This window comes from Pollicipes pollicipes, unplaced genomic scaffold, assembly GCF_011947565.3.
Source record: "Pollicipes pollicipes isolate AB1234 unplaced genomic scaffold, Ppol_2.1 Scaffold_4740;HRSCAF=5597_pilon_pilon_pilon, whole genome shotgun sequence".
In the NCBI taxonomy this organism is placed as follows: Eukaryota; Metazoa; Arthropoda; class Thecostraca; order Pollicipedomorpha; family Pollicipedidae; genus Pollicipes; species Pollicipes pollicipes.
Genome location: NW_023596545.1, coordinates 32,708,336 through 32,779,246, shown reverse-complemented (window position 1 = coordinate 32,779,246; position 70,911 = coordinate 32,708,336). Strand labels below are relative to the sequence as shown.

Below are 70,911 nucleotides of genomic sequence, written 5' to 3'. Positions count from 1 at the left end.
CTTTGGGCTCTAAAAGGGGCATAGGGTCCATACCTCCCTCGATTTCAGCCTGAGCATGTTTTGCCAAAAAATGGTCACCGAAAGGGGTATTCCCTGTTTTGTTTGAGTCTATGTCGGGAAGTCCATACGTCCCTCACGTTTAAGATACAATGAACACCTCCGGGGCGCTAAAAACAAAAAAATACTTACTTAGTCCTTAGTTAATCTCCACCCACTGAATAATTTTTAGCATTGTCGCTGTTTCAGGTGATGTTATAGCTACTGGACATTGAAGCGATTGAAGACCAGAAAGCCTTAGTGCGACCGGCTTGATTCAGGTCAGTTGATGTCAGGAAAGTCAAATTATTTAGGAAATGACTACTCTGAAGAGGGTGTGAATCATTTGTGATATGTAGAATATGTTGTCATCAGCTCTAACCTAGCATTTCATGCATGCTTTTCTTTCTCTATCTACCCCATCACATTGTCCAACACCGCCAACACCACTGCATCGTCCGACCCCCACAAATATGCCACTACACTGCCTGGCTCCACCATCCCTATCAGTGCCTTAAGCAGTAGGATGTCATTACAGTGCATGACACCATGCACCCCACCACAATGTCTGGGTCTACCCATCCCACCATGGTGTCTGACCCCTCCAGCTCCATGCGAGTGTCGGCTCCATGCAGCTGACCCCATTGCCCTGCCAGTTTCACCAGTGTCTGATCCCGCCAACACCACCAATGTCTGCCTCCCCCCCCCCCCTACCATTGTGTGACCATAACAGCTCCTGCATGGTGCGTGACCTCAGTGTAACGCCGTTTTGGTATCTCATTCCACCATCCTCATCGCTGGTCTACGCAAGCACGTGTCGACTGTACCAGCCCCACTTTATTCTGCAACCAACGCCACCACCGCCTGCACCAACACCACTAACATATCGCGGCCTGCAATTATGTAGGTACACCCGCATCCGCGTTATTGAATGGTCTTGTCAACATTTAGTGCTCCTTCTCTGTGGCACCACCGGTGCATGGCGTCATTCTTTAATGAAACATGCAAAAACATTTCTGTTCTTAGGTGGCCTATATGTATACCATTGGGAGAGTTAAAGAAGTTTAGTCCTCTAAAAGAAGTCCTCCGGAAAGTTTACTGCAACAAAGGTAACTCGGGCTATATTTGGGATGCTTAAGGACTTACGCGCAACAGCATTTTCATATGCTATTTGCAATATGGAGCATGATATTCTTCGGGAAGGACAGATTTTGGGGCGTTCGGGTCAAGAGTTCGGGCTCATGGGTCCTCGAGAATATTTACCGCGGGCACGGCTACCCGAAGAACAATGAGAAGCATTGGCGATGGTGGAAATAGGCCTCGTAAGCAGTTTCCCTGCCAAATTCGAACAGGTGGGGTGCAGAAGTTGCTTTAAAAAGTTTTTAGTCACTGGCAGTCTCGGTTTTTTCATTGTATGTGAAATGTGTATGGCTTAGGATGCTTGCTGCAACATAGTTTCTTTAATTATTTCCCATGAATGGGACGATTGAACCAAGCCTTGGATCATTACTATATGTTGTTTTACGCATTTTACGACGGGATCAATGATATATATATATATATATATATATATATATATATATAATATACATCACCAACGCCGGTTTGTTTGCGCGGGAATCACCGACGCTTTCATGAGCGTGGGGTCCGGCCGCTCACTGAACATAGCTTGTGGTAGCGGGTTTGGCTGCCACATCCGGCTCCGGGCCATAACGGTGTTGCCAAAAATCCATCGAAGGGACACTAAGCATGGTTCTGGTCTGCGCACTCCGGGCAGACCAAAATGCCTGCGAAGAGACCTCGTCTGCGGGGCCTAGACAGACGAGTGTCTCGCAATGGCGTGGAGAAGCCCATCCGCAGCAAGGAGGGGTGTCGGTCTTCCAGCGTGTCACGTTGTCAAAAACAGTTGCGGCGTTCGTGTGCATTGGGGCTGCCTCCCATCTGTTTCGCGGCCAGTATCACGGTGTGACGTCGGATAGTTTCAAATGCGATGGTCAGGTCAGCGGTTTGGTTGTCTGGTCTTTTTGTAATTTTTGTTGATGCATTCACATATAGCGTGCAATCACACTCACAATACGCGCTCGATCCAAAATCATCTATCAAATATATCATAATGTTTGCATCATGGCGCACACTACCTTCATCCTGCACTACCCGCGATATGGCAGTGGTCAGAAAACTGTCCACTCTTACCAACCAGCCAGTAGACATACACTTGGGCTAGGGGGGCGTACTCGCCCGGGGGCTGGGATGACGGTCTGTGGGCCACCGCCGCCTGTCTGTCGTAGTTTCGTCATTTCTTATTGATGCATTGTTTGAGCTTAGAGGCAATAAGCTTTTTACCACAACTCGTTTCGGTTATGCCTCGCTGTCTTACGACTGTTAACCGTATGGCGTGCACGAACAGCATGGCATTGACAGGGCGTAGTAAGCCTAGGACATCAGGGCATGGACTCGCATCTGCCGCATGCGGTCAGCGATGATACTGGAACTGTTGCTCTTCTCTAAATCGATTCCCATCGCAGCTGTGCGTGCATGGCTACAGGAATGAAGACAGGCACGCCATAGTTTGCCAACGGGCGCGCGTACCATGCATGAGGGCCGTCCGAATCACGGTAGCTGCTGATCGCGTTGACGATGAATGTTGGCGACTCTGCTGTTGTTGGCCTAATTTCAGGTTAAGTTCGGCTGCGTGGCTAGAGCTTAGTACGATTTATTGTTGTCCCCCTCTCTCCGCCCCCATCGCCGCCCCATCACTTCCTTCTTCTTGACGGCAGTGCATGAGCTCTAACAAGATGGGTAATATGTACGCGGACGGGAGGCCTGTGGCCTCCGATATTCATTCACGGATTTGCCGCGAACTGGAAAGCTATCTTTCGGGACACGACTATTGCACAGCTATTTTAATTCCACCACCCGTGAGCCATCAGCGTGGTGCATGCCCACGCTTCTGAACACAAGCACAACTTTCTTTCACGTGGGGGTCACAATCCTGTTCTGAACTGAAATTTCTCATATCTCACCCCTTTTTCGGCTTTCCAGATTACTCCCCGAGAGCGACACTCGTTAAGGATGCGAGTATTTGAAGTTCCGCTTTCAAGCATTGGACGGCCTGCAAATTACCATTGGAGCCAAACTGTATACATTTTCTAGATGATCTTAAATACGGAGCGGTATTCTAAAGATGTAGTTGTGCAGTGTGTAGTTGGTAGATTACGAAACAACGGAGCGAGAATACAGTTGGCGTTCCGTTTTGGGTCAGTTATTTTGTTTTCCTTTTTCCATGTTTTAAAGTCGCTGTGCTTTATGCTCAGGATCGAAGCAAAATGTACAGGGGTAGGCTGCGATGTGATGCGTGTTGTATAAAACCAATAAACCAAATATGGCATCTCTGTCTGCAAAGGGAAAAATCTGGACGAGGTCGACTACCTCAACAGCGCACCAATGGCAGAAGAGGACGATCCGGAGGACATGGGTGAAGACGATTGTGTGGTGGAGGTCGCAAATGTCCTACCTGGACAAAAAGCCAAGAGGGGAAGGGAGACTTGTTTCCGGAGGAGACATCTTCACATCGAGAGACTAACAATGACGCTCAGGAAAAAAAACACCACTGGCAAAAAAGACGTATTGCCTGGTGCAATGCGGAAAAGGCAGCTGTGATGAGGCAGCTTGGCATGTTTGTTAGCCACATGGAGGTTTCTGGCCAAGCTGCATGCTTACGTGCCCTGTCAGCAGAAAATGCTCCGTCCTAGCGCTCATGGAGAGATGTTAAATCCATGTCCATAACGTGATTGTTAGAGCACGTCGTAAGGCGAAATGAGTCTCAGTGACTTACACATTAGATGTCGACTTCGTTCACGTTTGGATGATGCTCGCTAGTAAATTTCGCAACGACAAAAACGATCTCCTTGTTGTTGCTCCCGTTTATAGTAGCAATCTGTGTAGGTGGAGCTGATGAACGGTGAAAAAGCAGTGCTCACCAAGGGCAGTATGGCGAGATTTGCAATTCTGGGCGGGAGATGACACCTAAGCACGGAAATAGACCCACCCCATTGGTAAAAATGCGTTATACCTGAATGTCAGTTTGGAAGCAAATTAGGTGTGTCATTCTCCTGTCGCATCTTTCCAATACAGGATTCAATGCAAATGCTTCTTTCTCTACGTCATTTTTGAGATCCGTTGGCAAATCTGACACCACTACACTTAACCAAAGCACACTTGTTACATTGGGAAGTGGTGGGCCACAGGGGCCTTTGACTAGTTTTTGAAGACTGGAATGGGCGCGTGGGCGTCGAGCACGAAATCTCGCATCAGCCAAACAGCCGACATGTTTATGAGGCAGCTCGTTTGGCTTCAGTGACTGACTGCAATGACTGTAACGACTGACTCATTGATTTTAGTGTTGCACGGTCCTCCTTCCTCGGTCAGCAGCTGATAGCTACATCCCGCCGCACCATAGATTCCACTTGTATGAAGAACGTGCATATGCGTAATTGACACGTATATAAAAAACCCAACACACGCAAGCCGTGGGAAAGGCACATTTAACAGGTAGCGTGAGCACGTGACTCACAGTTACACCAACAGCGAACCATTAACCCACACTCAGTCGCATAAGAGGCCATCATTAAGTAGACCGCTGCATTGACGCCGGCACAAGCCGTATCCCAAGAGCGGGCTACAAACTGTGTACCCCACCAATCGAGGCCGCCGCGCACTCGCGCCGCCAGTCACATCCACAGCATTAGAGGCTGTGTACTGTCGCCCTAAGACACCGGGGTTCGCGAGCAGGGTCGAGCAACATGGGCTTTGTATACTGACTGGAACGCCGACAGTGTAGAGGAGACTGTCGGAGTCACCTGCGAATGAGATGAACGGCGGCTGCCCACCGAAGCACCTGAAACTGCAGTAGCTCGGTCAGCAGATAAACAGTTCCAGCAGCACCTCGAGTCAATTTTTCCACCGCTGTCTGGCGCGTCGCCTCCGTTGCCCGCTCCTCAGCCCCGGCCGCCCTCTGCTGCAACCGTTGCAACAGCAGAAGCTTCGGGAAAAACCGCCGTCGAGTAGTGTGCCGCCGACCGGGTCATTGATGATGCTTTAGCACTATTAGCACTATTAGTGCTAAAGGGTCATGGAAACCCAAAAGGCGTTGGTTGCCCTTTCTCCTACTCTTACCGGGCCGTTGGGGACGGAAAACATTTAGTGTCCCGGGTGTCCAGCCGTCGGGGCAAACACTCATCGGGTAGTTTAATGAACTGCAGTCATTTGTTATGCGGTCCGAGGCGATTCCACAGCATGGAGCCAATGTCGTATGGAGGTCGATGGAGCCAAAATCCGTTGGTGATATCAACCCGCCTGGGGAGGGCTTTTTCATGAAGAGTGTTCAGCAGGTATTAACATGGCGTATGCTACTATTTATCCGACTTGATTTAGACTTTAACGGGACGGCCGGAAAGTGCACCATGATAAAATAGAGTAAAACGATTTTTATATTATAGATGAATGATTTAAGCAGCAGAAAGCCTACAATCCGCCGTTATTTGCCTATATCTGAACGCAAACCAACAGCCTGACGCGCAAGCAGGAGCGCAGGGAGGGAAGGCCACAGGGGGCACGTTCCCCCTGCCTAAGGTTTCAGGGGACCCGAAGGGCCTCGGGATTTACGATTAAGGGCCTGATTTGAGGGCCCAAAGGCCAGAAAGGTCGGCTGGAAGACTGTTCAGAGCCCCGGCCGGCACAATGGGGCACTCCAATGCCAGCGATATTTTTGTTTGGGGGGGGGGGGCTTTCACCATTGGGGAGCCCTTTATCAACCTTGTGCGTGCCCCTGGCCCATTGCCAAGGCTCTGGCTGCGCGCTTGTGCACAAGGTAGCATATTGATATCTGGCCGTGTTTGGTTTGTCGCCGTCATCTTTCAAAGGTGGCCGCGACACTGGTTTATGAGATGGTCGTTGCCTCGCTGATTAATTAACATGTTGGTTTCAAGCGAAACATTTGTCGACAAATATCCAAAACAGACTGTTCGACATCGTCTCTCACCGGTAAAGGGGCCCTCAGTTTCCCAGCAACCCCCAAGGAGTCCTTCTGAATGATGTTCGAGGCCCCCGACCTGAAAGCCTTTGTCCCTTTGTCCTTAATTTCTAGGTGCATTCATAATTTCCTGGTCCTCAATACACAGCTGAATATGACAGAAAAGTCACACACGGTCCTCTGTTATCACTATGTCCTCGGTATTTTCAATTGCCAGTGTAAGCTAAAGATGGCAGCTTTACCCCTCGAGCGACCCATCCTGTTCTTAAATGGCCAAATGGCTGCATGGCCTTCCAATTTGGCTGCGATGCCGCCATTCGTTCGGGTGGTTCTCGGTAGTGACGGCTGAGTCAGGTGTCCCGTAAAGCACGGCACACAAGTATGTGTGTGTGTGTGTGTGTGTGTGTGTGTGTGTGTGTGTGTGTGTGTGGTGTGTGTGTGTGTGTGTGTGTGTGTGTGTGTGTGTGTGGTGGTGTGTGTGGTGTGTGTGTGTGTGTGTGTGGTGTGTGTGTGTGTGTGTGTGTGTGTGTGTGTGTGTGTGTGTGTGTGTGTGTGTGTGTGTGTGTGTGTGTGTGTGTGTGTGTGTGTGTGTGTGTGGTGTGTGTGTGTGTGTGTGTGTGGTGTGTGTGTGTGTGTGTGTGTGTGTGTGTGTGTGTGTGTGTGTGTGTGTGTGTGTGTGTGTGGGTGTGTGTGTGTGTGTGTGTGTGTGTGTGTGTGTGAGTATATATGCATGTATTCATAAATATATGTATATGACCCATATATGCATATACATAATATATATATAGATAGATAACCAGAACATCAACGGACGAAATCCGATAATTTTTTGGACCCGTTTCCTTATGGCGACTCACAACTCTGCCCATTGTGAGAAATCGACAACCGTTCATACAACTGGGCGAAGAGGCCGATAGGCCCGATGGCAGTATGGATTCGATGTCGCGGATAAAAACATTTTCCTTTGCACGCAATCATCTCATGCTGAACGGCATGAATTTTCGAAAACTACCTGCGCTTCGGGTGTTCTTTCGACGTTGGTGCTGTACCAAGATCTAACGTGGAAGCAATCACCGACAGCTTTGTGCTCGTATAGTGCCCCCGAAACGACACGTCCTCAAACAGCAATATAGCACGTGACTGGGCGGCATTCCTTCGAACAGCCCCGGCACGAGACGGCTGACCCACGTGACCACGGGGCCGTGTGATGCTCACCCTGACAGGCACGGTAGGTCACGCACGTCTCCTGGCCGGAGCAGACCACGTGACTGGGCGGGCAGACGACGCCGCAGGCGTCGGCGGGCGACTGGCAGCGGTCGGTGATGACGCAGAAGCTGAAGCACAGCCACCGCGGACCGTCAGTCGGCAGCGACAATCGGTGCAGGGGGGGGGGGGGGCGTGCTAGGAATATTGGTCCGGGGTCAGAAAGAAGTGGATTGGTAGGGGGACTTTGAAGCTCGTGCTAGTGGTTTTGGTCCGGGACGTGGAAGAAGTGGATCGGTCGGGGGGGGGGGGGGAGGGGATTATGAGGCTCGTGCTATTGGTTTTCGTCAGCGGGGAAGAATTGGACCAACGGACGCTCCCGCCAGCGCGACAAAAGCAGGCTGTTTAAGGCCGTGGACTGTAAATAAACTTTACTACGTTGCCGCCCACACGCCTGCCGTCATGATTTCAAAATTAAATTAATTGAAGTGAAAGGACAATGGCCGCCTGACGATAGTAAGACCAAAAATTTAGGACGACTTGTGAGTTGCAACTGCAGAACTGTCAACGTTAGGCGTCAGATCACGTTGAATGCCTTAAAACATTTTGTCGCAAGGTGGTTGCGGTATTTCAAATAAAGCACTTACACTTGGTCGATTTCACAGCTATCTAGAGGCCCTGGTACCGTTGAGGTCTGGAAAACAAGTCATGTGGTAAATTTTCGCCGACCTGAAACCGTGTAATCGCGACTCAATGCGCTATGAGTCATGAGTCACAAACGCCGAACCTGACCATGGACGCATAACATACTAGACCATTTCCTTATAGACACAGGATCATAGTCTGCCGTGATGAGGTGAGTGTGGTCCTCGTATGCAAGCCAACACCTAGCCAGCAAGCGTATTTTGTTACCGTGCGGCCGGTTGCATAGCACCTCAACATGGACCGCCCACGAACCGGACCGGCCGAGAGTGGGCACCGCAACAGTCGCACACTAGCCGGCACACAGTGCTCGACAACCACCTCGTGCCAGTGCCCTCGCACGTGACATGCTCTCGGGTGTCATCACCCGAGTGCCCCAACCACCACCATTAACAGAAGAACACCGATCAAAAAGTGACCACGCGCTCGCATTGTGACACTGTGTGCACGGCTCGCAGGCAAATTCCGCTGTGCTCTGCCATCATCGCTCCGAGACAGAAAAACAAGCACACGCCTTCTGAAAAATGGCAACGAGTAAAAATTGTCCGGCCAAAACGTCGCCGGCTGTCGTGGCCGCGCTCCGGGCCGCATGCAGCGGGCGTCAGCGTCGGCGGCGCGCGGCGGCTGCGTCGCGCGGCGCCGCCACCGCTGGCAGCGTGGCCGGCGGTCGCACCAGGACCGGCTGTGCACGGTGTGCCTCAGCGACCGCCGTCCCAAAACGGGCCCCGCAAGCGCGCGCGCGCAAAAATTCAGACGGTGTCGGCAGGTCTGGTGGCGGGTGGCGCTCCGGAGGCGGAGGAGGCGCGCACGGGTCGACGGCCGCGCCCTGCTGGTACGTTACCTGCGCCGTGGTGGAAGGCTCGGAGCCGGAGGCGTTCAGGGTTATGGGGGTCTCGGCGGAGGTCAGCTCGGGTGAGGAGGACCAAGGGCTCACTTCGGTGCCAAGCGAAGTGTTCGTGCTGGCAGTGGTTTCCTGCGATGTCCAGGTCTCGTCAGTGCCGGAAGTGGTTTCCTGCCATGTCCAGGTCTCGTCTGTGCTGGCAGTGGTCTCCTGCGATGCCCAGGTCTCGTCCGTGCCGGAAGTGGTTTCCTGCGATATCCAGGTCTCGTCTGTGCTGGCAGTGGTTTCCTGCGATGTCCAGGTCTCGTCCGTGCTGGCAGTGGTTTCATGCGATGTCCAGGTCTCGTCCGTGCTGGCAGTGGTTTCCTGCGATGTCCTGGTCTCGTCCGTGCCGGAAGTGGTTTCCTGCGATGTCCAGGTCTCGTCCGTGCTGGCAGTGGTTTCCTGCGATGTCCTGGTCTCTTCCGTGCCGGAAGTGGTTTCCTGCGATGTCACGGTCTCGTCTGTGCCGGAAGTGGTTTCCTGCGATGTCCAGGTCTCGTCCGTGCCGGAAGTGGTTTCCTGCGATGCCCAGGTCTCGTCCGTGCCGGAAGTGGTTTCCTGCGATGCCCAGGTCTCGTCCGTGCTGGCAGTGGTTTCCTGCGATGTCCTGGTCTCGTCCGTGCCGGAAGTGGTTTCCTGCGATGTCCTGGTCTCGTCCGTGCCGGAAGTGGTTTCCTGCGATGCCCAGGTCTCGTCCGTGCTCACTTGGGTGACGTCAGATGTTACTGCTGTGGGTGTCGAGGTCGTTACTTGGCTGTGCCACGTTGAGGTCCCTGCGCCGGATGTTGCTGTTGCGGCGTCTCGGTCAGTGGTGGCAGTCACGGCAGCTGAGGTCAGATCGGTGGTCGTTGTTTCTTCATCGCCCGGAACCAGACTATTGGCTCCAACTGAGCTCGAAAAGCTGTCGGTGGAACTTGAAGTCGGTAATCCATCGGTTGTGGTCTGTGATGACAAGGCTGGTGACCCATCGGTTGTGGTCTGCTGGGAGGTCATAGATTCTTCAGTTGTCATCTGCGGTAAGGTCGATGACCCATCGGTTGTGGTCTGCTGGGAGGTCATATATTCTTCAGTTGTCATCTGTGGTAAGGTCGGTGATCCATCGGTTGTGGTCTGCTGGGAGGGCAGCGATTCTTCAGTTGTCATCTGTGATAACATCGGTAATCCATCTGTTGTGGTCTGCTGGGAGCTCAGTGATTCTTCAGCTGTCATCTGTGGTGAGGTCGGTGATTCATCGGTAACGTTTTGTTGCGAGGTCGGTGATTCATCAGTTGTGTTTTGTTGTGGGGTCATTGACGCATCGGTTGTGGTCTGTGGCAATGTCGGTGAACCATCGGTTGTGTTTTGAGGCGAAGTCAGTGATCCATCGGTTGTCATCTGCGGTGAGGTCGGTGATTCATCGCTTGTATTTTGTTGTGAGGTCGGTGATTCATCGGTTGTGTTTTGTTGTGGGGTCATTAACCCGTCGGTTGTGGTTTGTGGCACCATCGGTGAGCCATCGGTTGTGTTTTGAAGCGAGGTCGGTTGTCCATCGGTTGTCATCTGTGGTGAGGTCGGTGATTCATCGGTTGTGTTTTGTTGTGGGGTCATTAGCCCGTCGGTTGTAGTCTGTGGCAATGTCGGTGACCCATCGGTTGTGTTTTGTTGTGGGGTCATTACCCCATCGGTTGTGGTCTGTGGCAATGTCGGTGAACCATCGGTTGTGTTTTGAAGCGAGGTCGGTTGTCCATTGGTTGTGTTTTGAGGTGAGGTCAGTGATCCATCTGTTGTCATTTGTGGTGAGGTCGGTGATTCATCGGTCGTGGTTTGAGGCGAAGTCAGTGATCCATCGGTTGTGTTTTGCTGTGAGGTCAGTGACCCATCGGTCGTGGTTTGAGGCGATGTCGGTGATCCATCTGTCGTGTTTTCAAGCAAGGTTTGCGATCCACCGATTGTGGTTTGTGGTGAGAGCGGCAATCCATCAGTTGTGGTCTGTGGTGATGTTGATAATCCATCGGATGTACTTTGTTTTGAGGTTGGTGATCCATCGGTTGTCATTTGTGGTAAGATCGCCGTCAGTCCCGTTACCTCTTCAGTGGCCGCGCTGGACGGATCGGTCGTTCCCTGTGATAAATTTGACGCCGATCCTGTCGTTTCCAGCGTCGTGCTGGGCATTTCCGTCGCGCCGTCAGTGGACGCAGCTGATCCTTCCACCGTCGTGTGCGTAACGTCCTCTGTTGTGACGCCGCTCCCCGCGGCGTTCCCACTTACAGCGATCAGGCAAGTACCCTCGAGAACGCAGCTGTCGTTGGCCAGACAGAACACGAGCCCGAGACCGCAGACGATCTCGCGCTTGGCTCGGCAGGCGGCGTGTGGCTGGCACTCGCCCGTGCTCATGCAGTAGACGAGGCCGGGCGGGCAGGCGGATGGCGCTGGCGAGCCGGTGGTAGGCGCCGGAGAGCCGCACTGGTCGTGGCGCCGGCACTCTCCCGCCGCCGCGCAGTACACCTCGCCCGGAGCGCAGACGAGCGGCAGGCGACAGCGGTCCTCGGGCAGGCAGGCGCCGGCCGGTCCGCAAGCCCGCAGACCGGCCGGGCAGGCCGGACCGCGCCCCGGCCGCCGGCACTGCCCGGCCGGCTGGCAGCGCCGCAGCCGCGGGCAGTACACCTCCCCCGGCGGGCAGGGCCGTTCGCCTCCGCCGGGCTCGGCACACTCGGCGTGCGGCGTGCAGTGGCCGGCGGAGATGCAGTATGTCTCCCCCAGTGGGCAGACCCTCCCGCTGCCGCTGGGGCCGGCGCAAGCGGCGTGTGACGCGCAGCGGCCGGTGGAGGCGCAGAACATCTCCCCCGGAGGGCAGGGCCCCTCGCCACTGCCGGGCTCAGCACACGCGGCGCGTGGCGTGCAGCGGCCGGTGGAGGCGCAGAACATCTCCCCCGGAGGGCAGGGCCCCTCGCCGCTGCCGGGCTCAGCACACGCGGCGCGTGGCGTGCAGCGGCCGGTGGAGGCGCAGAACATCTCCCCCGGCGGGCAGGGCTCCTCGCCGCCGCCGGGCTCAGCACACGCGGCGCGTGGCGTGCAGCGGCCGGTGGAGACGCAGAACATCTGGCCAGGGGGGCACGCGGTCGTGTCGGCGCAGCGTCCGGGCGCCGTGCAGCCGCCGGTCTGCATGCAGTAGATCTCGCCGCGGCGACAGGGACCGTCGCCGGCGGCGGCGCAGAGCGGCGCCGACAGACAGGTGCCGGTGTGCGGGCAGAGGGAGAGGGGGACGGCACAGGCAGCGGCGGGACAGGTCAGCGACGGGAGCTGGCACCGGTCGGCAGCCAGGCAATAGGTCAGCGGGGCCGGGCAGCGGCGGCCGCCCTCCAGCTGCTCCTAGAGGACACACAGGAGCCGGCGTGAGCGCGCGGCGCGCCGGGGGACGGCAGCGCACGGACCGGCTCAGCAGGACGGGGGGTGGGCCCGCCCGTGACGCCTGCAGCAGGCCGACTGTCTGCAACGCAGGCGGGATGCGCAGAACACGACTCGGCAAGCATGGATGCGGCGTGGCTAAAACTAGTTGTGAAATACACACGGTATGTACAAAGTAGCACGTAGTGGAGAAGCCAAGAGATTCTTTGGAGCCATGCCCACTCCCCGCCCTCTGGTGGCAAGGGTCACCGTGGGGTGAGGGTATGAGTTCTTTCTGACGGTGTAAGAGGCCTGTAAGGTTTATAAAACATCAAAAAAAAAAAACGGGCTCCGATGCATCATGCATCTCAATGGGGTCTGGAACCTTAAAAGGTGCCCCGAATCCCTTCCCTCCCGCAAAAAGGCCTTCGAGCGGCGAATACCCTTGGCTGGAAGGGCCCCTGTTGACCCAATTTGACACCTGTCGAGATGAAATCCCGACTGTGTCGCTGGTAGTAGGTAACTAAGTGCATAAGGCAGTTGTTCATGTGACTTTGACTTACAGTCCTAAGCAGCGAGAAAATAAACATATAAACTTTTCTTAGGGCGTTAATGGTGCGGGAGTGCTCCACATTTGCATGGGGTTTTGAACTGAAATAGCCATTTAAAGATCACTTGGTGCGGGTCAAGCCCTTGACAACCCGATGTTCTCAAGACCTAAAGCCTTCTAGTTTTTTAGCTACATGCCTGCGGATATGTGCAGATTATTTCGTGCAGACCATTTCAAGGTCACTAGGCATACATGATACCACAGAAACGTGATTTAAACCCTACCATCCCATTGGCCATCGGCATTTAAGCCCGAAAAGGAGATAGCCGTCGATCTTTTTCTATCTAGCGTCAAAGATCACGGTTGCCAAGTGCAATGGACGTCGATCGGACGCCAATTAGTATTTGCCAGACCACTCAACTTAACATCACAGATTGCGCTTTGTTTTACATGATATATGAAGTTGGACATGGTTGATAGTTATTGATGGAATAAGACATAAAATCGAATAATATAAGAAGGGCGTCATAACCCCGAGTGTATGAATACAAGTAAAAACCTTGAACTCACGATAAACATGCAAGAGTAGTACGAGAAAAAGCCAAAACGCGAGCAAACAACGATATTTCGTATAGCAAACGCCCATAGCACCGCCACGGCCACCTTTCGGGAGATTAAAGTACTACAAGTGTGCGCTAGGGTGGTAATTTAACCCGGCTGGTTCGGCAGCACCTGAACGTCATACAAATGTTGCATGACGCAACCAAACAATGACGTATTAAGAAGCATGGTTACGAAGTAGAGAAATGGCATTGTCTAGAGCAGCGTTTCGTACTAAAAAGTATTCCAAATTGAGTTCATTACATCTCATGTTTGCTTCGATATCTTCAAATGCGGAACATTCCCTTCAAGCCCCATCAAAACTATCTTTGATACAAGTAGCGTACTTCGTTTACTCGAAACTACCATGAACTTGTAAAGACACGAATTATGCAAATGGAGCGATGCAAGTAAAATTATTAATTGCAAGTGCATTTGACGCAAGACTGCATGATTATGGCCGGCTCATGCTAATGTAAGAGGTAATAAGCAGTTCTATTGCATATTGCGCAGCACTTCGTGGCTAAACGCTCATCAATACGAGTAATGTTGCAATCAGTAAAAGGGATCCATGACATGGGCAGCATATTCAGCTAAATGAAGACAAATCCAAACGCTCTCTACGTCCAACAAGCCGAATACAAGGGAGACAAAATACGTAGGAACCAATGTATGATGAGTGTCAAAACCACTTATGATCATCTCCGTTCCAGCAGGCCACACACTGACTGCAAGGAGCACGCCTTCCTGCGGAGAAAAAGGCACTCGGAGGGCTAACAGGCCCGATGTGCAGCACGCACGGCACGCGGGGCCGGAGCTGGCGGCCACGGCCGGGCCACCCACCTCGGGCCGGCAGGCACCCGGCACGCAGCCTCCCTCAGCCACGCAGTAGACGGAGCCGAGCGGGCAGGCGGCGCGGCCGGGCCGCGGGCAGCCGCGCGCCGCCGGCTCGCAGCGCTCCGACCCCAGGCAGAAGACGGTGCCGGCCGGGCACCGGGTCCTGCAACGGGCAGGCGGGGAGACGGTGTCACGGCCAGCGCGGCAGGAGAGGCGCCCGGCCGCGAGCACGGCAGTGACTCGCCGCGCCGAGCTCGCCGCATGGGATGCATGACGATGGAACAAAGATGTCGATGTCCTAAGCTAAGATGTCGTGGGCTGACACACAGACGCACACACAACAACGGGAGCAAAGGATTTAACTAAAGTGGTGTCGGTGCCTTCCAATAAGGACTACGCGTGACGAACATTGTTCCGATCTACATGGCTCTCAAAAGAGAGACAAACTGTTCAACAAGGTGTCTTACATTGCATGCATACGCGTGGTACAAGTCCATTATGAAAATGATGGACGAACTGCTGTCGCTGCTTCTCCTTACAGGCTGCCCACGACCTTTATGCCACGGCGTTGTGTATTTGCCTCCCTTCAATGACCGCTGTGGGACTCATTCCTGACGAGACGTGTGTAGGTGTGCTCACACAATAGGATCGATGCGTACTGACTTGCGGCGTTGCACCGATGGTCGGAAGCGGACACAGTCGCAACAGAACACCTGACGCGTTGAGTGGTGGCAAGGCAGACCGACAGCACGTCTCCGTAGCAACGCAGCAACAATTACACGGATACGAACCACGTCGATACTCGGCAATGACGTCATGAGCTCATGCCCCAGCACAGCACCGAGCCTGAAACGCCTGCTCGGCACGGCAGCGGACACCGGCCGGTCCCGGGCTCGACAACGGACACCGGCCGGTTCCAGGCTCGACAGCGGACACCGGCCGGTCCCGGACACGGCAGCGGACACCGGCCGGTCCCGGGCTCGACAGCGGACACCGGCCGGTCCCGGGCTCTGCGCCCGGTCAGCCGGCAGAGCCCCTGCGCCTCTGACCGTGCCGCGGACGCATCACGCCAGGACCGGGATAACCCGGTCGACATGAACGTCACATGTCCCGCCCCAGCGTCGCGTTGGGGCTGTGGAGCCGGCAGTGGTTTAGCGCTGTTCAAGCCAGCGACGTTCGGGTGCATGGGGTTGCGACTCGACCAGCGCGTGCCTGACAGAACATGTCCGCAGCCGCCAAGAGTGACCCGCCCAGCGCGGCGGCAGCTCGTGGATTACCACTGTCCAGAGTCGGAGGACATGCCATCTGATGGCAGGGCATCGCTGAGCGAAATACCAACCCTTGCGTTGGTCACGTTGAGTTCAGAAAAGACTGTGAGTTGTGAAATAATGGCAAGGAACCTGACAGCCCTTGAACACTAGCTGCGGGAAGTGGTAGCTTGGACATTCCACGTCAACTCAACCACTTAAAGCGCAGTTTTACCGACCACCATCTCAGGTCTTGACCAAACCGAGTATGTGGGGTTATGTTGTACCCTGATCACGATTCAAATACTTAGACCTCTGCGCACAGGCTTTTTTCGTTGGTGATTTCAGAAAACAAGGCATTAACTTAAGTTGCTTAATAATACGATGATGGCTTCGCAGCCAAAGACATTTGCTATCAGAAAACGTTATTACGTATGCGATAGATTTCCCTAATTGGCAATATACAGACAAAATGAATTATTGACATCATTATTGGATATGCATTTTGAATACCAAAACTCAATTTTCCCAGTGTTTTGTATGTTTCCCAATGTTTTGGATTGTAGTTCAACTTTACATCGGCAATTATCAACAGAAAAGTGGCGACTCGCAAAACACTCGCGCTGCGAGAATGTGATCATGGCCGGGCTGAGCGGCGTGGTGACTAGCCCCTTCAGGCGGTGACCGTGGTGACCAGCCCCCTCAGGTGATGACCGTGGTGACCAGCCGAGCTCGGGTAATGACCGTGGTGACCAGCCGAGCTTGGGCGGTGACCGTGCTGACCAGCCCCCTCAGGTGATGACCGTGGTGACCAGCCGAGCTCGGGCAATGACCGTGATGACCAGCCCCCTCAGGCGATGACCGTGGTGATCAGCCGAGCTCGGGCGATGACCGTGCTGACCAACCGAGCTCGGGCGATGACCAGCCGAGCCCGGGCGGTGACCGTGCTGACCAGCCCAGCTCGGGCGATGACCGTGCTGACCAGCCAAGCTCGGGTGATGACCGTCATGACCAGCCCCCTCAGGCGATGACCGTGGTGAGCAGCCGATTTCAGGCGATGGCCGTACTGACCAGCCCCCTAAGGCGATGACCGTTCTGACCAGTCCCCTCAGGCGATGACCTCACTCACCAGCTGCCCGCGGGCGGCAGCAGCTCTCCGCTGCCGCAGCTGCCGGACCGCTTGCAGCGCATCTCGGTCATGCAGAACACGTGGTCGGGCTCGGTGCAGATGCGGTCGGCGATGGTCGCGTCGCACAGCTCGCCAGCGCCCAGGCATCGCTGCTGCCCCACACAGTACGTCTGCCTGCGGGTAGGGACCCCGCGCGGGGGCAGGGGTTACGCTTGTCCGCCAAGAGGGGAAACAATTGTGTACCCATGGAAAGGGAGGGGGCAGTCGACGGTGGGAGGCAATGTACGAAACTCAGAGCAGGGGTTACGCTTGCCCGCCAGGAGGGGAAACAATTGTGCACCCATGGAAAGGGAGGGGGCAGTCGATGTTAGGAGGCAGTGTACGAAACTCAGAATTTGTGTTAGTGTAAAAGCATGGTTCATCCTTCGAACTGTCCTTTTCTCGCTGCCTCTACAAATATCTGGCGGAGACGGTGTATCATCGAACCCACTAATGGTTCTCCACAAGAGGTGCCTGTCCGTGGGTCTGCTCTCAATTGGAACGATAAAAGAAGCGGTGGAAACGTGCGCCGACAGGATTCATCTCTCATGCTGCTGGGAAGATCGCCCGCTACTCACGACTCAGGGCATGTCGGCTGACTGCCTCCAGGTGGCTGGCCGGAGGGGCACGCCTCCTGCGCCACGCACGCCAGCAGGCCGGCGCAGAACACCTGACAACGTCCAGCAGACGGTCAGACCACTCCGACGAGAGTTCAGAACAGGGAAAGGCATGGACAGTGCTTCATAGACTCACCGTGCGCACTGTATCTATCGATGGTCATTCAATCACAGGCGTTGAATTGCGCTGAACACTGTCAGGCCACCCAGTGCTGTATCGGCATCGTTTTATAAGTTCTCTGCGCTGCTATTTTGGACTTTGTAAATGTCCTTCCATAGAGAAATGCAGCATCAGGACTTCGCAATTAAACAGAATCCAAACCGAAGAATTCCTTCCAGCACATACGCCACCGGCCAGTAGTAGCGGCGTTACTGCAGTAAAGTTGACTGCATCACCACAGCAGTCAGATGTTATCGGTCCGTCGCACTGCTGGTGCTGTTTGTACGGCGGATTAAGTATATCCATAATGCCACGACCTATTTACGCCGCCATAGCGCTGTGCGTACACCGCTGCCATAGCGTCACTGCCGTCAGCATGGCGGCCGCTTCGTCTGCACCGCACTGTCGGTTATTCCTCGCACACTGATCGACTGACGATTGCGCAAACATTTGTGCGCGCCCGCCGAGGGGAACGGCCGCGCCGTTATGGATGTGTGCGTGCTTCACTGTGGAGCACAATTAGCGAGACGGAAGAGTTTTCGCGGCGTTGGGCGCCGGGTGTGTTGTCCATTTTCTCCGATGCAATGACATGGTGTCGAAATAGATGAAGGCCGTACTACCATTGCGTCCCCCCCCCACGTTCCAAATTTGGTGGACCACTGTGCCGTTCCCCCAGCCCGCTCCTACACCAACCGTTATGTGTGCATTTAACAGGCACATACACATCTGTGAGTAGCCACTCATTTCGTTACAGGTGGTCACAAGGAAAGCAGCGTGAGCTAGTAAATGGAGGGTGGCGTTAAGGCCTCGTCGAAAGGTAGCTACCATCCCTTACTAATCACCGGCAACAGCCAAGATCTAGAACCGATAGCATTGTTTGCGGCCTCTTTGATGTCAGTCGATTAAAATAACAACTCCGGCATCCCCGCACCTTATGCAGTTGCGCTTTGTATGGCAATGGCCAGTGGGCGGTCTGGACCAGAAAGCGGTCTTTGCACGTGGGCAATCGATCGTGCTCCGCTGACGCCCGGCGTGACGTGGAGCTGTCTCCCCGCCCAGTGCGCTGACCGCACGCTCGTGGGGAGGGGCTCGCAGTCGGCGGGCAGCATCAATCGATCAATGCACTGAAATGGGCCCGGGGGACGTTGTGGCCTGCCACACCAATTTCTGTTGACCTGGCTAAGTTGCAACCAACAAGTGTGCGTCGCAGCACTATCCGTCGGGTGAGAATAAATTTGTCCGAGTTTTCCAAAACCCAGCGCTCACTTCCGCAGACATTTCTTGACGCAAGTAAGTGAAGGCACTCGTCCTGAAAATGTCCCATCATGATCAGGAACGTGGCTGTGCACGTGGGGATACAAGGACATGTTCCTCCACTTTGAAATTACCAACGCATCGTCTGTGATACCGCTTTCGAGACGTGCCACGTTGCCTAACGTGACAGTGTGTGAGTGATGACACAGCTGCGCATGTGGAGACGGGTCTAACCATTCTGTATACCTTGAGAGGGTACATGATTATGACATCTTTTTGTCAAAGGGCCTGCAGCGATGCATGGAACAAGGGACAGAAAAAAAGATATTTGTCGTCACAGCCCCACCAATCATTTCTGGAAAGTGCCCGCCGCGCTTCGAAGAATTCTGAAACACAAACAATGTTTTGAGGCATTCCCAATAATCCATGGTCTGAGTGCGAATTCTGAGCTAGCGCCAAGCCAGCAGCCGCCTGAATACCTCTTTGCGGACGTATACAACAGGGGGCTGAGCGTGACATCGGACCAGTCCAGACCCGCTGTGGTGCTTGGCGCAACGTGCAACCTTCGCGCGAGAACGGGCGCATCAGCTGTTTCCTCATTGAGCTGCGTTCGTCGTGCAGGGGCAATCTGGAGAAACCGTGGCGTTTGACAGGTAACATGTTAAGCCCATGTCTCGCGCGAGGTGCACGACCAGCGGCACGAGCATGCATACATGAAGTGATCCAGCTTAACCGGCACGTTAGCTGTCCGCCCTTGAGGCAAACGACGGAAATTATTTGTGCACGCGTCGAGTGACCCCGGGGTCCGCGGCACGATCGAGTTGAGCAAGCATGCGGCTTCTGCCGAGACGAGACCGCTGCGGCAACATTTGCGAGTGTACGCGGAAGCACAAATAATGGCGCGTTGCGCTGCGTGCACTAATATGCAGAATAGGCAGCCCGTTTATTCATGGTCATGTGCGTGGGAATTACTTTTAAATAACCGCGTCATACTTTGTCAGTGCCGTTCTTTGTAGTCTTCTAACGACTCGATTTGTAAGAAACTAACTTACCATGCTCTCCAAACTGCGCGACAAGTCCGGAAAACGGCTGGGAATTGACGGCTCATTTAGTCGTCTAAATTTATTTTTATTGTTATATATTTTAGCAAGTCGTCGTTGCAGGCACATCTCGTTTCTTCTCATCGATCCGTGGTTTATTTTCCCTAGCTTGCGCTTCCAACGGAAAAGTAGCACATGTGGATGCAGTCCACATACCATAGACGGCAGAGAGGGCGATACACAGGACTCCGGCCACTCACCACAAGACGGGCAGGACTCGGGTCACCCACCACACGACGGGCAGGACTCGGGTCACCCACCACACGACGGCGGGGATAGCGTCGCTCACCTCACGACGGGCAGGACTCGGGTCACCCACCATAAGACAGACAGGGCTCGGGTCACCCACCACACGACTGGCGGGACTCGGGTCACCGACCACACGACGGGCAGGACTCGGGTCACTCACCACACGACGGCGGGGATAGGGTCACTCACCACACGACGGGCAGGGCTCGGGTCACCCATCACACGCCGGGCAGGACTCGGGGGGTTTTGGGGGGCGCCGACTTCTGGGGTCATTTTGCTCGGGCGGGACTCGGGTCACCGACCCCACGACAGGCATGACTCGGGTCACTCACCCCGCGACGGGCGGGACTCAGGTCACCTACCGTGTGCGGCGGGCAGGGCACTGCCTCCTCAGCGTGTGCGATGGCGATGGCGGACCATATGAACAGCAGGGGTAACCCTGAAAGCCACCGTCAGAGTGACGCGAGACGGCGAGTCGCAGAACCAATCGCGGATCACGCATGCCTAAGCCAGAAGACACACACAGTGCACACGTATGGCCGGACGGCCTTGTTTGAGGCCATGCGCATCGTTTAAAGCGGTCGTGTTTTATATTCACTGAAATTCACAATGGGACTGTGCCGTTGATCTGTACCCACATACGAGGCAGCGCTTGCTGATGACGCTAATGACGTCATGCTGCGGGCAGCCTTTGAACGACCTCGTGGGAAATTGGCATTGTACTGATGATAGCGTCACTTTTTGGCCGAATATTCAGTGCTAAGATTGACAATTCAGCCGCGGGAGCCCGAATCGGACAGCTTCTTCTTCTTCTACTATTTTTTTCTAGGACTCCTTCGGTACGGATGCCTCTACAGCACGCCTGACTCAGGCGTGGAACCCAGCGTGTGTTCCACAGTCAAATGGCCGCTACAGACACGCCCGCACGATTCGCCTCTGCGGCAAGTGCTGGAGCACGGTGCTTACGTGTCATGAGTAGTGGTGGGGCCGGCCGCGGCCACAGCGACATCCCGCCGACAGCTGGGGCGACACTGACCCACCGCCGCGGGCAGTACGAGCTGCGCCGTGTGTCAGCGTCGCCTTGACAACCAGACAACACACCGCGGGCCCGCGCCGAATCAATCGCCCGGGCCTGGGCAGCCGGCCGCCTGCCGGCCCCGCTGCCCCCCCCCCCCCTCCAATCCTTCCCCGATGGGGAGGAGGGAGGCCCTCTCGCGCTGTGCCCGCGCTCCCGGCGAAGTTTGCAGCTGCCGGTGCTGGGTGGGTTCAGGATGTGGGTGTTTAGTGAGTTGGTCGGTCGGGTTCACCGCGTCCCGAAGTTGGTGTTACCAACAGGCATGCAGTCGATGGTGGCTGGCGGTTCGGCAGCGTTTTTTTTTTCAAATTTGCGAACCGAGAATGCGTTATTTATGAATAAAGATGCTGGCATCAACAAACTCGACAGAAGGATCACGCCTCATTGCGTGCTGTTTGTATCCCTAGCGCACCAAGTGCACCTAAAGCACGTGTTTCAGAAGCAGCCCAAGCCTGGCTGCCTACCGTGCGATGCCACTGTTCGTCCATGATCGCTGACAAACTCGCTCAGATAAAAGCCGTAACTTAGTTCTTACATTTTATCGCAATTCGCCAGCCACTCGGAGCTGATACACGGCAGCGCCGGCGAAATTAAGGGGGTCGCTGCTCGCTCGTGGCGTGCATCGGCGGTGTTTCGGCTGCCCCGGGCCACAATAATGACTCGTCGACGCTTCAAAAGCCTGGAATCACGTCCACCGATCGTCGCAGATGTTAGCATTCGTTTATGAGGACATCTTCCTACACGCACAGGTTTCGACAGACCGGACAGAGCGACCAGCTGGAAGATATCTCCACATCGCCTTTTCCAGGGCTTTGCGTGCCCGTTCCCTTGGTGGCAGAGGCGCTTCACCTGCTCCGAAGGCTCAACCCTCCAAATCATCAGTCTGACTCCCAGGACAGCAGTTCGGATCGCTTTGCAACCGTTGGCGCCCCAGGAGTCCAGACCTGGCGACATCTGTACTGGCAACCCGTCTTGGAAGTCAGCGCCAGGCGAAAGGCCCAGCCGCTTTAGAAAGGAGGTCGCTGCCCAAGCACCGCATCGCGCAGGCCATCCCGATGCACCTTGGCACTCATCTTCTATCAGATGTCACTCATCCCGCTGTCCTTGGTTTGAGCTTCAGTCCCGCAGACCTGTCAACGGACGGCAGCCTGACGGCCTTCATCAGGCCGGTCGGTCTTGTCGAACAGGTCCGCTGCCGACAAGCAGTGAGTTGTTTTGTTCGCAGCAAATCGTCGATTTGGCCTGAGATATGCCACGATGCCGGCAAGAAAAATTGCTGGAAAAAACTGAAGATGGCAAAAGGCAGGAATGCACCCCAAAAAGCCGGTTATGGTGCCATCAGGTTCATCATTTTGTTTCTTTTTGCGTCTGAGTTGTTCGGTGGAATTATTTCACCCACAACTCGGCTGTCACAATCCACTCACGGGTTAAGGAAGGTAGATGTGCTATGCATTTGGCAGGTCTCTTGCATAGGGCCGTGGGTGGGGGGGGGGGGGGGAGGGGGGGTGGAGCATTATACTGACCCGTCGCTGTAGGGACTATAAAGAGGAGATGTTTGCAGCTAGGCAGACATAAGGGCGTGGAATCTGTGGGCTTCAGCCACCCAGACGGGCTCGACGGCGGGCTGGACGAGTCCGCGCCAGAGGGACGGATGGACCACGGGGTAGCCGTGCATCTGGCAGACGAAAACACTGTCTGGTGCAGACGGTCCTAGTGGACGGTGTCCGGTCGGTCGGATGAGATTGTACTACGGACACATGCAGCCGTCAGCAGTACTGTGGCCGGTCCTGATCCCCGACAGCGGCGCTGTGTCCGGTCCTGATCTCCGACAACGGCGCTGTGTCCGGTCCTGATTCCCGGCAGCCGCTCTGTGTCCGGTCCTGATGACCAGCAGCCGTGCTGTGTCCGGTCTTGATTCCCGGCAGCCGTGCTGTGTCCGGTCCTGATTCCCGGCAGCCGCTCTGTGTCCGGTCCTGATTACCGGCAGCCGTGCTGTGTCCGGTCCTGATGACCAGCGGCCGCACTGTGTCCGGTCCTGGTTCCCGGCAGTCGTGCTATATCCAGTCCTGAAGCCCGGCAGCCGTGCTGTGTCCGATCCTGATGACCAGCAGCCATTCTGTGTCCGATCCTGATGACCAGCAGCCGCGCTGTGTCCGGTCCTGATAACTAGCAGCCGTGCTGCGTTCGGTCCTGATTCCCGGCGGCCGTGCTGTGTCCGATCCTGATGATCAGCAGCCGCGCTGTGTCCGGTCCTGATGACTAGCAGCCGTGCTGTGTCCGGTCCTGATTCCCGGCAGCCGCACTGTGTCCGGTCCTGGTTCCCGGCAGTCGTGCTATATCCAGTCCTGAAGCCCGGCAGCCGTGCTGTGTTCCGGTCCTGAACCCCGGCAGCAGCGGTGCCACCTACGGAGGCCACCGCCTGCCGTTGACCCTCGTCTCCAGTAGCGGTCACCGCCACCGGCCGGGAAGCCCCAGTTGACCTTTCCGCGAGTAACTGGGTTAGTAGGGAGCAGGCCATCGATCCGGGAGAGCACTGGCCCAGATAGGCTCGGCGCAGCGAGCGCTCTCCCCGCCCGTCGCCCGGCATGCTCCACTTGGCTTTTAATAATAATCGATGACGACTTTCGCAAGGTAAATGCGGAACACGTCGTTCACGTGACGTCGTTTATTCGCCACTATTAATTTTTCCTCTCACTTTTCTTTTTTTAATTTCTTCGACCCGAAGAGGTGCCGACAGTGGCAAAAGCCTTCGGACGCGGGTTGCAGGCACCATGATAAGAAGCTTGACGCTATAATTGTCATTCGGGACGGATCGCCCCGGTCACTGAAAATCTGGCCGGGTATTGTTGAAAGCTTCGAGAGTTGCACCGGGCTGTAGGCACTGAATAACACGGAACGAATGGCTGGGGGCGTGGGAACTAGCTTAACGCTGGGGAAACCAAAAAGTGACTTGCCAAGCTTATTTCCCGTTTACCTCAACAGGTTCCGGCGACTTAAGTTCAAATTTTCAGAAAAAGTTGTTTTGTTTTATTGAAATATATCATTGGCATCAACACGGGCCTGGTAAGATATCAAACATGGAAGAAGCTGTTTCCACTTATGTGTAGTTTTTTCACATGAATTGTATGATATCACTGTCATATGCATGTTACGATTACATCTAGCTATGCATTTACGACGGCGAAGAAGTAATACACTATCAAAATACGGTAACATATGCCCGTAAAGTTGACAATGTATTTAGCAAAAAGTTCCGATTTCGCTGAAAACGCGCTACGCTGTCATTAAGGCACGAGTACACCGAATGTGACGTCTATGTTCACAATATCATCTGAACTACAAGGTCAATCTATGGTCAACGTACGGGAAGCTCACCCAGAAGTTACCGACCGATTAAAAATCTTCAAGCATCACAATATTCATCAGTGCAGGACCTAGCTAGCTTCAGTAAGAAGTCCTGACCTCTCTAGGTTACCCTTCTAGATCAAAGTCAGGCTCAAAGGACGGGTAACTCCATACCACGTAAAAATTAACAGCCGATTCAGGATTTTTGAGTATCACAATAATTATTAGAGCATCAACTATCGTCCGTCAAAAGGCCTGAACATCAAGGCCGCCCTTCAGGCTCGAATGGCACAAAATATGACTGGAGTGTTGCGGCGCACCAACGTCGAAGATAATTTTGCGCCCATGTAGCGTAAAGCCATATAATCCAAACGCTACGACCCTATCTGAATTTTAAGCACCAGAATCGTCAAGCGCATGAACGAGCGCCTGTTACGAAATGCTGACCTCTCAAGTTCGTGCTTCAAGGTCAAATACAGACTCGAAGGACGAGGAACTCAATATCACCGACAACTTATCGATTGATTATTTTCAGGCAACAAAATATTCGGCAGCGATTAGAATTAGTGTCGTGGAACCAAACCATAGAACTAAAACATGAACTGACACTACTAACACTAAGCAACTTGCACAAGATCATCAGCTCCTGATCCACGTGTAGAGCTCGAGGTCCCGATCCGCGTGGAGAGCTCGAGATCCTGATCCGCGTGGAGAGTTCATGGTCCTGATCCGCGGGTAGATCTCGAGTTCCTGATCCACGTGGAGAGCTCGAGGTCCTGATCCTCGTGGAGAGCTCAAGGTACGTTTCTGCCTTCGCGAAAGCGCCCGACCTACTCTTCGGTCGGGCCTCCGGGCTTCCACCCTCAGTCGGCGACACCGGCCAAGGCAGGGTGCACTTGGTGGCGCGACGGACAGAAGGGAAACAGGCACTAGACGGGGTCCAGCCCGCGGCACCCGGGGAGGGCGGTAGGGTCGCTTGCGACCGCCCACTCTCACCGCACCCGGAGCCGCCGTCCCAAGCGCAGATCGGGCCTAACGCCTGATCTAACTAATTAACTCCCCGCGGCAGAGGGGCCCAGCGCCGCTGGGCGGACATCCGGCTCTGATGTACGCTGCGAGGCGCGAGCCAACACCGCGGCGGGGCGGGACACGCCATGGCCCGCTCGCGGGCGGAGATACAACCGGATTCGTTTCTCGCTGACCTCCAGACCCAGCTCGTCGGGATGGTGGGGAGGGAGTCGGTGTGCGGGCACGCAAACCTCCAGCACCGGACGAGCTAGCGGGCGTTGGAGGAGCGCGGGAGCCACGGTCCCGCTGAACCACGGGCCATCCCGCGTCCCCAGGACCCGCTTCACAACCAAATTTGCTTACAGACTCATGCGAAGGTTCGGCCACCTCGGAGTGGGTTGCAGTGGGACTGGTGTTGCCGCAGAACGCGTTTCCGTCGCTGGGCCCTGTGCTTTACACGACTAAGTAACGACGTTAAATGAAGCGAACGTGCCTTCAATGACCTGTACAAACTCGCCAACTGTCATAGTTTTGAAACCGCCCAGATCGCACAATTGCAGGGCGTTAAAACGTGCCGGTGACAGCTCGGGAAGACTCCGCGCCGGTTCAGCCAAAGCGACTCTATAAGGCCGTGCCGTGCTCGGGCCTCACGTCGGCGCTGGGCCTCTCAGAATGACATACCCCAACTCGTCTCATTGTCCATGATCTCTGTCTGGGTCAGGAACACCGGAGTCTCTGAACGACGATTCGTGCCCTTGACCACAGTTAACACAGCATGCTTGGTCGACTCCGTAATCCGCATACTGATGTCCAGTTTTCTCGTATCTCCCACGCTGCGTAGGCTTCTAGCACTTGCCAGTGACGTGCCCAAAAGTCTGGCATCTGTAACACCTGGTCGAGTCTTGTATGTGAATGCGTGTCTTTCCGCTGAGGGAAAAGTTACGACAACAGCGTCACAACTAACGAGAGCCCCCTCTCCCGCCTTCTGATGCGCCTCGCCGCCGTGACGTCATTCCCACACACACACACACACACACACACACACACACACACACACACCACACACACACACACACAACACACACACACACACACACACCACACACACACACACACACACACACACACACACACACACCACACACACACACCACACACACACACACACACACACACACACACACACACACACACACACACACACACCACACACCACACACACACACACACACCACACACACACCCCACACACACACACACACACACACACACACACACACACACACCACACACACACACACACACACACACACACACACACACACGCACACTCGACACCTCGACAAGTTGGCACCCTTATAGTTCTTTGAGGGATGGGGATGCTCAGAAACAGGCACCCGCAGCTCTTCGTGTCCTCACATTCCGCAGACGAACTCGTTTGTATCAAGTATTTGTTTAATTTACCCATCCTCCCAGAGCCTCACCTCTATCCCTGCGCCAGCGTACGAAAAAGGCATGTCGCCCTTCCGGTGTTGGCGTTGAAGGGAAAAAGACGAGGGATCGCCTTGCCCTCAGCATCTAGCTTAAATGAACTAAGCCCAGCCCTTTACGCCTCTCGGGCTCCAACCGTCCCCTTGAACGTTGGTCCCAGGGGACCCTATAGATCCAAGGGGAGGGAGACACATGCCCCTCGCGAGCGCGTTACTGATCCAGGGCAATGTACTTGAGTCAAGGGCTACAGATATTTGTCATACTTCGCTGGTAAATAATCCCGTCTGAGTCCCATTTAGCCAGAAACGACATCGTTATAGCGACATCGATCATAACGACAAACGACATAGTTCTGCGCGTGTTGCTACTGTGAGTTTCCAATCGAGGAAGATTAGCGCTCATTTCATATCTCATCAAAATTGACTCTTTACCCCGCGCTTTTCGTCCACCTCACGACTTGTGTTTCAAAACCATTCGTCTTATTGAGACTAGACTATGATGTGACGCAAGGGATCAAGAAGAGTCAAGAAGGCTTGGTAACCACTGCTTACATTTTGTGTCAAGGACTCTCGAGAAAACGGCATGTAATTTTTTTACGACCGTGTATTTATCAGTCATTGTCGGCATGTATGGAAAAATAAGCCTATTTCACCGACGTCATTGGAGACACTCATCACTGCCATATCCGGATAAAACCAACGTTAAAACAGTCGCAGGCCATGATAAATAATCACACGCAAATGGGTAAAACCCACCTACTTCCTGTGACACAAAAACAACCTGGTAAGCGCCAGCAATCGGTGTTGAAAGAAACCTGACAAGGGCATTTCCTAGACAGACAAGACCAGACTAGTTCCAGATGCGCTGGTGCTGTGGAAGGGACTGTTCGCAGCCAGCAAGGATGCCGTATGGATGGATGTATATACAACGAGACCATCTTACACCGTCTTGTCGTTGACGCGTCCTCTTAACTCTATCACATTCGAAGACGACTGGGGACCGGCCGGGCGCCGGTTCGACTAGACACGGAGTCGGAGTCGGACTCGGAGTCGGAGTCGGAGTCAGAGCGGCGCGCCGGTCCGCCCGACTCTGCCCCAACACGTCGCGCCGCGGGATCGAGTCAGACTGCGTCGGAGCCCGAGTCCTGTCGCCCCCTCCCCCCCCCACGCCTCCAACACCCGTCCACTGGACGCTCCGCGGAGCCCGACTCGGCAGCGGCGTGAGCCCGGCCGCCGTCTCTGCCCGGAGCGGGCGGACCGACGCTGGAGTCGGCGGCGGCGCAGGGCCCAGGCACGGCGACCGGCCGCGCCTGGCGCGAGCGGTCTGCAGCCGGCGGCGGCCGGCAGTCGGGCATCGCCGGCAGACGCGGACGGACGTGTGGCACTAGTCGGCACTGGGCCCTCCCCGCGCCAGAGTTGGGTGCAGAGGCGACACAGCGGGCTGGCTCCCATACAGCAAGCGGACTGAACAGGCGGAAGACACTAAGCTTGAAAGGCGGGTGATATATAGGTGCCAACAGAGGCGACGCAGACACAGTTGGTTAAGCATCAGACCGCGCTAAGGAACAGGGCTGCATCAGCAAGGCCGCAGCACATGGCTCACAGAGGAATCAGCCCCTCGGAGAGGGAGAGGGGGAGGCGCTGGGGCACGGCGGACACTCGCTCTGACCCTGGCGGCGTCCTGCCAATATCGTCAGGTGGCGACACCGAGTCCTCGCGGTGACGTCGGAGCGACTCCGGCGGTGACGCGATGAAGAGCGCGGCGGCTCGAGGCGTGGCGATGACGTCATACCGAGACCCGGCGATGACGGGGCATGACAGTGGCGGCGTGACGAGGCCGGCCGTGACGCGGCGGCCGGGTCCGCCGTGACGTGACGTGACGAGCAGAGCCGGCGGTGGGCAACGGAAAGCAGGGCGACTGGTCCGCACTGCAGCTAAGTCAACGCTGGTCATTTGTTACGCACTCGGTCGCACACCCACTCCATGCCCTGGTTCAAGCTGAAACATAAACGCCCGCATCAGTGTGACATGGGCTGACTAACGGGCGGCTTGCGGAGTGGTGTACAAGATGCTTCGACAAGTGGAGCCTGTATGCTTTTGCTGTGCATGAACGACAATCTTCATGAAGAAGGCATCGCTACGCCTTAAAGCCCATTTGGAGCCTGTCCTGTTTCCCCGTCTTCCAAATTAAGATCACAAGGACAATGAATGCATATTTAACAAGCGTTTTCAGCTTAGCCATGAACGAAGGCGTGTTAAAGCACGTCACTGATCCCATGACAACGCAGCATCCTCTCCAGATTCTCGCCCACCCCGACCAGGGTCAGCGTCTTGGGGGGAGGGGGCACGACCGACGGCGGCTATTGGCCGACCGAGTGGTCTCACCCCTCGCCGGTGAACGAGAGACAGGGGGGGGGGGGCACGACCGGTGGCGGCTGTTGGCCGACCGAGCGTTCTCACCCCTCGCCGGTGAGCGCACAGCACGCCTGTATCCTCCAGTGGTGCCGCTTCAGCGACGTCAGGTTCAGCACCTTGCTGATCTCCGCCGACGACATTGCCGCCTTGACGTCCTGCAACAAGCCGCCGGTCAGGCGACAGCGGCCGAGAAAGCCTCGCTGTGGCTGGTTTAAGCCCCGCCTATCACGTTCCATCGCGCGCAGAGACCGGCCGGCACACCCTCCGCTGGCCCTCGCACAGGTGGTGTCATTAGCCGTCGGCCGGCGGGCCAGTCACGCAACAGGTGTGATAACATCCCGTGGGCACCCCGGATGCATCTGAAGCTGCAGTAAATATGAACATGCCCCGCGAAGCAACAAACTCAAGAATGTGAATTTCAACCTGACAAGGCCTATCAGCTGGCGCTACACGGCGACTTATCAGCTGACAAAGGCATGAGTGTGCGGAATGCGCGGGGTGCAAGTGGTCCGCCCCGGGTCCAGGTTATCATCTGCATCTATACGCCCCGGAAGACAGCACGATACCGCACGGTAGGCAGTACCACACGGTACCACACGGTAGTCGGTACCACCCGGCATCAACCGCAGTCGGTACCACCCGGCATCAACCGCAGTCGGTGCCACCCGCACCACCGGCACCCGGTACCACGCGGTACCACATGGCAGTCGGTATCACCCGGTACCAACCGCAGTTGGTGCCACCCTGCACCAACGGCACTCGGTACCACACGGTGTCACAGGTAGGCGAACACGCCATAGCACCGCAGCGGCACGAGGCGGTTTTTAGAGATGCAGCCGTGGGAGAGCGCCACCGACGGCGCCCACCACCAGCACCCGCCGCCGTGGCCAGCCCCGCTACGGCGACACCGCAGATGGCGTCGCGGCGTCTGCGGTCGGCCGCGCAGCAGCCGCCGCCGGGACAGACGGCGCCGGCTCTGACCGGGGTCACGCCGTGTGAGCGGCCGGGGACTGCCTGACAGGCCGCAGTCACAACGCCACAAGGACCTCCGTGTTAGCGGGTCACAGCTTCAGCTTCCGAGTTAGCGGATAGCAGCGTCAGCTCCCGTGTCAGCGAGCCATGCCTTCAGCTTCCGTGTCAGCGTCCACAGCTTCAGCTTCCGTGTCAGCGGGTCACAGCTTTAGCTTCCGTGTCAGCGGGCCATGCCTTCAGCTTCCGTGTCAGCGGGTCACAGCTTTAGCTTCCGTGTCAGCGGGCCATGCCTTCAGCTTCCGTGTCAGCGGGTCACAGCTTTAGCTTCCGTGTCAGCGGGCCATGCCTTCAGCTTTCGTGTCAGCGGGCCACAGCTTCAGCTTCTGTATCGACGGGCAATACCTTCAGCTTACGTGTCAGCTTGTCACGCCTTCATCTTCCGTGTAGACGGCTCACAGCTTCAGCTTCCGTATATACAGGCCGCATCTTAAGCTTCTGCGTCAGCGGGTCACACCTTCAGCTTCCGAGTTAGCGGATATCAGCTTCAGCTTCCATGTCAACGGGCCACCGCTTCATCTCCTGTGTCGGTGAGCCACAGCTCAGTCGTGCGGCACCTGAGTCACCGGTCAGCCCTTCCGACGAGCCGAAAATACACGGGTTCACCTATAATCTGCCTTTCGAGCAGCCCGTCGTCAGTTTCCACGGTGGTCCGTTCTTTTATCCGAAGACGACCACGACGCGCATTGTTATGCGCTGCCATATACCTGCGAGTGGCAGCGCGAACTCACGCAACACTCACACATTGGACCGTTTCGAATACTCTCCATCCGGTGCTCTCCCTGAGACGGAACACCGGTCACCTCACCTCATCTCAAACTTCACTTCACTTCACTTCACCTCACTTCACCTCATCTCAGCCTAGCTCAGCTCAGCTCAGCTCATCTCAGCTCAGCTCAGCTCAGCTCAGCTCAGCTCAGCTCAGCTCAGCTCAGCTCAGCTCAGCTCAGCACAGCTCACCTCACCTCATCCCACCTTATCAGCCCGCATCCCCAGGACCTGGTCACGTGACCCCACCACGAGGCCAGCTGACGCCACTCAGTAAACTCGCCTGTTTATTAGCCAGCACCAGCAGCGAAGCCTTGGCCAGCTCCTCGTGTGCCAGCATCTTGTACAGCTCCTCCTTGGCCACCGGCAGGCGCTCGTGGTCGGTCGAGTCCACCACCAGAATGATGAACTGGCAACATGACACGGTGGAAGCGTTAGACGATGTCATGCGACGGACGAAACTGCCAAGGTATGACGTGATCCAGACGCAATAGAGCTCACTCAGTCGGCGGAGCCCATTAAACGTCATCAGCGAATACATCACCAGCACTGCCTACTGGGATCTGAAGTGAAACAACGGCCAGTTCGGAAACCCCAAAGCACTAATGCACTGATGTGCACAGTACCTACCGGCAATCCATCAATCTTCTACACATACCGCATGTATTTAAAAGGAATGCTCGACATGAGAATACTAAAGCAAGCATCACAGCCAACTGAGAGCCAATTGGGGCTCGTTACATCTGGACATCGGGCTCACGAACACCAGATATAAACGACTATACAACCACTATTTGCTAGGCCTTGATAGCCACACGGCCATCGAAATGTCAGGATTTGAATAACGTTATGATGACATGGATGCCTGGGTGACCTTGAAATAGTTTGCACATTTTCGCAGGCGTGTAGCTCAGAAACTAGTGGGTTCGGATCTTAATAACGATGGGACTACGAATTACACCGAACGATCCTCAAAACCTTCAAAACCTTATACAAACGTAGAACACTTCATTGAAAGAACTCATGATATTAGCACGAATCATAGCATCCAAGCAGGGAAGCGTTTCAACCAACCATTTTTAGAGTTTTTAGTGTCGTTCTGTAACCATTTTGTAATATTTTGTGCACCTGACGGTTATGTATATCCATACCTGACGGTCTGTAATCCAGCTGACGAACAGTGCAACATCCTCGAAATCATTTGCCGCTGATATAAACAGCAGCGCCAAAGCCATGGCTGCTCCTCATTATCTCCAGCACCACCCGAAACCAGACAGGACGTGGCCGTCTCGGGTCTCAAACAGGCCACGTGGTGACACGCGACGGTCGACGCCGCCCCGACCACCGGCTGGTTCGCCGTCCGGCAGAGTGGCAGGTTCTGGTACAGCCTCGGGTCTCTTACGGGGATCAGCGGACAATGACCGCGCGTTGCTGCCTGCATCGGTGTCCGCTGATGCCCCTAGGAATGACCTGGAGTCGCACCAGCGCCTGCTGAACCACCGCACCGTGCATAAGCCCGTGTTCGGAGCCGCTCTGGCCGTGATGCATCTCCATTTGATGCCCGAGACGAGATGAAGGTCGTGTTCTGTCAGGTTTCGGGCGACGTCAGTGCTAATTAAAAAAAAAAAACAGCAGTGGCAATGTCGCTGTCGTCTAACCCGGTTGCGGATAACATTTTGCGCTCATACAACCAGCATGTAATGAGGAGATTGGTTACAATTACTTTCGGGTCCAAATTGCTCTCCCAATGTTTCGTGACAGCACTAGACTTCTTCCTCTCATTGCAGCCCTTGACCGCGATAATTGACAACGGTAGAATCTGCTGAGAACCGTCGTCAGCTGTTATGGGCTAGAGGTGCCACTTCTGAGCTGCTTTAATCCACACATTGCGGGCCTGTGAGCTTAAAAGTGGCAACTCCGTTGGTATGAATGACGTTAGTAAAAGTGTACCTTTGCGATTGGCACAGCGGGCAGCGAAGGCCAATTACCAAGAAGCACATTGGTTGAAGTTTCAGACAGTACGCCACTTAAGACAAATGTACAGTCTGTTTCCGAAAGCCTAAGTGCACTTTGTACAGACCCTCTGTGCTAAACGCCATAGCGGAGAAATCCAATCCAAAGGGTGACGTTAAGTCGAACTCGCGCGATAATGGCCTTGCGTCCCTACCTCATTTTACCTAAAAGTGTTCCCAGACTTTGTGGCCTATATTGCACCAGTCTTTTGACGACAATGTGTATCGCAAACATTAAAGAATACATACGTTAGCAAGAGCGAAGCCGACATTAAGTATCACTTGCTTAGCGATGAGCGGGGAGACTAATAAGATTTCTCCCACAGGAGCGACTACTCAAAAGACATTCTGACCTATCCAGAACAAAAATGGAGAAAACTGGTATTTCCGATCCATCGGACGTATACGATCTAGCAGTAAGTGAAACTACAAACTGTGTGGCATGCTATTCTCAAACGGACCTCTATATCAGAAACATATGCTCAAAACACACCAACTATATATCAATGTGCTCATAATTAAACACGCGTGTTTAGGCTTCGTGTTGTGGCTTCATGGTTTCGTAACAATTGACAGGTACAGTTGAAATCGTTCGATTTTTAGGAAAAAGTTGTCTTTGACCTGACAAATTCGCGTCCATTACTGACCAAGAAACTCAAACATGATAGCGTACGCATCTGTTATTTGTCATTTGTAAGATACGTTTATCTCCTGATCGATGCTCCGTGCCACCGAACACGGCCACCCAATCGAGGCGCCACCATACGGGATCTTCCGGACCGACCGTGTAGGTTGACCTTGACCGCGTTTTCTCCGGTGTGGTAGGCGGCGTGCGACAAGATGCCGGCCAGGTGACCTTCAACAGCCAATTTGGACCAGCGACGGGCCGCGCCACACCACACCCTCAGACATAACGACGCGATTGGCGGGGCGCGGCGGGCCAGTCGGGGCGGGGGCGGGGGCGGGGGCGGGGGCGGCGATAGACCAGGTCCTGACCGGCCCGAACTCCTGACACGCGGAGGCACGTGTCGCCGGTGCGTCGGCTTGACGTATCGCCTACAAACGGCCGCGGCTGAGGGCGGCGGCCCAGTTGTGCCGAGGGAGCGCGAAAAGGCGTGGCCCCGTGCGACCCTTCCTTTCGACAGCGCCGCCCCGGCTGCGGCCGGGTGGCGTGGACTGGTGGCCAGGCCGCTAACGAGGGCCGGGAAAGTCGGCCCGGTCACGAACAGGTCCAAGGTACCGCCGGCGCCGGCAGCAACAGAAGCCCACACAAAGGCGCGGCCAAAGTCTCGCCGCTCGGCGTGCCACCGTGGGGGGAGGGGTAGTCAGGCACCACGCTGTCATTGTCTCGGCTGGCGGGCAGATGTCGCGATATCAACGACCCCACACCGGTGCAGATCGACACGGCGCGTTCACGACACGGCGTTGTGCGGTCTCCCTACTGGCATATGGAACGAGAGCGAGCACAAGGGCACGACAGAGGAGAGAGAGAGAGAGAGAGAGGTAGGGAAAAGAGGGAGAGAGGGAAGGAGACAGTGACCGCGACCGCGACCGAGGGTCAGACAGAGAGAGACAGAGACAGAGACAGAGACAGAGACAGAGACAGAGACAGAGACAGAGACAGAGACAGAGACAGAGACAGAGACAGAGACAGAGGCAGAGGCAGAGGCAGAGGCAGAGGCAGAGGCAGAGGCAGAGGCAGAGGCAGAGGCAGAGGCAGAGGGCAGAGGCAGAGGCAGAGGCAGAGGCGAGGCAGAGGCAGAGGCAGAGGCAGAGGCAGAGGCAGAGGCAGAGTGCAGAGGCAGAGGCAGAGGCAGAGGCAGAGGGCATAGGGCAGATGCAGAGGCAGAGGCAGAGGCCAGAGGCAGAGGCAGAGGCAGAGGCAGAGGCAGAGGCAGAGAGAGAGAGAGAGAGAGAGAGAGAGAGAGAGGAGAGGAGAGAGAGAGGAGAGAGAGAGAGAGAGAGAGAGAGAGAGAGAAGAGAGAGAGAGAGAGAGAGAGAAGAGAGAGACACACACACACACACACACACACACACACACACACACACACACACCACACACACACACACACACACACACCACACACACACACACACACACACACACACACACACGCACACACACGCACACACACGCACACACACGCACACACACGCACACACACGCACACACACGCACACACACGCACACACTGCTAATGCGGGACATCAGGGTGCGCCACGCCAAAGAATTCGTTATGCGCACGCAACGTAGCAGAAAAACTGGTTTCCCCAGCTTCACGAAAACAATGCGAAGGTCTCTACTGTTTACCCAGCTATCTTTCCGTAAAACCACCCTCTGTCTTCATGTAAAACAAGGCCCTGTTCAGGTATGCTCCACCCTCCAGGACGCAGTCCGTACTTGCCTTGTCTCATGCCAGCTTTATGGGTAATTTCCTGACAATCGCATGCTTTTCGCCACGGCACGTGAATCCATTGCATAACGTAACAAAGCTGGAGCCCGGGCCGCTCGAAGGAACACTATGCTGCTCCCTCAGTATCTCCGTGGGAACGCTTTTGCACCACTTATGACACCGTTGCGGTGTCTCAGTAGCTCACTTTACTCTCTGATATAGCCAATTTTTCTTGGGTGAACTTAGCTGATCTTTCGCAGCTACCAGTCACATTTCGGGATGGTAAGCCAGTGCAGAATCACGAAAAACCATGACCAAATACAAATTTTAATTGGTTATGAGCGCTATTCGCGGATAACGCATTGAAAATACGGTACAGACCTACGTATTTTTCAAGATTGCATGAATATTTAGAACAGGGCCCTCGCCATCTTCAAAAGCAGTCTCCTTCCTTTCCTTTCACGCATTCCTTTCCTTTCATGAAAGGAAAGAAATCCGTGAAACGAAAGAAGAAAAAAACCGCTTGCACGTGGTCGAAGTTCGCCGAACCAAAGGGCAAAGCCATTCAAGTACGAGATGGCTAGCCTCGTACCGGCAAGGCTCGTTGAAGTCAATGAAGGCAAAGAACATGACACCATACGTTGGAGCTGAAAATTTGCGTTACATAGTTTCAGGGCGTATTTTTTCTATAAAATATTGTGTGGCGTACGTTGTTGCGCGACTCCTATGGAGCATCAGCGACTGCATTTGTCCCATCAGCGCCCAGAAGCCATAGCGCCCGCCGAGGATGTAAACCAAGCCTCCAGCGCCGACCCTGAACACGTTCCCGACCGAGCTACTTCGCTCTCCGCACGTCGTATTTGAGGGAATCCCAAGCCCTCACGAGACCTGCCATGATCTTAACATGGCTCGATATGATCTTACACGACCCTGCAGTTAACAGCCTCAAGTACCGCTGTGACATTTATACACAGTAGAAGTGATATCAGAGCTCTGGGCGATTTTGCAGCTTTACCCGGTCATTTCTCTTCTGCATGGCATCACTGACACCCGCCATCCACTTTGATCCATGATCCGACAGTCTCGTGGAATAACCTGGCAACACCTTCAAAATCCGACCGGATGTAACCATGAACTTGCCTAAACTGCCGCGCCAAGGCTGTCAAAACCGGTGAGCTCATTTTATAACCATTTAACACCATCTGAACTGCTGGGAACATAGGTCTAGCCTACACAGCACCAAGTTTATGTCACACACTACCGCTTCGCCATATTTTCTACAGACGTTTTCATCTACTCCCACTGAGGTCACAGCCTGGCCATCTGCCATGGCAGGTAGTTGACACTAAGGCCAGATGCACGATGAGCCTAAAGAACCTAGTGGCGTTTTTCTAGGTCAGATAATGATTCAGAAGACTCCTTGAAAGACGGCACCGCCCCTGCACCGACCTGTCCTGACAGTGGCAAGGGCCGAATCCAATACCAGATCTAGAAGTGTCATACACTGCCAGTTTGACTCACCTGTGTGTTGGCATAATATGTGTTCCACGATGCCCGGAGACTTTCTTGGCCACCCAGATCCCACATCACAAACTGGGTGTTTTTGTAGGTTATTTCTTCCACATTGGATCCAATCGTTGGTGATGTATGGACAGTGTCACCCAGCAGATACTGGTACATTATTGTTGTTTTTCCAGCATTGTCCAGTCCAACAATCACTATCTTGTGCTCTGTAAAAAGTGCAAAAGCTTGTCATGCTAATTGATTGAATAACACTTTTGGGCAAACATGATCCTTTAAAATGAATACATATGCCAGCTGAATTGGAATGCATACTCATCCTGCTCTTGTGCACATATCTAACATTGGAACAAGCTGCTCCATGGGCTTGTTCTCACCAAAAAAGGTCTTCTAACTATATTTGTTCTCCAGTGTGCAGGAAATTTTCACAAAAAACAACAGTAGTCTGGCCAAAATATCTTACCAAAAAGATGTGTTAACTCCATTTGTCCTCAGTTGTTCTCAAGTTTCACCAATAGGCAGCAGACTTAGCTTACAACCAAAATGATAGATAGAAAATAATGACCAAGCCATTAGATTTCTTGAAATCTCTAGGAAACCATTAACACAGCATTTAACATTAATTGGTCAATGCAGGTACTGAGCACCAATGAAACATGCTCGAAAGAGCACGAAAATGATGATATCTGCTTTATGTCAGATGGCAGTAGCAGAAGTTTCATAATTCACACATACATGCAAGTTCCCATAGTTCCCTGGTTCACTTGGTCCCCTTGCTGCCATAAGTTTATCAATACAGATGATATCAGACACCAAGTGACACCAACTTGACACCAACTTCAAAGATGAGCACCATGCAACCTTCTTCAGGTTAACAGGAACCAGCTGATTATTCAAATTTGATGCATAACAAAATTTAGAGATGGCAAACACTGTGGGATTTGCATGAAGTCAACAGACATTAGCTGATGTGCTTAACTTTATATAAGCAAGCAAAGTTGCAACAAGTTCCCAGATTTTCTGGCATCCTTGTTGTGAGCACTTTACTCTTTGTACAATGACAATTATACAATATTCTGGAGTTTGGGCTTACCATAATCTCCATGGGAGGATGACAGTTAACAATGGCACTTACAGCTGCAGCATTGTTTTTGTGTCACCTTACATTCAAACTCAATGCATAAAAGCAACAATATTATGCTTCTCCTAGATTGCTGATGGTTAAGAACCTATGGTCATGAGACTTTAATGAAAAGTCATCTGATATGCATCAACTAATACATCAGAGCATACCAGATGTAAGTTAGGCTTTTTTTTACTTGGGTACCTGTATTGCCGACGGTGGGGAGAGAGCTACGCTGGCTGCAGGGTTCCTGTACTGCCATGATGGAGAAATGCTGTTAGGTATCAGCCGACGTAGTGACGTCACTGAAAATGGGTTTGCATCGATCTGGGTTCTTTTGGGCCGACTGAAGGCTACAAGGCATTTGCTAGCGATATGATGTCACTGGTATTCGACTGGATATGTGACGTCACTGGTTGTGAGGCTTTAGGGCTCTTTTGGGTGCAATGAATGCCGTAAAGCATCACCTGACGATATGTCGTCGCTGGTATTCAATGAAACATCAGGCGCAACGGGCCTTATTCCATCTTTACCTTTCGTACCTGTCTGCTGCAAGCATTTGCGTGCCGAATAAAAGCTTGACCGAATCACCTGAATGTGTGACGTCACCAATCACCACTTGATACGAGTGCACTTAGGCCCCACGGCCGCGGTGTATCATGTTCCGTGAAATATCACTGGGTATCGTGACGTCAGTGATATTCGACTAAATATTGGTCGCAACAGGTCAAGGTTCATTTTTAGCTTCGTACCTGTCTACTGCAAGCACAGGCGTGATGAATAAAAGCTACCAAATCACGTGAGTGTGTGACGTCACTGGTCATGCATTTTTATGGATCTTTGGGGGCCAACTGAGGGCCGTAAAGCATAGCCTAATGATGTGACGTCACTGGCATTCGACTGTGTGTGATGTCACTTGTGATCAGATTTTACGGCCTCTTTTGGGCCGACGAAAGGTCATACTACATTAACTGAAGATGTGCCGTCACTGGTATCCGAATACAATTCAGGCGGCCATGGCCATGCTCCATCTTTGCCTTTGGTACCTGTCCATTGCAAGTATTTGAATGCTGAAGGAAGGGTCTGCCGAATTACCTGAGTGTGTAACGTCACTAACCATTAATTTGTATAGACTGTTTTGAACCCACTGTAAGCCATACCACATCAGCTGACCATATGACGTCACCGGTTTTCGTCTAGGTGTCATGCGCAACAGGCCATGCTCTATCTTTGCCTTTCGTACCTGTTTACTGCAAGCTTTCGCGTGCTATATCAAGGTGATGCTGAACCATCTGAGTGCGTGACGTCACTGGTCATGAGTTTATACAGGTTTACTTGGGCAGCCCAATGCAACAAAGCATCATATCCTGTAAAGCATCGCGGGATGATATGACGTCACTGGTATTCGACTCAACATCAGGCGCAACAGGCCATGTTCCATCTTTACCTTTCGTACCTGTCTACTGCAAGCATTCGCGTGTTATATCACGTCATTGGTTAAGAGTTCTTACGAGCTCTTTTCAACCCCCTATATGGTATAATGCTTCAGTTGACGATATGATGTCACTGGTGTTCGACTTAGCATCAGGCACAACATGTCATGTTCCATCTTTGCCTTTCGCACCTGTTAAAGTATTGGCGAGCCTAATGATGGCTCTGCCGAATCACCTGAGTGCGTCATCATGAGTTTTTACAGGCTATTGTTGGCCGGGAAAGCCATTAGGCATCATCTAGCGATATGTCGTCACTGGTAATCCACTAAGTGTGTGACGCCATTGGTCATGAGTTTTCCCGCGCCTTTTTGGGCCGACTTAAGGCCATTAGGCATCTGGTAACGATATGACGTCACTGGCATTCAATTAAGCATCAGATACAATATGTCGTGTTTCATCTTTACCTTCCGCACCTATCTACTGCAAGTATTCGCGCGCCACATAAAGGCTCTGCCCAATCACCTGAGCGTGTGGTGTGACTGGTTATGAGTTTACGCGGGTTTACCCGGGCTGACTGAAGGACATCAAGCATCATCTGGCGATGTGACGTCACTGGTATTCAACTTAACACCAGGCGCGACAGGCCATGTTCGTCTTTACCTTTCGTACCTGTCTATTGTAAGCATTGACATGCTTAAGGAAAGCTCTGTGAAATCTCCTGAGTGTGTAATGTCACTGATCATGAGTTCTTTACGGGCTGCTTTTTTGTACCTATAGGGTACAAGACATCAGTTGACGATATGACATCACTGGTATTTGACTTAATCTCAGGCGCAACAGGTCATGTTCCATCTTTGCCTTTCGCACCTCTATACTGCAAGTATTCGCGCGCTACATAAAGGCTCTGCCGAATCACCTGAGCATGTGGTGTAACTGGTCATGAGTTTACGCGGGCTTACTCGGGCTGACTGAAGGACATCAAGCATCACCTGACCATATGACGTCACTGATATTCGGGCTGTGGCCCAGACTTATGGCCGCTAGGCGGCGCCCTTGATTATTATTTAGCCATCAGGGCATTCCGGACCGTAGCTGCTCAGGGGCGCATCCTGTGATGTCGGGCGGAATAGCTTTGCATATACGTCGGTTTGTGGGCTGGGATCACCTTTGTTTTGTGTTTACGTTTGTTCAAAATTTTAGTCGTTGAAACAGCCCGTTGCGTTTGAAGTTGTTACTTAATGGTGCGCACAATAAAATTGGTGTGCTTAACTATGGTGCATCTCCCACCTCTGCTGCGGAACTCCGTAGCCGTAGGTGGCCAGGTGACCTCCTACCAACTGATGATCAGTGACGTCACATACTCAGGTGATTCGGCGGAGCCTTCATATAGCACGCGAATATTTGCAGCAGCCAGGTACGAAAGGCAAATATGGAGCATGACCTGTTGCGCCTGATGTTTAGTCGAGCACCAGTAACGTCATGTCATCAGCTGATGCATTATAACCTAAAATGGGTTCAAAGGAGCCCTTAAAAAACTCGTGACCAGTGACGTCACACATTCAGGAGATTCGACGGAGCCTTCATTCAGCACGTCAATACCTTTAATAAACAAGTACAAAAGGTAAAGAAAGTACGTGGCATTTTGGACCTGATGTTAAGTCGAATAACAGTGACGACATATCATCCTGTGATGCTTCACGGGAGGTGTTGCTTTGTGGCCTTGGGCGGCCCAAGTGAATCCGTATGAACTCATGACCAGCGACGTCACCCACTCAGATGATTCGTCTGGAGTTTAGTCGATTACCAGTGACGTCATATCGTCAGCTGATGCTTGATGTCCGTCAGTCAGCCCGAGTAAACCTGCACAAACTCATGGCCAGTTACGCCACACGCTCAGGCGAATCGACAGAGTCTTTTTGTAGCGCACGAATACTTGCAGTAGGCAGGTGTGAAAGGTAAAGATGAAACATGGCTTATTGCAACTGATGTTAATTCGAATACAAGTGACGCCATAACGTTATCTGATGCCTAATGACCTGAACTCGGCCAAAAAAGGCCCGTAAAAGCTCATGACCAGTGACGTCACACACTCAGTGGATTACCAGTGACGTCATTTCGTTAGCTGATGCCTTATGGCTTTCGCTCAGCCAAAAATAGTTGGTAAAAATTCATGACCAGTGACGTCGCACACTCAGGTGACTCGGCAGAGCCATCATTTAACGCACCAATACTTTACAGGTACGAAAGGCAAAGATGGAACATGACCTGTTACGCCTCATGTTAAGTCGAACACCATTGACATCATGTCGTCAACTGATGCATTTTTCCCTATAGAGGGTTCCAAGGAGCCAGAAAAAACTCATGACCAGTAACGTTACACACCCAGGAGACTCGACAGAGCCTTCATTCAGCACGTCAATACTTGTAATAGACGGGTACGAAAGGTAAAGATAGAACATGGCCTGTCGCGCCTGATGTTAAGTCGGACACCAGTGACGTCATATCATCAGCTGATGCATTATACCGTTTGGGGGTACAAAAGGTCCCGTAAAAAGCTGTTGACCAGTGACGTTACTTACTCAGGAGACTCGACAGAGCCTTCATTCAGCACGCCCATACTTCCAAGAGACAGGTACGAAAGGTAAAGATGGAACATGGCCTGTCGCGCCTGAAGTTTAGTCGAATACCAGTGACGTCATATCGTCAGCTGATGCTTGATGTCCTTCAGTCAGCCAGAGTAAACCCGCGTTAACTCATAACTAGTTACACCACACGCTCAGGTAATTCGGCAGAGCCCCTGTGTCGCGCGAATACTTGCAGTAGATAGGTGCGAAAGGTACAGACGAAACATGGCTTAGATGGAGCATGGCCTGTTGCGCATGATGTCTAGTCGAAACCCAGTGACATCATATCGTCAGCTGATGCCTTGTGGCCTATAGTAGGCTCAAAAGAGTGTGCAAATTAATGGTCAGTGACGTACACACTCAGGTAATTTGGCAGAGCCCTCCACGGCAATGCTTGCAATGGACAGGTACCAAAGATAAAGGTGGAACATGGTCTATCGCGCCCGAAGTTCATTCGAATACCAGTGACGTCACATCTTCAGTCATTGCCGTATGACCTTTCGTCGCCCCAAAAGAGGCCGTAAAACCTCATGACCAGCGACACGCACAGTCGAGTGCCAGCGACGTCACATCGTTAGCTGATGCTTTATGGTCTTCAGTTGGCCGCACAAAAAATCCGCCAATACTTGCAGCAGACATGTACGAAAGGTATAAATGGAGCATGACCTGTTGCCTGATGTTCAGCCAAATACCAGTGACGTCATGTCGCCAGCTGATGCCTAACGGCATTTCGTCGGTCCTATAGGGCCCGTGGAAACCCACGGCCATTGACGTCTTACAGTCGTATAGCAGGGACGTCGTTAGCTGACTCCTTGTGGTCTTCAGTTGGCCGAAAAGCACCGTTGGAACTCATGGCCAGTGATGTCGCACACTCAGGTGGTTCGGCAGCTTTCATCCAGCACGCCAATGCTTGCAGTAGACAAGTACAAAGGTAAAAATGAAGCACGGCCTGTTGCGCCCAGTTTTTATTCGAATACCAGTGACGTCACGCTATCCGGTGATACTTTGCGGACCACGACACACCGTGGTCGTGAGGCCTAAGTGCACTCGTATGAAGTGATGATTAGGGACGTCACACATTGGGGTAATTCGGTCAAACCTTTATGCGGCACGCAAATGCTTGCAGCAGACAGGTACGAAAAGTAAAGATGGAACGAGGCCGGCCGCGCCTGATGTTCAATCGAATACCAGTGACGACACATGGCCAGCTGATGCATTACGGCATTCAGTGGACCCAAAAGAGCCTTACACACTCACGGCCAGTGACGTCACATACCCAGCCGAATACCAGTGACACCATGTCACAAGCAAAAGCCTTATGGCCTTCAGTCGGCCCGAAAGAACCCCGAACCCGATCGATGCAAAACCATTTTCAGTGACGTCACAATGTTAGCTGATGCCTCACAGCTTTTGCCCCGCACGACAATACTCGAAACCCTGCAGCTGGCGTAGCTCTTCCCTCCGTCGGCCATACAGGTACCCAAGTAAAAAATTACCGTAAGTTAATATCAATATAAGATAAGATTATGCTAACAGTATGAAGTTAACACAAATATATGATTATGAAAGGGATAGACAAGGTAGGTCTGCAAGCAGCACTGGACATTAGGCAGAGACTTAGAGAGCAACACTTTCAATTAGCAAAAGGTAAGAGTAGAACTATGACGAGGCAGACGTCACTTAGTCAGAGTAGTGAATTGTTGGAATGAACCACCAAACAAAGTTGTAGGAAATCCCTCCCTATCAACATTTAAAAATCATTTGCACAGGTTGTATAGGTCTAAGGATCCCATTTCTAACTAACTTTGAGCAGGTCAGGTGGATAGGTTAGTTTGAGGATGGGTGAGGAACCTTATGTTCAGAGATTTTGTTGTACCTCAGTGACCAAACAAAGACCAAGGATATATTTGCAGCACACTTAAGTTGTTCTTATCTGTGCAACATCATGCAGAATCTTCCCCAGATGTGTTCACAGCATGGCCTGCTTTTTGTTTACACCCTGTTGACACTTCATGACATAATCAAAACTGACATAACCCTGCCACTGAAGTATGAAAACTGCATGCAATGAAGATTTTTTACTAGTCCTCAGAAAAAATCAACAAAAAATGTTCTCTTCACAAACCCAACCATGTGATCCAGAACGTAACCCAAATATGACATGGGAACTGTTCCCTCATGCTTACCATCAGTGTTGAAAAAGCTCCAAAATTTGGCAAACAGAAGACCCATGACCCTGTCCTTCCAGAAAATCACAGGACTCCGCACACACACAGCTTCTTCTCGCCGAATTTGGTTCTTGGGCCAGTAGCAATGTGTGGCACCACTACGCTCTCCAGTCGCACAATACACTTCCGGCGCGCACCCGATTACTTTCACTTATGCTGCTCGATCAGCTTTCAAGGTCTTCGCGGCTACAACGGCCCCAGCAAGCCTGCGAGAAACATATTGTAAGCGCCAGCGGGACTCTATCATCCGGTTACATCCGACAACCAGCGCACTCCGTGACCATCGCCCCAGCGATCCCAACTGCGCCTGCTCACTGGGCAGCCCCGATGCCGCATTCGCCGCGATCAGCTTGAAACTTGATTAGAGAACCTTGGATGAGCTTGATCAGCTGACAAAGCTTGGAAGTAAATGGCTCCCCATAAACCAGTCAATGAAATGAGCTCGAAGTGATCAGAATGAGCATTCACTATCAATTGGAATGCATCACAACCACAGTGGATATTTTAGCACAGATTAGGTTATTTCCATCAGCATGACCATCTTCTCCACAGGTTTAACGAGGCCATTAATCGTAAGGCATACGTAAGTTACCAAATACACGAAGGACATGTCCAGAAAGAACGTTTTGTACCAGCTTGGCTCAGGTTCCACTATGTCAATGAAGCAAATGGCCAAAATATACCAGGAAATGGAGAATTTATACCAGAATGTATGAAATTAATGTAACATCATTAGGGGTCTTCGGGACCCTCGGTACAGACTATCGAGGGCCCGAGTGGAGGGCTCGAAGGGCTGGCCGGGGTACGACCCTGGGCCGCAAGCCTGACACCCAAAGGTCAGCCAAAGGGGCTCGTTGCGCCTATCGGGGGTCTCCGGGACGACAAAGGTCGCTACGTAGGTCCGAGACCACCAATACTGAGCCGTTGGCTCTGAATCGGCTACGAACCTAAGGGACCATTTACGAAGCAGGGACAAGCCGGGGCCTACGATTGTTACTGAAGGCCCCCCTGCGTTGGCCGGGTTGCTAAAACAGGTGTGTCTTTCGTGGCAAGGAGTGCTAAACACGGGAGGCTGCGTGGGCAAGGGGCTCCTGGTCGACCAGGGGCACATGTCTTGCTGAAGAGCAACGAGATGGGACCCTGAATGTCAGAGAGTCTCTTGCGCTGGTTGAGGTCCTCTTGCCTGACGTGGAATAGAAACACGAGAAGCGGCAATGAAATGATTTATGAAAGTCAAGGTTCACGAACTCACGCAGAGCAGAATTGTTGTGTGTGCTCTGACTCCACCTTCCGCTGCCTTTTGACCTCCCTGACATTGAACAGCCGCAACCACCGCCCGCAGACCACCCATGTCAGAAGTAAAATAGCGAGCGCACATAGATACAACCAAGATCGAGAACGCAGGGCCCCCACCACAACCACCCCCACGCGAAAAGTCTTCGCTGGGCTGTGCCCCCCCCCCCCCCCCCCTCCTTAGTTTGGTTATCCTGTCTTTCCTCTTCCGAGCGGGTGCGTGGCGATTTGAATCCTCATACCATCATGGATGGTTTGAGATTGACAGGAGCTGGTACCAAGGAGAGATTTAGAGAGATATCTTACAACCCTCGATTTCGCTTACGCTTCGTGATAGCATCACGCTAACTCGGGATACGCTGACGCAGAATTATATGTAATGGTTTCGCTTCTTTTCAAACCCCAAAACAATTGCCCCAGTTCAGCCGGCAGCATCAGATACAGTACACGCGTTGCGAGCAAACGCACGTTAGAGAAGCTCGTAAAGGAAAGAGTCGTTAAAAGCTCGTAGGACACAGGTGTGTACGCGAAAGTCTGTAAGTTGCTGCATCATGGCTGCGTTCGATCTGTCGTTAGCACGTCTGTTACTACCAATCACGGTCCAGTATTCGCGCTACATCACGCCACGTCGTCACGAAGTCATGTAATCTGTGACGTCACGTGCCGGCTGACGACGATGTCAGGATTTTTTGTCGGCCCGCCGGCATGGAGAGAAAGCGCTGTCATATCACAAAATCACTCTGACAAAGAAGCAGGAGTTTGATTGGGTAGCCCCTGAGTTGGCGAGAACGTTGCGTGGGGGGAGGCATTTGCCTCTCATTTTGAGCGAATGCAACTTAGGATAGATAAGAAGGGAACTGAACTGTCAAGGGAACCATGAAAAGGTGAGTGACAGTAATTGGTATGGTGTGTGATTCCGTTCCCCAGTAAATTAATAGCATTAGAGTACTCGTAAAAGATGGAGAACAGGAAAGAATCGCCACGGATCTCGAAAAGGGGCTTTGTCAGTACATGTGGGAGTTTAAAGAAAGGATGGGCTTCATGCCAGCATGAGAAGCAGTGAAGGATCGATGAACTTTTCGACACTAAAAGGAGCGAACGCTAAAAATGAGAATGGTAGAAACTGAAACGGAATAGGAATTTGAAGAAGCACTCAACTTAAGAGTGAGATAGATCATGGAAATATCAGGGCAGGATCCACACTTCCAAACACCGCTTTGTAGGCAGTGCTTCATAGTTGGTGGTACGCTAGAGTTAGTGTGGTCTGAAGTAGTTAAAAGATAAAGGGAAAAAGGAAAATGCAGTTAAAAAACTTTCCTGTCAGCCTACACATCGAAATCCCAGTCAGCAAGCATTCCAGCTGACAATCGTGCCGACGGTAAATCAAACGGGGCCCATGTGCGCACCCAAAGTTCGCGAGCAAATGTTCGTCAGAGGTAAAGTTTCTTTGACAAAATTCAGAAGTTCATGTGCAGATATGTAAGATCAGCCCGATGGAAATCCCTGTCCTTGGCGCCGGGCCTATGATGAATGGTCGCTGCAGGGGCCACCGTGGCGCGTGGCGTGTCTATCCGCCGCGGGCCACGTGCTGTTTTTCAATGTGTGAGTACGGTTTTTACGTGTTGTTCGGTGCATTAGCGAGGAGCATTATTCACATAGATAAGACAGTAGTATTAGCCTCATTCCCCGGAGAGAAACCAGGAAAATTGAGATATAGTTGGGTTGATATGTCGGCAACATGCCTTTAACGTAACAATGCCTTTAACGAAACAATAGCAGAAGTCATTCCTGGCTTTTCTCCGAGGAATAAGGCTAACACTACTGTCTTATCTATGAGTACGGCTTTTTGTTACGGTTGGCTTAGGTGCTCGTTCCGGACATATGCTAGGGCGATCAATAGGGGGCGCGGTCCATTAAAAACGCCGACCCCGTCGGAGTACGGAGGTTCAACCAGCCCGTGGGTACCGTTCAGACAGTGAGACGGCCAGGGTGTTGGAGCCCTACCGGCCTGGCGCCCCGACGGCCGGGCGCTCGGCCCTTACATCTCAGAAAATGCAAGCCCGTTGAAGGAATCGCCTACCCCTCGGCGATTCTGCGATCCCCGGGCCTTTTTAAGATAATCCAGAATACGCGTTTCTGTGAGTCTTTTGGGATTACGTGCTCGCATATAAATTCTGATCTGACGCATGTCATACACTCTGTGCCTATATCGTATCACATATCTGATATAAAAATATTCCGTTTTTGTGTGTTATTCAATGGCTTGCTGACTCCTGTCTGGTATTGCTTCATGTGTTTCAGTGACAAGTTTGTAGGAAATTAGTAGATCAATGAAATAATATGCGGCCTGAATTTGGCGCCATGAGATATGATGCGCCGCGGTCAGGTCCATGTTTATACATAAATTAATTTTCTCGCATGGCTCAGATATCGCGCGCAGCTTAGGGTGATCGTGAATTTTTCACGACTGCAACTGAAGGGTCTTGTGACGACAGCCTAAATGCGTCACAGGTGCTTTACGTAGTGACTCCTCGCCGGGAAGCGCTGGAGAAAGTCCTATGCGGTACGTGGGCAGTTCTCTAGCCGAGGGTTGAGAGATCCCATTCCCTTTAGAAATTAGTAAGTTGGCTGTTGGTCGATCTCTCCGCGATTCACAGATGAGGTGGGACGGATTTTTGGACGTTTCTGGCTGCTAGTGAGAATGGCAGTAGCACGTGCATGGTACCGTTAATGGATTCGCGACTCGCAGAAGGTGAGACTCGCTTTTCAGTTGCCTTCCTGCGCCTTTCAGAAGGTGGAAGACGGAAAAGGGCGTTGGGCTGTCGGAAAAAAATGGTTGTGTCACCGTAGTTGGACTGACATGCGGGCACAGAAAGGACTTTGCTAAGATGGCCATAAGAAACTGACCCTGATTAGCGGCGGTGAATTAGGTCGCTGAGGATACCGTTGTTAGGATTATTCCAGCGACTCTAGAAGGCGAGGTGCGCTTATGTGAGTCGATGAGGGATTCGGGCGTGTCGATGAGTAATTCCGGCATTATTCAGTGACGATAGCGGGTGGGGCTAAGTGGTGATGCCACGGTGAGCCTTGTACTAGAAAGCTTCTGTTTACTAGGGATAGATGTAGTGGTGGACCATGCCCGGGGACCGTGTGTCAGCATGTAAGGCGAGTGGGGCGATGACTCATGTCTGAGTGAGAACAATCACGGCTCGGGGCGGTGCGTCACGGTGGCGCCGGCCTGTCGCGCGCAGATCGTGTTGCGGGTATGAGCCTTGGAAGAAGTATAAGAGGTGCTGCTCGGGCGCGTGGGGTGAGGGTCTCTCTGCCGTCGTTGGGTGCGGCAGTTCGCCGCTTGTGTGTGGGGCGGTCCAACCGACACGTGATCTCGAATAGAATAGATTCCAAGGCATGCCTGGTGCATGACCGTACGGTTCCGCTCATAATTGAGGGGGTATTGTCGCTGCACATAAGCTGCAGACAGTGTGTAGTGGCCACGCTGTACGCCTTCCTTTAATATGACCGGTGACAAGCATGCATGAGACTGTGTAAATGTATGAATGCTAGTTGCGGAATCGCAGTAAAATGACGTTTGTTGCCCATGTTAGGTCTAATCTGTCCCATAAAGACCATTGTAATGTCGGTGCGCCAACGTTTTTGCCACCATTTGTAGTCGCCCCTGTTAGCCGTTTTATAGCAGAGAATTACCTAGATGATATTGACCTGCCGATCAATGCAGTGGGCCATACAGCCAACAGCCGTCATTAACAATGACGCGCATAATTGATATAAACAAATATTATTATTGCCGTTATACGTATTACCCAAGGAGCTGTTTTCCTTTTATGAGGTTGATTAACGATGAGTACAGCCACTATCTCTAGAAAGGTATTCATAACAATATGCATTGCACAACGTCACGTGCAAGTACGTAACCGATACAATTTGGAAAAACCGCACGTGCCATAATGTTGGCCGGTATGGGCAGATGCCGCCTAAGAGTGAGGCGAGAAAAATCAAGAAGCCTAACTAACGATGCACCAGAAAATCCCTGCGTAACACCACCGCATCTCGTCGACCGTGTGGTTTCCTTTCTCTGGGTGCGTACGTTAAACACCACAGTTTTGTACTTTTCAGTTTCCGTGTGTCCTTCCCGTGTCAAATATTGTTGATGCCCTCAGGGGATATCGCGGACCTCCCATTGGCATGCCGTTTGCGATCTGTTAAGCACAGTTTCGAAACTTGTTGGAAGTTCCTATCTTTCGCTTACGCCCATTATGAAATCACTGTGTGCTTCTTAATACATTCATGTGCACATCCAGACGATGAGGGGGTCAGGGGTCATACCAGGTTGGTGTTAACGTACAATTGAGGGGGGGGGGGGATAGAGCTTTTATATTGATGCATTTGAGCTCACTTACGAGAACATCTGTACAGAGTTCATCGACATCTCAGCAGGGTTTAATTACCCCTCAAATAAATTCAGGTCCGAAAGGGTCGCGTGACAATATGTGACCTGAAGGAGCAAGTTAACTCGTACGGTTTAGTGGCGGGCCTTTTAATGTAGAGGTAATCACATTCTGCATATCATTGAGATTACGCGTGTAAATGTTAACGTCACTGGTGCCTACACGACGCAAAACTTTGCTGGTGAGACTGCGGCGATTTCCGCAGTGGGTGGAGTCGAACCACCAACCTTCAAATCGCGATGCAGATACCCTTAACGGCTGACATGCGACAATAATTCACCGTTTAGGTATCTAGCCAGGTACGATGTATCCAGCCAGGTATCACTTTCACACTCACATTTTAGGGCGTCTAATTACAGCATTGTTCGCAACCGATATGCCATTGCACGAGGCTGTGATTAAATTCTAAAATGTATCCAAGCCCCAGATTACCGCGCGGCATGCAAATTTGCGGGGAAATCCAAAAGATGAATGTAAAAGATAATACCGCGTGAACAATGCACACAAAGTTTTACGTACGTGCTGTAGTTAAAAAAATATCCGGTGCGCAAATTTGCATGTGCGCGTCGGTTACAAACGATTTCATAGAGGGACCTTTATGCGTACGAAACTTACCCGCACGGTCTCTTGTCCTGGCCGCGTTTGATGTGCCGCCAGCATGTTTGTCTGCACCAATCATGGCCCAGTATTTTCTCTGCGTCACGTCACGTGACCACAAAGTCACGTGCTCTGCGATTGTCACCCGTCGGCTAACGATAATGGTATATTTTTCTTGTGAAAATTTTCCGATCCGCACGACATTTTTGCGTGCACACTTAATGCCATACGAACAATTGCTGACGAACATTATGCGAGCATGCATTTCCACGCGGACTTGTCTTAAAACCACCACCTGTAAATGTGAAACACTTGTAAATAAACGAGATCAACCCGATGTTTAGCTGACCAATTCCATCTACAGATGGCATTTCACGAGCCATGTGGCAGCTTTGTACCCGCCACCAGGTGAAAAATATTACGTAGCTACAGCCTCTTGCAATGCTTCGGGTTTCTTCCCAACGTACCTCATTCTCAGATCGACTCACAGCCAAATAATGCACTTTGGACGACGGCCGCCTATCGAGGCGAACCGCCCACAGCGACGCCTGCCGGGCAGCAGGCCGTCTCCTGCAGATGTCGCACCAGGCGGGCCAGCTCCGCCGGCGCGCGGAACTGGTGCACCGCCGTCAGCCCGGCCGGCCCCTCGATCCCGTCCAGCAGCACGAGCAGCGCATCGTCCGGCGCCGCGTTGCGCACGTGTCGCAGCACGCTGTCGCGCACCTGCGCGGCTGCCGGTCGCAGGGGACGCGCGCCCCGCTCGGCCGTCACGAACATCAGCTGCATCCCGCGCAGCGGCGGCACGGCTAGCGCCGCCGGCACAGACGCCTGTCGCTGGAAAGCGTTGAGCACAGCGCCCTCCTGGAAGTCGTGCACGCGGATGCCGTGCACGCACAGGTACGCCTTCAGCTGGTCGAGCTGGCAGGCCGGTCGGGTCGACGAAACCATCAGCACGGTCGCGCCGGTCGCCGCCGGCCGAGCACCGGCCGCAGAGTAGCTGCGCAGCATGCAGAAGACGGCCAGCAGCACCGTGGCCAGCAGCGCCGGCAGCACCGCCAGCCACGCGTAGGCGCGCGCGTCGCGGCCACGGCCGATCAGCCTGACGGGCGGCACGCCACCGGCCACGGCCGCCAGCACCACGCGAAGGTGGCGCTGCTCGCAGCCAGTAGGGCAGCCGGAGTGGCCGGCCGGCAGCACGCGCACGTCATACACGCCGGTCTCGAGGCCGGCGCTGCCGCCGAAGCGCGCCACGGCACCGGCGCCCGGGTGCGGCGCGAACGGGACGATGCGCCGGCCGCAGGGCGTCAGCAGCAGCCGGCCGTCGGCGCAGCGGCGCAGCAGGCGCACCTCCAGCCGCGGGAAGTAGAGCTGCGCGCCGCCGGCGGCGCCGAACTGGCGCGACACCGACACAACCAGGTGGCCGTCCGGCTGCGGCACGGCGGAAAGGGACACGTTCCAGGCGTCCAGGCGCAGCCCGGGCACCCAGCGACGCGTGCCCTTGCGCAGCCGGGGTCCGGCGCAAGCGTCATCGCCGTCGCACGAGCAGTCGAACGCGCTGGGACGGTACCAGCCGGCCAGCACTAGCGTGAGGTTCAGCTGACGTGGTCCGTGCGTGGGTAGCACGTGCCACGCGCACCCAGTCCGGTTGAGTGCTGCGCATGGGCGGCCACGGCGCTGCAGCAGGGTCAACCGCAGACTGCGGCAGTGGCAGCCGACCGCGTTGCGCACGGTGGCCAGCCGGCCGCCGGCCGCCGGCTCGCGCTCCACTTGTAAGCGCGGCGCGCAGCTATGCTCGGCGGCCAGTAGCGACGGCCAGGTCAGCAGCACCAGCAGCAGCCGCGCCCAGCGCCACATCGTCAGGCCATGCCCCAGGCGCCGCCCATCCCCGTGCTGCCCCACTGAAATGAAAAGGGAAGATGTCATATGCATGACATCATGATGCATATGTCCCTGAAGGATTCTATATATATATATATATATATATATATATATATATATATATATATATATATATATATATAACACATACATTATATATACAACTCAGCTTATCTTTACCTAATGTCAACCACATGCCACATCCAGACACATTGAGCTGGGCAAAAACCTTCCAATGCTTTGAAAGTTTCATGCAAAAAGCTTAACAGATCAAAGGACAGCAAGACTTGCATCATAGTGTAAAATAAACCCCCTGTTAACAAGGGTTGACCACACAACCACGCACAGCCAATAAGAGACTTCCGCAGGTTGTGTTCTACATTTTGGACATTTTGAACCCTCTCCGCACAGGAAAATCAAATGGTTATGCTGGCACAAAAAACTTCTCTCCCAAGATTATGCTGCATTTAGTGTGTTAAGTGTGTTTGTGTTACATTATTTCACATAGTGTTTTTCTTTAACATATCATTTTCTGTATGAAAATCCTATGCTTGACAGGGGCTTCATTCAAGTAAGTTTACAGTGAACTTGGTCAACTTAACTTTAAGTCATAACACTAAAAATGAAACTCCTGCCTGGGCCCCAATAAGTTATTATTGGTAAGGGTGGCAACACTTTGCATATTTGGACACCTATTTGCTCTATCAAATGCCAGCTATCTCCATCTCTCTGTTCTGCTCTACCAAAACACTCATATGCATAGTAAAATATATGGACAGCCCTTTGGTCCCAAGCCCATTCCAGACTGCAAGAAAATACATCACATCTGGAGGGGAAAAGGCAGCCCATATAGGATTTACATCTGGGTGCTCCAAGTTCAGTGCAGAACAGGACCACTTTCAGCACAGAACAGCACCATTTTCAGCACACAGAGAGACAATACTTACTAGTAATAAATAGTAGTAAATAAACAATACTAAGTATTACTTTCACAAGCATAGTTCCTCTACCCTGTCTGGAAACTGCACCTAAAAAACGCTCCTATTACCTTGCATTGGTCGGCACCCACGTAAGTCGAAGTCATCGTAACTGGCATAATCCGCACCTACTAGCTGCGACTCTACCACTCACAAAATTGCACTCAGGGCCGTGTACCAGAACGGCCCTAATAGCATACTAAGTGCATTGCTCTAATTGCTGGTACAAATGATTCTAAGTTGTGTTGCGTGTGGGTTCGTTAAAACCGTCGTGTGTTGCGCGTGTTGTATGTTGTGTGTTGTGTTTTGTCTGTTGTGTGATGTGTTGTTATCGTTGGTTTAGGGCGCATAGTTGTGTGATGCGTAATATTGCACTTTGCTCCACAAATGTAACAAATGCGCTTTAACTGCTAAAGTTGCAGTAGTACACGACAGCTAAATAGAGATTTTTGGGCGTATTCATAAACATTATTGATGTGTATCCGAGATACCTTTAAGTTATCTCCTGAATTTAAAGTAAACCTCACATTATTTGATTAGGATTTTTCCCCAACACATTGTTTTACTTTCTGTATGAAAATCGTACACTTAACGAGGGCTCTATTCGAGTAAGTTGGTCTTGGTCAACTTAACTTTGGTCAACTTAACTTTGGTCAACTTAACTTGGTCAACTTAGTTTTTAGTCATAAAATACAATACAACTTTAGAAGAATACGAAGTGGATTCTGACTCCACCCGGAGTCCAGCACAATAATAATCACAAAACCCGCTCTGGGTGTATATTTTGATAGCAAAGCAAAAAATCGGTTTCCATCTATTGTCTGAAGTAATTGTTCACGTACACTGAAAGAAAAATTTACCAACGTCAAGTACTGTGTGGCGTCAATCATATTTTTAATTCCGATTTGTCGAAATGTGAAAAAACTAGGATTCTAGCCAAGAGAGCTATGGAACCTGGTCAAGGGAGGATCCAGAATTTCGTCAAGGAGGGGGCCACTATTCACTGCGGTACCCAGCAGCGCAGGCAGGGGGGCACAGGAGGCACGTGCCCCCACCCCCTCTCTAGGTTCCAAGAGGTTATTCCGGTGAGGGAGCCCGAAGAGGAGGCGAAGGGTCTTTTAGGACCAAAGATCAAGAGCCTGATTGGAAGGCTGAAAGGTCCGAACGGCTGACTGTAAGTAACAATGAGGACCCCGCCCGTAGGATTGTGATGTCAAATGTCAGTTAGAGGGCCTGTTGTACCGATTGGAGACTCCTGAGATAGAGCGTTTCTCTATTTCAGCCCGAGATTACCAACACCGAACAGTCGGCTCCCTGTCGGTCCGAGCTCTTGGCGCCATTCCTCAAGCAGGAACGACGCCGGGGCCACGATTTGCGTTGTTCGGGACCCTGCAACGATGCGGGGGTTCTTGTGCCGGTTCAGGAGCCCAGTGCGGAGCATGGTGTTCTGTGTCAACAAGGGGTCTCGAGTCAGTCAGGGGACCATTTGCTCAACGGGAACGGGGACGGGACCCCAAATGGCAGAAAGCCTCTTACGCTGGTCGGGGCCCTTTGATAATGGAGGGAATCATGAGAGCTAATGATGAGCGTTCGCATTGAGACGATAGAATGATGCTGCTCCAGTCAGGGCTTCCAACACCGAACGGTGGGTCCGCCAACCAAATCCAAGCCAGGGGCCCGTTATGCTGAACTGGAGTCTCTGTGCTAAATATCAGATGTCAAATGCAAATAAGTCAAATTCGTGACTGAACATTGGAATATTTGATGTGCTGATTTGATCAATGTGGTATGACGTATCTCCCCAAGGGCCTCCGGATTGATCAGGGAATACCGTCCCGTGTCACCAGAATGGCAGCCGAGAGACACCCCACGGTAGAGCGGAATGGCCCCTTGGCCCTTGACCGGGAACAATGTGTCCTCCCTAGTGTTCTACTCAGGGTAGTCCTCTGCCCGGAAATAAATAAATACTCTCAAAAGTGTTGAATACGTGGGTCGAAATGAGTTTAAAAACGAGGAAGGCCGTCCCGTGTTTGCCCGAGAAAATTCATCCTTTTGCGGAATCGATTAGTGAGACAAATTATATCAAGATGTCTGGGCCCGCGCGTCTAAAACCTTGGGAACAAGGACAGCGATGGTCCAGGTTGCAGTTTCCGTAAAACTGAAGAGCGTTGGCCACTGCATATAATGCCAGGTGGCGGGTGCCGTGCGCGCGAGAGCGATCGTCGTGATTTAGTTGTTCCGATTGTCGTTCAAAATTAATTTGTGCGTTCAAAGATTAGACTGGACCTATCTATTTTACAACTTTTAGGTTGTCCTCTGGCCAGATTAACAGTTGCAGCAACACGAGATAGAGATCCTATATTCACTCCTCCAGTTCCACCACCAGATTGCAGCACCACTTCGCAGTGTTGTAAAGGTCAGTCCGTTCTTATCACCAATCTAACAGTCACACCGGCGAAATGCGCACCCAGACTACCTTCTAAATGTGCGGTTTGATACCCTAAAGCGTCCAAAGGCACTTCTTTTAGGTACGTTATAACTTTCGTGCAGCCGTTGACCACGGCTTAGTGTTAATCACGGGATCGACGCCGCGCGGCACGTGGAGACCGCAACGCTTGGCGTCGAGGTTTTTGTTACTAAAAGCGCGAGCGCGCATGTTTAAAATTGCGTCACATGAATTGCATCACTAATCGATTCTGAAGAAACGTTGAACATTTCCAGACAAACTGCCTTGACCATGTTGACCATGGTCCGTGACCAACGCAAATTGTTTACCTATTTCGAACTACAATTTACATTCGCGGGTCCCTAATACATCTGTAGAAACCAGGTAAAATTATAGCTGTGCCTATGAGTTCTGTGGGTTTAGAATGAGTCCACTAAAGCGTTGTAAAAGGCAGAGCGCCGGCGGTTTATTTCAAACAATTGTTTAAGGCATGGTGGCTTCAGTCCACTGGCGATAACGTTCAAACAGAATTCATATCGCGGTTGCTTCTGACTTCTGTTTCATCTATGGGGGAAAAAAGAAAAACATCACTGGAAAGCATGCCCCCATTCACGAATAGACCATATCCGGGGATTTTTCTGGGGGCCTTTCGCTACCAGGGACGCCTTTTCCAACCCTGTGCCCCACCTTACTCAGGCTCTAGCAGTGTTCCTGGCGATGCCCCCTAGTGGTGCTCTTGTATCCCCCAACTCACCCCTCACAAAAGCTTCCCGGGATTCCGGCCACTTTATTTTCGGATTTGGATTTTTCCAGCCAACTTTTTTTCCTCTGTGCGTCGTGCAGGGCTAAACGTAGACGGGACTAGGTATGTACATGATGCGCTCTTTTTTCCAGAGGCTGATTAATGCTTCCTTTCTGAGCAAGTATTTCGGGGAGGGTATCGTAAAACGCATAAAAGTTGGCTCGTTATACCACCGAAGTCACGTGCGACAACACGACCCGATTGATCAGCGAGGACCTCCCGAACGTAGATTGTAGATCGCAATAAGATTTAAAATTCGTATTGGCATGGCCAACCAATATTCGTCTTGAAATGTTCATTATTCGGTCGAAATCGACTGCTGAGAAAAATGATGCAACGTGGTTTTGAACACGTGTGCTCGCAAATCTTAGCAACAACCTCGACCCCGGCGTTGCAGTCTTCGTGGGCCGCGCGGCGTGAGCCCCGCGCGTCAATAAAAAAGATGACGAATCTGAAAGAAGTAAGTTTGACCGCTTTAGAACATCAATTTGTGCGTTCAAAAAACGGTCTAGTTGTGTCTTTCGCCTGTGCTATTTCTAGATTGATAATAAGGGCGGATTGGCGTTTGCAACACCGCGAAGTGGTGCTGGAATCTGGTGGGGAAACTGAAAGATTAAAGGAAGCATCTCTATGTTTCGTGTTGCTGCCACTGCCAATTTAAGCGAAAGAAATCCTCGGCATTGTAAAATATAAGCACCAATCGGATCTCTGAATTGTTCAAAATGATTTTGAAAGGCTTTGGAAACATTATTTAACGGGGGTCATTATCGCGCGCATGGCGCCCACCATCTCGTGTTGCCTGCAGCGACCAACGCTGTTTTAGTTTTACAAAAATTGCAACCCGGATCATCGCTGTCCTTGCTCCTGTGATTGTGAGCGTGTAGGGTCTTAAACTGTGTTATGCTATTTTTTCACTTTCTGCGAAATAATTACGTTTTCAAGCGAACACGACTTTGAATTTTTCATTTTTATCATTTCCATCCACTTCACTCAACACTTCTGAAACTCCTTATGTTTTCCGTATAAGGGCTTTGTGAGTAGAACACTATGAGGTACATTATCAGCACGTGTCCAGGGCTGAAGGATCATTCTATCCCAGCGCGGGATGCGCTCCGGCTGTCATTCTGGCGATACGGGGATCCCCTGGTCGATCCGAAGTCCCTTTGGTATACGTCACGTCATCTCGCACTCCACCCATGAGGATGTGCTGAGCGGGCTGTAATTAGCCATGCAGGAGAACCGAGGCTATGTAAAGAGATAGAATGGAGCCTTTGTGCCTAGAGAAACCTCAGGTATGGCCCTCAACACCTCCATTCGACGTACATATCAGGACAAGATGCTGCCATTTACGACATGAAGCAATTGCGTCCAGTGCGGTTTGAGGAAGATGGCTGGTGAGCGAGGTAAAGCGGCATGCATGTTTAAGGTAGAACAAAAGTAAGCCAAATGCAAATACAGCCTGAAAAGTGTGGGCCAGTTGTCATTGCTGCCCCCCCCCCCCCCCCATCATTTTGAAAGATGTGGGCCATGGCGCTCTGCCCTTTGTTCCTACACCCATGGATTCGGCTTCGTAGATCCGACCATAAGAGCCATCGACTTCGAGCCCCCCCCCCCCCATGCCATCACCTTGAAAAGTTTTAGTCATGGCCCCCTGCCCCCCGTTTCTACATCCATGGATTCGGCTTCGTAGATCCAACCTCAAGACCCATCGACTTCGGCTTCAACTTCGGTTTCATATCGCTGTCTTGGTTTCGGGCTCTGCATCGAAGCTAAAAGTCTGACTTCGTCCCAATCACTGACTTGGCTAATTTAGTGGTGCAGATCATATTATAAATCATATAGCTTTTTGATAACTGCTAGCTGCTTTCAGAAAATGCCTCTGACCGTGTGAGCTACCGCGTTAATGCCGTTTTTAGTTCATAGGCCAGGTGACACTGTACTGGCGGGTCGGAATCCCTGCTACCGAACCACGGGAATGCTAGAGGGGATAGGAGGAATGAGAAGGGTGAGTGTGGGAAGGTGTTAAGAAAACTCCCCTGTATCATATCTTAGCGACGCATTCATCTTAAAACGTGTTTGCAAGATGTCGTCCTTTTGAGAGTTTACGTAATGACCAGAGTTTTGACTCAATTGCGCCAAAGAGTCGATAGAGCATTTGGGTCAAGTTCCCTGTTGCAGTGGCACAGCCCAACATTGGGTGGACCCAGCTCAGCAGTAGGAGCCATGTCCCTGCAATGGTGCACAAAATTCCACCCCTGCGTAACAATTACCGAAACACATTGGACGCAAAATGATCATTGCAGTCGACGCGCCCGAAAACATTAATAAACAACAAAAATTACCGAAACAAAGGGAAGGCATCGAGCAACCGAAGTCGCGAGCACGACCTCTGGCGTTTAGAATGCGAGTAGCTGTCTCTCAATACAATGTTCACGTTATGTTTCGGTCTGCGATTTCCACGGCATTGTTTGGTCGCATCAATATCGTTTGGTTCGTTTGTTACGTTTACCACGTTAAGTGCGTTTAGTACCACGGCAAGTACGTTTAGCATTCTGCGTAAGATTTCAGGATTTTGATCGCCTCACTAGAATTCCTGCATATGCATTCGAAAATCTCGGCCTGTCTGTGGGTGTGGGTAGACACGTTCTGAAGTCGTGGAATTCGTACTCCCCACGTCCCCTGCAGTGATGCCGCCAGTGCAAACGAGTACTCTTTAAAAGAAAACAATGAAACAAAATGCCGAGATGTATGCACACATTTTAAAATCAGTCAGTAACTGAGCTGGCTGTCTTGGTTACGAGAGGCCCATTCAGCTACCTGTGCCAAAAACTATTGGTGAGCAGTCATGCTCGCTGCCAAACAATCAGATCCCACCGCTACCAAACGTTTGAAACTGACGCCCAAGGTCCGCCGACGCACTACTCAGGCCAGGCCTTCACTCTCCGGCTAGCATCCGGTCCACCCGTCCACCAAGAGCGTTTGATCCGCCCGCCTTCGTGGAGGCCTTGCATTCCTCGCGGTGGCTGCCGCCGTGACCTTGCCCGCGGGCGCCGGGCGGGCCGCGGACGCCGCTGGCAGGCCGCCAACCGCCGCCGGCGGCGCCCGCCGGTCAAAGGTCACCAGTGGCCCTCCGACGACACCGTGCCGCACGCTGCCAATGCCGGTCACGTGGTACGGCCAGGTGACGCAGAAAGATGTAAAAATACGGATGTCGGCCGGGCGGCCGGGCGGCAGTTGACCTGAGATTGGCGGTGGATGGGCGCCGGGAGTGCCGACCGAGCTGCGCTGGCGCTGTGAGCCCTGTGACCTTCGACTTGTGATCGTGACCTGCCACCTGTGACCTGTGACCCGGTGCGATCCGATATGATACGCCAGCTTCACAGGACCGCCATCTGAGTCCGGTAAGTTCGCAGTCTGGGCTGAGGACGGTCAGGTCTCCCATCCGTTGATTCGCCAGCGTACTGCGAAGTAATGACCCACGCATTTGCGTTGGGTGCGTAAGGAGGTTGCATGCGCAGTGAGAACGTGATCGCATGGAAATCGATCGATGTAGACTGCGTTTGACTCATGTTTAGTCTCATTCCACAGTTAAGCGACTTTTCCCCAGCGAAACTGGTCGATAGTCTGTAACAGTAATACGACGTAGCCAAAAGTTTCCCCAGAGCATGGGAACAGATGGTCTAAGTCAAACTTTATCTTTGCTCCTGCGATTTGAATCAGCTTCTTTTTTCCGATTTTTTTCAATTTTTTTTCGAACTTGGATCAACTTAAAATTCCTGCAAAATTCCCAGTATCTGGCGTAAACATCTTGGCTCAGAGGAGAGCGGAGCACGGTCCCACACCCCTCCCTTTGGCTGCGTATCTGACGATAAGCAGCTTAATAAATCAAAAACTGCGTCGACAGCTCATTCAGCCGAAACCCCAAAAATCGACGGTTTTGGCCATGAGTAAACCGCTCTCACCTGCAATTTCACAAACGGCTCAGCCTCGCTGAATTGCGCCATTCCTGGCGGTAAGTACACGATGAACTTGTTGCCTGCACCCTCCCGCTAAGACAAAAGTGACTGGGCCCCAATAGCCGGCTACATGCACCTTTGCAGGCAGGATTTCTGGCTGGACGTCGTGACTAGTGCGACGTAGGGCGGCGCGCCGACGGTGGGGCGGGGAACTGGCTGGGGTCGGCCGTAGCCCGATATATCCGGCGCCCTCTCGCCCAGCAGACCCGTTGCAGAGCGAGGTGGCCTCGCCGGGGTGGCAGCAGTGACGCCTGTCTAGCTCCGACGACAGGAAAGGCGTGGAGCGGCCGACCGAAGGCGTGAAAGGCCGAGCGGCGATCACCCACCAATCAGCGCCCGCGCTGGGAGGCCAGCGTGACATTCGTACCTCCGATCTTCCGTTTCGGCAGGGTTTAGGTCGTGGCTTGCGATAACTGCCGTTTGCTGTTTTACTGGCCGCTCCGAAGACTGCCCTGGCGTAGATCAGTGCCGTCTGACGTCTGGCAACCTCCCGTCGCCTCGCACATCCTGGTGCTGTCATCGGAAGTGGAATCGATGGTAATTTCCCGTAGGCTTCTGTGTGTCGCTCCGCCTCAGGATACTTGACACCACCATCTCGATTCACTCGACTAATTACCTTGGCGCTGCGCCCTGGCTGCGTTGAGATATATGCGGCCATCGTGCCGCGCCCGTAATCGGCTGCCAGTCTGTGGAGATGATCGAATGAATACCGCCACGGCGTAAAAATTACACTAAATTATGGAAACTTACGGAAGCCTTCCACAATTATACACGGCATGCAAAGCCATCTATTCGTTGTGTCACTATCGAAGTGGACGGTGAAAGTAAATTGATGTATGCAATATGATGAATGTAATGATAAATGATATGATGATATGATGATGATGAATATGATGATGAATGTAATGATATAAGAAAGAAATACCTGGTTTTTCGGCGTTATGAGTCTAAAGAGTTGACCCTCTTTTGCCCCAGCTTCAGCCCATTGGCGCTACGTCAGTGTCACCCAGGAAAGTTATAAACAGTTGAAAATGTTTCGATAATGCCCCTCCATAATGTCGTTCATTTTTTTCTGACCTGTTGAAACGTACCGCAAGGCAAGGAGAGAATGACAGCCAGAAATCATAAAGGTCTGGCTTTTATATTTGGGGTCATTCATTTATCGCATGAAAACTGAGCAGCCGAGGCTATTTATCAAGTTTGCTTCCTCATCGCGTTATCCAGCATGAATGGATAACCCGTTACCCGTTACCCGATAACCCGTTATGAACTTGTCAACCCGATGCTACCGGGTTGACAAGTTCATAAAGCCACCAGATAACAGAGTGGGATCTTAGAGGATTTCGTTTGTTGTGTAAGGTGAAGTGCATCTTGTGTAGGGACATCTGATTACGTGGGATGCGGCTCATCAGCTAACAAAGTGCACGTTCTTTTAGTTGCAGACGCAAAACACGAATACGAACGTAGAGGCCCCATGCCATAGGCGCGGAAACCGGGGAAGGAGGAGCAGCCCCCCCCCCCCCCTTTCCCCATCAGCTTTAGTGATGCCTAGCATTTAACCCACTAGCTTCGTGAATGGTTATACAATTTCTATGATATTGTGTAGCCAGAAAGGAACTTAAAGCGTTTTACCCCCTCCCCTCCCGCTGCTCCAAATTAAGACAGATCTCTTCCCCTGTCATGAACCGCATATGGGGGTTGCAGTTCACAGCGTCAGCGGTGGGCATAATCATCCCATGAAATTCATTGCCTTTTCCAGGGCAACAGACAGGCGAGATCGCTGCGGCGGTGGGCAATACCGTAGTTTATAGCCGCCTGGCGCCCGCTGCAGGCGGCTCCACCCCGCCCCGAGTGGTCCGCCCTGCTCCGGTCCGCGCCGTAACTGCCGCCCTTCCGTTGCAGCGCCGGTGATGATGGTGCCGGTGACGCTGCGCCGGCGGCCGGCGGCCGAGCCGCGTCCGCTCCTCTACCGGCGTTCCACCTCTCTGGGGATGACGGCGACGCCGGCGGCGCGGCCGCGGCCCGCCAGCCTGGTGGCCCTCTCCACCGGCCGGTCGGCGCTGGCGGCGCCCTCGCCCCGCGCCGACTGTGACCCGAGCCTGGCGCGCGCGCTCGCCTCGCTCGAGGTGCCCGGCGCCCGGGTTCCGCGCGTGCTGCAGGGCCGCCGACTTTACGGCGCCATGCCGCTCGGCTCGGCCGGCTCGTCGGTGAGCCCCGTCTCGCCCGTCAGCCCGGCCGCGCTGCCGCACGACCTGGGCTCGCTGCGGGCGCGCACGCGGGTGCTGGAGGGAGCCAGCGGCACCCGGCCGACGCGGCTAATGCGCAGCAGGAGCAGCGCCTCAGGCTTCGGTGACCTGACCTCAGTCAGGGTCGCGGCCTCGCCGCCGCCGCCGCGGACGGAGCGGTACGGCGCGGCCCCTGACTCAGCGTCGGCCGAGAATAAACGCGCCGTGGCGCACGGCAGCGCCGGCCGGCTGCCGTCGCGGCGGCGGGCCGCCTCTGCCGGCGGACCGGCGGAGGGGGCGAGCGCTGCCTCGTCCGCCTACCCGGCCCCTCCCACCTCATCCGCTCAATCGGGCCCTGTCAGCTTGCCCGCCCACCCGGGCCCTGCCACCCACGCCCCAACTGAACCCGCTGACCGTACGACGGTGGGTGTTCAGGGTCGCACTCAATCGCCGGCCACTAGTAGAGCCTCCACTCCACGCTCTCCCTCAGCATTGAAGACCCCACCTGCAGCCGCGGCATCGCCGACCACCACAAAGAGCACCGCACGCCCAGCTCCGGAGACGGCCGACGGGTGTGCGCGGCCGCCCAGCAGGCCCGCTGTTACCGGCAGCGACCGCGCCGCCGGAGATGGTGCTGAGGTGACCGCCTCGCCTGCAACGCGGCCTCCCAAGCAGCGGCCGGTGGCTGCGACCTCTGATGAGTGCACCAGACCACTCATGGCTTCCGCCGAGCGCACCAGACCTGCCAGCGGCCCTGAGACTGTTGCCACACCAGGCGGCCAGCAGGAGGAGCAGGAGCGGTGGGGACGCGGGCTGACCGGTGCAGCGGTGGCGGGACTGCCGGACAAAGCGGCAACGCACGGTGCTGCCAGTGGTAGCGAGCGTCTTCCTCCAGTGCCGGCGTCCGCACGCCGGCCTGCTGAAGCCGCCGACGGGGCGACGGACGGCACGTCGGCGCCGGCTGAGGGCGCTGTGGATGTTGCAGGTGGATTAAAGAAAACATCGGAAAATTATTTGAAGACAGATCAGAAGGACCTGACTGAAAACGATATCTCTGAGGCATCCCAGATGCATGCTGTTGGCTTTAAACCTAAGGAACAGCAGTCGGAGCATGAGGCAAAAACAGCTGAGAATACAGCAAAAAGTGATGTCAATCTGGTTGTGAAAAAGGTAGCCAAGAAGGCCAGGAGGTTGAAAATAAATTGTTCGAAAAGCGCTGAAGTAATTCCTACGGGCATCGCTTCGCCAGAACAAATGAGACAGGTACAGTCAACGGGCACAGTTGAGGCAGCAGAATCTAAGCCGAACACAGATGTCGACCTCCCGCAGAAAAGGATGATCAAGAAGGTTAGGAATTTGACACTCGACTGCTCTAAAAATGCCGAAGCAGACCCTGCGGATAGCATCCTTGTGGTCGGTGCCAAAGATACCAAGGAAGTTAAAAATGTGCCAAAAAGACGGAAAACAACGGAACTTCAAGCACATCCGCAGCTTTTACACGACACCAAGGAAGAGTTGCCAGACAGCGGCATTTCCAGGGCGGTCGATCCAGCACAGAACGATACGAGTGCGCAAGTCGTTTCTCATCTACGAAAAAGTCATAGCAGTCAGAAAGGCAGATGTGTTCAGCCAGCAGACACTCACGATGTAGGAAGAACTGACGACATAAACAACAACAAATTGTCTGAGAACGCAGCCGCTCGAGAACCAAACACCCTGGAATCTGACCAAGCCAATCGGCGCGTGTCCGTTACGACTTCTGAGACCTCGTCCGACCGCAGCCAGCTGCACCCTCAGCGCGAGGCCGGAGACGTGGGCCGCTCGGTCCTCGCCCCCGAGCCGGGGCTCACCGTGCGCTCGGCAGCGCCTCTCACGGCGACGGCCCGCCGGCCTAGCGGCGTGCCGGTTACCATCGAGGTCACAGAGCCGCCGCTGCCTCCTGGCGCAGCGCGCGGAGCGCAGGAGCTGCTCGATGGGGCGGCGCGGAAGCTGTCCGGTGACGTGGTGCAGAAGCTGCCCCATGACACGGCGCAGAAGCTGCCCGGTGACGCGGTGCAGAAGCTGCCCCATGGAGCGGCGCAGAAGCTGCCGCCCGGTGACGCGGTGCAGAAGCTGCCCGGTGACGTGGTGCAGAAGCTGCCCCATGACACGGCGCAGAAGCTGCCCGGTAACGCGGTGCAGAAGCTGCTTCATGGTGCGACGCAGAAGATGCCCGGTGACGAGGCGCAGAAGCTGCCCGACGGCGCAGCTCACGGCTGGCCCGAACACCGGCCGGACAGGTGGAGGTGTGCTTCGAATTCGGAGCACGAGGACGGCAGTGGGTCCTTGTCGAGTGGGGTGCGTCCCGAGAGGTCGGGACGAGCGTCGCCTTTGAGAACGTGGAGTCGGAAGGCTTCAGAGACGGCTACCGGTGATCAGGAGGCAGTGGACCCCAGCGCCAAATCAGTCGGCCCACAGTCGATTGAAGACGGCAATGCAAGCAAAACAAAAACTCCACCATCCACAGTGTTGCCTTATCGTGTTTCATTGAACGGAAACGCCTCCGAAAGGACAGAGGCTACAGATGAGCACAGGAATGCTGATGAAAAGCCGAAAATATCAGATGTCAAGACTGCTGCCGCGCCATCTTTGCTGACAGCATCTGGGTCTACGGGAGCTGAGATGCATCATTCATCGAAGAAAAATGTAAAATCCGCCCCAGGCTCTGCTGTTCTTGACAAGGCGACACCAGCCCCTGTTGAACAAGACGCTGCAATCAAGAAAGGCAGCGCAAAGAACGTAAGCCAAGCCATGGAACAAAAACCATCAACGTTAACTCAAACGCCTACAGTCGGCGAAAAGGGCACCTGCAGTTTCAATCCCACCGGAACTCACTCACCAAAGGCCGCTTTGCCGGAAACCTCATCGTCCGTTGAATGCATACACCTCGGAGATGTGGGACCGGACCAAAGACTTCCAGCGAAAAAACCGCCGCGGAAGGTAGCGCCCTTGCCCCCGAAACCGTCGGTCCCTGCTCAGAGTGACAGCGGAGCGTCAAGCGTGGGAAATCAGAACGCACCTCCTGGGCGCGTTGCAGTGAAGAAGCCTGGCACACGCCCTGTGAACGTCCAAAATGGTGATATCCCGCCGGTGAGGAAGGTAAAGTTGGTCAAGAAGCGACTGGATCCCTCCGCCGAAATAAAGCACATCAAACTGACGCCGGTGCAGCGCGCTAATGGTATCGCAGCCACCGGAAATAATCTGTCGCGTTTGTCACCGTTCTTGCTTGCGGACCAAGAGAGGAAAAATGCACTCAATAGTAACCGGTCAAATGCCTCGAAGTCCATGTCAGCTGCTCGTCTTTCTTCCTCCGATGCCTTACATGCAAGCAAGAACGGTGATAATCGCGAAGTGACGGGAACGTCGAACAAAAAGTCAGCGAAGACATCGAGAAGCGCAAAGCAATCTGGGAACCATGCCAAGCACAAAGTAAAAAGCAAAGGCTCAAAACATTCCAGAAGAAATGACTGTGCAGATGGTCAGCTGGTGGAATCAGCAACTTTGAGCCCGGAGCCTTCCAAAGCCAAGTCAAAGACGAGGAGTTCTGGCAAGAGTGGAGATCGGAACTCTCGTAGCGCTCCAGGTATACCATCTCGGAAGTCTGTGAGTAGCTCTGTTTCAGAGAGCTGCTCATCAAGTGAAGAAGATTCTGAGGAAGAACTTTCGCCCCTAGAAAAGGCGAAGCGAAGAATTCGGGAGGAGAAGGAGCGGGAAGAAGCGCGTAAAATCGAGAAGTTTCGTCAGAGAGGACAAAAAGCGAAGATGAAAATGGAGCGACTGCGGATGGAAGATGATCCCGTTACGTACATGCAGAATCCGGCAAATCACAGATTCGCTTTCAGGATAAAGCGCGAAGATTTAGAGCGACAGCAAAAACAGAATCAAGAAAACACAATTATTGGGATCCAGGGCGCAGTACCAGGTAAATACCGGTCCTCCTACTTGGTGTGCTATAGGAAGCATACCTCAAGGGTGACGAGTCACTCTCCGTGAGATGTATAGACCAAATATACATCATTTTGTTAATTGCACACTGTTTATTTTGGCTCATTGGCTCTCTGCGTCATTTAGGCTGCAACGGCTGTAACATTTTGTTATTATGCGTTGATCTACGACGAATGCGGCACGTTAGCGCAATATGTCATGTTGTGTTATAACATGTTGGGCATCTGAGACGAGGCCATTGCAAATATTTGCTGTTGCGGTGTATGAGACGAGCGGATTGTCGCGATAACGTGTGCCCTACGGATATGTAGCCTGAACGCATGTAAGTTTCAACAAGCCACGCGACGCTCACACCGACACGTGACCTCGGCCCCGCCGTGCTGCAATTTACGATCCGTTGGCCCACCTCAACAGCCCCCCTTCTCACTCCCCCATGAACGTTCTCAACCTCCCCCCCCCATGACCCTGTTGTTTGAGGTCGTCGTGGTAACTGGTGACGTCATCGCCGCCAGCCCCTGCCGACGGTGTGACGTCACGAGAGGCCGGCGGCCGGCTGCCGGCGGTCGATGACATCGACGAGGCCCCCTTCGACAGGCGGCGGGGGCCGCTGGGCGGGCCGCCGCCCCGGTTCCGTCAGTACAGCGCCGACGACTTCCACCTGCTCCGCGTGCTCGGCAAGGGCGCGTTCGGGAAGGTACGCGCGTGGGGCACGGCGGCTCCGGCTGCGGGTAGAGTGGCGGCCTGAGGTCGCTGGGCCGATACAGTGATGTTCAAACTGGTCGGGACGGTCAATTGGAGGTGATTCTGAAGTCACAGATTTGCACACTACCCACAGTCTACTACCCACAGTCTACTACCCGCAGTCTACTACCCACAGTCTACTACCCACAGTCTGCGACACATTTAGACATAGCAAACATCTCACCTTTAACTAATTGACGATTGAATAGTACATTTGCTCCATCGCATCGCATCACGCAGAATATTCCTTTTGAAGTTGTCTCCAGTTTCGCTGGTAAACATTCCTGACTGATTTGTGGCACATTGACGCTGCGTAATGACCCAATGCTCGTAAACTCAACCAAATGAGAGAGCGCTGCGTAATTCGCCACGCGCCGATCAAAGCACGCCGATAAACGAGACGGATGGCTGCGCCCGGAGTGTTGAATTGCCATCGAAGTGCCAGACACGCCGTTACAAAGAGGCGGAGACCGATGTGGATCGTTATGCGCCCACGTGGTCATGGTGGCTCGGACAGTCATTGTGGGACCATGATGGACCGTATCAGTCACCCCATTACACTAAAGGCTGGCTAGCTGCATCATCGAGCCGCATGACAAGTCCATGTATGACACGGGGGAAGGCAAACAACCGCGTAAGTTTCTTGGAAACGCTTGCTTCCTTTATGCTTTCTTTGGTGGAAATTTCTTCACACCTTTCCCCTGATCCAGGACGTGTAAGCTAAGTCGCGCATCGAATATTCTGGCACTTAGATTGGCCAGGGATGTTGTTAGTCTTGGTTGGTACTGCGTGTTGATGTGCGACCGGAATTTATCGCGACACGGGACGAAGGCGGCAGTGGTGCGCCGCTCTGTCTCCCCTGTCAGCCGCATCCACGCGCGCCGCCCTGACGAGCCGCCTTAGCGCTATCACAGCACGCGCGGCCGCCAACACTAACAGTGCAGCCCGCCGTTAGGCCGAGTGCCATTGCGCCCACCCCAGCCGCCGCCCGGCCCCGTGCCTCCCCCTCACCCACTCAAACATACACGCACGCACGCATGCACGTTCGCACGCATGCGCGTAGCCACGCATGCACGCACGCACGCATGCATTTACGCACCCACACACACACATGCACGCACGCCTGGCCCAGTGCCCCCCTCCCCCGCTCACACACTCAAACCGTCGTTTGCGCTCTGTCACTTAAGCCACTGCCGACCGTAGCCGATCCCTTGTCTCGCACCTCAGCCGTCGCTTGGCCCTGTGCCCTTCCACTCCCACACGCACACACACACACGCACACACACTGGCCGCCACCCGGTCCCGTGTCCCCCCCCCCTCCCCCGAACCCGTCACCTGGCCTTGTGCCGCCTAGATTGATGTGTTCAACGGTCAGTTGGGCCACAGCCCAGCCGCCAGTGCCTGAGGCCAGCCGGCGCAGGGTCGGGCTGCGCTGAGAGGCTGTTAACTATCGGGTGGCATTGATGTAACCACGTCCCTCAGTTGGGAGACAGGTCATGGTTGGGGAAATTCTGCAGCGGAAATCTGTCCTGCAAATGACATTTTGAACTGGAAAACGCGCATTCTATGGGCAAAATTGGACGTGACCGAGTGTCCTTAAGACTCTCCCCTCCCCCCCCCCCTTTAGTGGTTACACCCTTGTCAGATGGTATGGATTACTCCAATCCATGCCATTAATAAACTCCAAGGACATAGCAGTTAGGCATAGGGTTGTTTTGTCAACTCCGTAGTCACAAAAGTCATCAAGTATGACGCGGTTGAAATGGTTGCCAAGGCTGTGTCCGTGTACGTGTGACCAAGTATGGTCACAACACTCGCCGGTGTCGTAGGTCGAGAGCATCTCGAGCGGAAGTGTTCCCTTCAAGAATGAGGGAATTTGTGGCAGGTGATGCTGGCTAGGATGAAGGACACCAGAAACTACTTCGCAATTAAATGCCTTCGCAAGGACAAGATTGTAGACGATGAAGACGTCGAGGATACCCTGATCGAGAGGAAGATTCTGACACTTGGAACCAATCACCCATACTTGTGTCATTTATTCTGCACTTTCCAGACACCGGTGAGTAACCGAGCATCAATGGTATATGTAAATTGTCAATTTTCGCACACCCGTTCCCTCAGTGGCCAAATCCGTGGAATTCTACAGTCACAAGCGACAAGGAGCAATCGCTGTGGTTCCAGTCCCAGTGAAGCCAGCTGTGTTTCTTTGACAAAAGAAAATGTCTCCTTCTTTTGGCCGTAGCACGCCGCAGCTGTCACCACAAAAGTTCAACAGTGTCATTTGGACGACAAAAGCAAGCGTGCAAACTTAGCTCACTGATTCGCAGCGAGTGCGACAAGAACGCTTCGCACTCAGTGCCGCCAACTTCGTTGCAGTCGAACCTGTTCTTCGTGCTGGAGTTTCTGAACGGGGGAGACCTGAACTTCCACCTGGCCCAGATGGGTCGGTTCAGCACGGAGCTGGTGCGGTTCTACGCCAGCGAGCTGGTCTGCGGACTGCGCTTCCTCCACAAGCGGGGCATCATTTACAGGCGAGGTCTCCTGCCGGCCGCTCCAGGGCTGCTCGGCTCTGTTCTGTTCTGTGACTGTCTAGTTCAAGGAATGCACAAACATGTCGCATGCTCAGCATCTCTTTACATCAAAGAGCGCACAAACGTGCTATACACGCTGCTTTAACGCGGCATCTCTAGTCGCATGCGGCGTCCGTGGACGAGCTGAAACTGTCATGAAAACCAGGCCAGGAACGAACTAAGACAAAAGCTAGGGTATGGGTGCCCACTGCGATTTTTCACAAGTTAAACGCGAGTTTCTTGCCGATCTGATGCCCGTTTTGTGCCTGCTCACATGTTTTTACCTGCGGCTCACCTACGCTCAGGACAGTCTGTTCGAAACAATCTACGAAGTGGCTTTCACCGTTTTACGTTTAAAGAAAGGCGGTACAATGCACCTGGACCGGCTGACACGCAGGATAGCCAAATGTTAAAGTTATGCCCTGTATATGTCACGGATACGTCAAGTTGTG

General features: G+C 53.2%; 4 protein-coding genes and 1 long non-coding RNA gene across 5 annotated transcripts in view; 3 read left to right on the top strand and 2 right to left on the bottom strand.

Annotated features, from left to right (window-relative positions):
* The first annotated feature begins 226 nt into the window (after positions 1-226).
* On the top strand, positions 227-3,417 carry LOC119099062 (uncharacterized). Its single transcript, XR_005094302.1, has 3 exons — positions 227-317; positions 1,063-1,145; positions 3,079-3,417. It is a non-coding gene; the product is annotated as an uncharacterized LOC119099062 (long non-coding RNA).
* A 24,807-nt stretch (positions 3,418-28,224) lies between these two features.
* Positions 28,225-44,764, bottom strand: Arl5 (ADP-ribosylation factor-like 5). The gene is made up of 5 exons (XM_037222356.1): positions 44,423-44,764; positions 37,057-37,265; positions 31,414-31,539; positions 29,379-29,488; positions 28,225-28,916 (listed from the first exon to the last, which is right to left on the bottom strand). Exons 1-5 carry the CDS (start codon positions 44,466-44,468, stop codon positions 28,868-28,870), a joined length of 540 nt encoding a protein of 179 aa, XP_037078251.1. The 5' UTR covers positions 44,469-44,764; the 3' UTR covers positions 28,225-28,867.
* A 4,698-nt stretch (positions 44,765-49,462) lies between these two features.
* Positions 49,463-54,000, bottom strand: LOC119098228 (uncharacterized). Its single transcript, XM_037221153.1, has 4 exons — positions 53,747-54,000; positions 52,168-52,718; positions 51,520-51,738; positions 49,463-49,477 (listed from the first exon to the last, which is right to left on the bottom strand). Exons 1-4 carry the CDS (start codon positions 53,751-53,753, stop codon positions 49,463-49,465), a joined length of 792 nt encoding a protein of 263 aa, XP_037077048.1. The 5' UTR covers positions 53,754-54,000.
* Positions 54,001-63,354: 9,354 nt separating this feature from the next.
* On the top strand, positions 63,355-69,865 carry LOC119098640 (uncharacterized). The gene is made up of 3 exons (XM_037221612.1): positions 63,355-67,125; positions 67,661-67,842; positions 69,719-69,865. The coding sequence occupies exons 1-3, from the start codon at positions 63,882-63,884 to the stop codon at positions 69,776-69,778; spliced, it is 3,486 nt and encodes a 1,161-aa protein (XP_037077507.1). The 5' UTR covers positions 63,355-63,881; the 3' UTR covers positions 69,779-69,865.
* A 101-nt stretch (positions 69,866-69,966) lies between these two features.
* Positions 69,967-70,911, top strand: part of LOC119098227 (putative protein kinase C delta type homolog) — a 5,805-nt gene continuing 4,860 nt past the window's right edge. Inside the window, exons 1-2 of the mRNA XM_037221152.1 lie at positions 69,967-69,975; positions 70,266-70,420. Coding sequence (XP_037077047.1) covers positions 69,967-69,975; positions 70,266-70,420 — 164 coding nt within the window. The remainder of the gene's footprint in view (positions 69,976-70,265; positions 70,421-70,911) is intronic.

Coding starts and splice junctions, on each gene's coding strand:
- LOC119098640 (XM_037221612.1), top strand. CDS start 63,882: ATGGCTTCCGCCGAGCGCACCAGACCTGCCAGCGGCCCTGAGACTGTT. Junction 67,126..67,660: donor GATCCAGGGCGCAGTACCAG/GTAAATACCGGT, acceptor CATCGCCGCCAG/CCCCTGCCGACGGTGTGACG. Junction 67,843..69,718: donor GCAAGGGCGCGTTCGGGAAG/GTACGCGCGTGG, acceptor CCGGTGTCGTAG/GTCGAGAGCATCTCGAGCGG.
- Arl5 (XM_037222356.1), bottom strand. CDS start 44,468: ATGGGTCTTCTGTTTGCCAAATTTTGGAGCTTTTTCAACACTGATG. Junction 37,266..44,422: donor GAGCTTTTTCAACACTGATG/GTAAGCATGAGG, acceptor CACTTTTTACAG/AGCACAAGATAGTGATTGTT. Junction 28,917..29,378: donor TGTGCGCTCACCGGCGAGGG/GTGAGAACGCTC, acceptor TTTATGTTTCAG/CTTGAACCAGGGCATGGAGT.
- LOC119098228 (XM_037221153.1), bottom strand. Junction 51,739..52,167: donor TCTACTTCCCGCGGCTGGAG/GTGCGCCTGCTG, acceptor CCGGCCTGCCAG/CTCGACCAGCTGAAGGCGTA.